Here is a 72,089-nt window from a genome sequence, read left to right on the forward strand (position 1 = left end):
TATCCACATACTTTCTGCCTGCTTCTGAAATAATCCTCTGTCTCTCCCTCCCATGGTTCTCACTCTGTCTAGTGACTGTTGTGGAATCGCAATAGTGCATCAAAGACCTTGCATTGTACATGCAAAGCAATGTATGCAATTGGACTTTTATGGAGCCTACTCACAAGAGAATTTCTTCCTTTAAGCAATACCCTTAATATATATTTTGTATGCAAATACAGTCATTAAGTGAAATGAAAACAGAAAAGCAGCTGTAAAAGAAACTTTCAGGGACAAAATAGATTTTTGAAGGAAAGGAGAGTAGTTTCAAAATTGGGTGTTGAGTGGCAATGAAAGCAGATACATGAGAAGATCTATAAGAAATGCATGAATATAAAGCAGTGCATGGAAGAGAACGCAGGGGTGCATCTGTATGTACTTGTTTCCATTGTGTTTGTCTTGCTTTACTTCATTCTGAATTCAAAAAATAGCACAGATCGTACAGGTCATTTCCCTCTGCAGCTCCCACTGCTTCCGTGAGTCCAACAGTAGCTGAGAGGAATGGATACTCAGCCACACCAGGTTTATTCACCCATTCCTGACTCCAGCAGGTTTTGAGTCTTTAAAGACGATGCCTTATTAGCACAATCTTGTGAATGGGAGGAAAAGAAACAGAGCGAGTTTCATTTTTCAAAAAATACTAGCTAATCAAATTTGAAAGAATGTTTTACTTGCTAATTACCAGGCAAAGGACCATTCTAAATTCAGAGATGGAGGAACAGTCTTACTAAATTTGTTTCTTGCACTCAGTCATTTAAAATCTAAGGATGTTAGGATGACTTACAAGACCACCATCCAAATAAAATGAACTAGAACTGGTTGTTAATGCTTTAAAGTAAGTGTGTAATTTTAGAAAGACACACCGTGTGACTTCACATTAAAATGAATCTAACAGGTGGCAGTTGCCACAGCAGCTCAAGTCATCCCTTGGGTGGACCTTACTTTCAGACTCCTCTTTTGACCCATTTTCTATCTCATGGCTTCATTCTGGCCGAGAACTGACAGGTATTATAAAAGTAAAAATATTTTTCTCCCCCCGCTGCCTTTCAACTAAAGTTAAAATATTTTTTAAATATTTGTCTATTAAAAAGACAACTGTTGAGAGCAACAGAAGTGACATTCTACACATACAAAAAATGCGAATGATTTCTCAAATACAGTTAAGAACTTCCCCACTCAGTAATGAGTGAAAAATTAATAGCATTGGTGCCTGAATGTTGTTACACCCAAAAGAAAAAGATGGAGCATTCTGGTAACATCTTTGGCATTCTTCTCTCAGCTTCCCAGAAATGTGATCCCTTTTCCTTTGCTCCTTTGTACCAGCCACCTGCTGGTACCTGCCAGATACGGCAAATGCGAAGGTGATATGCTGGTCTTCAGGAGGATTGTAGTCTCTGCAAAAGATGGACACTGAAATAACTACAGCAATGTGTGGCCAAAGACTGCTCATCACTCCCTAATCACTCCCTATGGACTCCAGTCCAGACCCCAGAGGAAGTAAGCATCACAACTCTAGTCATCCAGAGAACCACAACTTCCCTCTAACGCTGAGCAGGCAGGGCCATTCGAAAAGGGCAGGTGTTCACAGGAGCAAGGAAGAAGAGCTGAGACAAACGATCCAACGTCAAAATCTAAGTAGAATACCGACTGGATTATATCCTACTAAAATGGGCAGGTCAGGCATCTACCATTTGCAATGTGAGTATTTATGGGCCAAGTGCTCTTCTAGATATCAAGGATACAGCAAGGAGTATCTCGCACACACCCTCTGCCTTCAGGGTCTCACCTCCACGTAGGAGGACAAACTGAGACAAACGCAAGTGATTGGATTGCCATTGGCCTTGGTGCTCCCTGCAAAACACATCCATCTTCCATGCATTTTCCTACAAGAACAAGAACTTTGGACAGGTTTTTATGCCTCAGCTACAAATTTCCCGGCACAACCTGTGCAGGAAGAGCAGCAGTCACTGCCTGTAGGAATCTGTAAATGGCATCTGGAGTCCTGAATAAAGTCTTAGTGTAGAGTTCCAGCCAAGCAGGTTGGTCACTGTGCACTGAGAGATCAAGCATAGGAGGTTTGGCACAGTGCTTAAGTCACTGCTTGGGACACCTGCATTTAAGCAAGTGCCAGCTCCTCAACTTCCAGAGAAGCTTCCTGCCAACGTGCACTCTGGGAGCCACGAGATGATGGCTCCAGCATTTGAATCACAACCTGACCCAGCTCGGCCTGTTACAAGACTTTGGAGAGGGAACCAGCAGATAAAAGGTCTTCTCTCTTTCTCTCAGGTTTTCAAATAGATAAATAATATTTTTAAAATACATTAAAAGAAACAAGAATTGGGTCCAGAGTGCTAGCGTAATGGTTAAGGCTGTCACCTTGCATGTGCCAGGATCCCATATGGGCGCCAGTTCTAATCCCAGCAGCTCTACTTCCCATCCAGCTCCCTGCTTGTGGGCTGGGAAAGCAGTCGAGGACAGCCCAAAGACTTGGGACCCTGGACCTGTGTGGGAGACCAGGAGGAGGCTCCTGGCTCCTGGCTTTGGATCAGCACAGAACCGGCCGTTGCAGTCATTTGGTGAGTGAATCACCGGACAGAAGATCTTCCTCTCCGTCTCTCCTCCTCTCTATTTCTGACTTTGCAATAAAAATACATTTCAAAAAAAAAACATAAATTGCAAATTAATCTTTCTATTTCTCAACTTAAAAAGTCTAGGATGGGCCCGGCAGCGTGGCCTAGCAGCTAAAGTCCTCACCTTGAACACGCCGGCAGCCCATATGGGTGCCAGTTCTAATCCCGACAGCTCTACTTCCCATCCAGCTCCCTGCTTCTGGCCTAGGAAAGCAGTCGAGGACGACCCAAAGCCTTGGGACTCCGCACCCATGTGGGAGACCTGGAAGAAGTTCCTGGCTCCTGGCTTAGGATTGGCGCAGCACCGGCCACTGCTGTCACTTGGGGAGTGAACCACCGGATGGGAGCTCTTCCTCTGTCGCTCCTCCTCTCTGTATATCTGCCTTTCCAATAAAAATAATTTTTTCTCAAGTCTAGGGTGACATTATCTTCCAGATCTTCAAAACAGAGTTCTCAGGAAAGCGCCAGTAAGGTAGACTATGAGCTAGACACATGCCACAAACCATGAAGGAATACAGGCAGTGAAGGCTGGTAAGCAAACTGGCATCTTGTAAAATCATTTCTTTTTGCACCTTGAAATTTGATAGGCGGAGTCCCCATAGGATCTCTGATCACTGTGCACCTGCAGTGGATGCAGCTATCTACAGCTGGATATACAGAGCACATCTCACTGCCGCAACACGTGGCCACCAGCAGCTGTGACTACGAGGTCCTGATTCCTCCCACGCCCGAGTCGCCTCTAGGAACTGCCCTGGAAACGTACGAGACTCATGATGTTTGAGACTGAAGTTCACACTCAACTACAATCCCGAGAGCATGTACCTCTGGTGTGCCGGCTTCTTCACTCCCAGCACATCAGAGGCAAACACAAACAGGGCAGCTTCTGATGGCGCAATTTCTAGTTTTTAAAAACATTTATACAACATTATTAAAGAGCCTGCTATAAGTATCATCTAAATGCAAAACTAGGAACAACCTTAAAAACTTGTGATTGAGGTTACATGTTCATGAGAGCAAATTTTAATGAAGCAATGAATTGCTAAAAATTCCCCAATCGTCCTGGGGTATCTTAACTGGACAAGAGAAATTAAAGTTACTACTAGAACATGTGTTTCTGACCAAGCAAGGAAGGGAGAAAAGGAAATCATGATTTATAAAGAGACACGTCCATTAACTTCTATCTCACCTTGTAGCCAGTTTTAATGGAAACCTACATCCCAGGTCACAGAGGAAGAGTTGTCAGCAGTGTTAAGTACTTTTTAAGTTGTGCCAAAAGGACACTAAAAGGAGGGAAAGGGCTCGATGGAAAAATTAAACAATTTTATGCAAATTTAGGCAAGACATCTCTTCCCCTTAATGTAGAAACAAATTGGGACCCTGACAAAATGGAAATGTGTTGAGGATCATAATAAAGGTGTAGGGACATCTGCAAATATATTACAGGGTGTTCTGCCAAGACAAACTTTTTCCTCAAATTTAACAAGTAACCCAGGTTCTGAAGATGAGGAAGAGTTAGCCTTTGGTGGAGTAGTGGGGTTGGGGGGGTTGGAGTTAAAACCCCTAGAATATCCCAGGCAGAGCACACACCTGAAAAAATGTCAAATCAAGGTGTACGTGAGGCACACCAACATGGCAAGCGGTACATATGCAAGAGGGAAGAGTAACGGAGCCAACCATCCAGACAGGGTTCAAGTGGCAGAACTTACACGACTCAGGGGCCTTGACTTTAGATATCAGTGAGAGCATTTTAAGTAGAAAACTTAAATTATGAAATCTTATGATGGCATCTTAACCAAGCAATAAAGAATTTAAGAGGAACATGATTGGAGCAGGAAGATGAGGCAGGAGCTGCTGCAGAATTGTGGGTATGTAATGACGGCCAGGATGAGGGGGTGACTCAGGGATTAGAAAGGACTAGGACCCGGCACAGTGGCCTAGCGGCTTAAGTCCTTGCCTTGCTTGCGCAGAGGATCCCATATGGGTGCCGGTTCATGTCTCGGCAGCCCCACTTCCCATCCAGCTGTGTCTATAAAAGAATAAACAGAATTCTAAAGCAGGGAGTTGAACGTCCATGACACATTAACAGAGGCCTCAGTGGACTTCACAGGGAGCTTGAGGTCTAGAATGCCCCTTCAGAGTTGTTCCAAAATAAGGCAAGGGCCTTTGTATCCCTCCTAACTGACCATGGGTGTGGTCCACCATGGAATGCCACAGATGGAAAGACATTGCAAAGAACACGACTGGGAGGCAGACCAAGCCCTGAGTTGATGGCAGCAGATTCCTGCAGCAGTCGGGAGAATATCTGTCTCAAGGGGGACTCAGTTATATGACAACATCCACCATGTTAGCGTCTGTCTTCATTCTTGCTGCCTACATTTTCTCAGGCCCTCATCATCTCTCATCTTGAGGACCTCTGAACTAGCTTTCTTGTCCACCACTCTTGGTTTCCTCAAACCCATTCCCTCCTCAATATCCAGAATGATTTGTTTGAAATATGAACAAGATTGTGTCACTATAGACACTCTCAATGATCTCCCACTGTAATGAAAGTAAAATCTACTCCTGACCTACCTCTGTCACCTTGGCGCCATCCTCTCTAACACACTACTCCATTAACTTTGAGCTTCTGTCTAAGCAAACACTAGGTCCCTCCTGGCTTTCATCCAGTGTACTCTGAGCAGCTCTCAGGAAACCCTCCATCGCTACTGCATATCAAATTCTGACAGCTCTAAAGAGGAGTGTGAGAATCAGATAAAAAAGTAGAAATTCAAAGAAGGGAAACGTTAAATATGGAAAGGAATTCCAAACCTAGAAGGAAAAATAATCCTTGCCCTGTAAAGAATGAGAGATAAGGACTTGATTCTATTTCACGAGTTCAGATCCCATGGGAAACAGCAACAGCCTCTGTTAGGTGACTTTGACCTCCCACAGGTGCTTATCTGCAGCCATCAGTTATAAGGGAAGCAAGAAAATACTGCTTTCTCTGCAGTATTGGAATTTCAGCAGTCCATCATGATTCATCTTTTCATTGGTTCCAAATGTTTACATTTAATTTCATACCACGAAGCTCTAGCAGACATTTGTATAGAAGACATCTGTGTTTTCCTCAACTCCCCACCAACCTTGCAGTGTTGAGTGTGATATTATGGGTAATCTCAAACATCAATAAGACTGAAATCACAAATACATGGCTTTTATTATCACAAATTTGGAGGTCATGGATTTGCATTTCTTAAATATTCTAGAAGTTATCTGCACATCAGCCATGGTTATAATGATCCTCACAAGCTGGAACAGGAAGGACAGCTGCAGAGTCGCCCTGACTCATTGCATACACAGGCTTACATTCACCAATGCCCGACGAGACATTCAATGAACTCTCTGGCAGTGGTTTTGAAAGCTTCAGTGGTCTCATTGGCTACTGGGACATTACCCCCTAGAAGATAATTGAAATAGTTACTTGGCAAAAACAGATAAACCCTTCAGCTAACTGGAAGGACATTCTTCAACAGGCATAATGACTAAATGTGTAGCTGGCCAGTTCTCAAATTGCTCTCAGACTAGTCTGCTGGTCAACTTCAGCTGAGTTCTTTGTGATGTGGCTTGAGTAGGGCATGGCCAAAAGGAAGCACAAGAAGAAACTCAGAAACAGGAAGAAAAAAGTGGTCAGTGTATTTCTTTTCCTTGCATGCTACTCTTTGGGTCACATTGCTGCCAAGTTATATTTCTTCACAGCTACAACTAATCTATATTCAGATGGTATCTCCACCACCAATGCCTTAACTCCATCTAGTTTCAAGGGCCTGTTTTTCCTTCAAGTCCAGGAGCCAGGACAGCTTCCCCTGTTGCTTCTCAGTTCCTTCCCTTCTCTTGCCAATTTCCATAATGTTCATCACTCTGTCAAGGCTCCTGAACCAACTGATTTACATTTTTCCTCCCTCTGGAACCCACATACATATAGAAACCTGCATGCATATAGAAACTGATTATTTATGATAATGTGACTCATTTAAGATGTTCTTGAAGTTAGAGAGGCAAATGCAAAACTGCAGTTAGCTAAAAACTTTCTTAAAAACACTAGCCCAACTAGCATTAACTTTACTTGGGAGGTATTTTATGTACCTGTCATCAGAAGGAATGTCAGTGCTAGAACTATGAAGACCACTTCAAGTGAAAGGGGGGAAAAAAGGAGAAATAAAATTAGATACTTGAGAAACTGTCACCTTTCTCGCTAATCTGGGAATTTATGAAGTAGTTGACGTCCATGTCTCAGAAACACCAAACAGCAATGATAATAATTAGATACAAGCTGGTGATGCTATCAGAAAATGCCAGAGCCCTGTCTGAATAACGACTACATCACCTGCAAATCCTTGACAGCTCAATTTGATGTTAAGGTGTTTTCACCAAACAGTGACTTAATCACTCCATTACAGCCAAAATTGCTGTATGAACTGATAAGGCTTATAGCATCCTATCCTTTATCCTTAGTACAAGCATATATGTCACCCCATGAGAGGGCGATTCCCAAGAACGCGAGTCATCAATCCACACTTAGAAAAACTTCTAACCTCAGCAGTTCCTGCATTTCTCAGCAACAGCAGCCACTCAGAAATTGGGAGACACAACTGTGATATTTTGTGTAAGATGCCATCACCTTCCAGATTGCATGATAGATTACCCGTGTTTAAAACATTTAAGAATGAAAATGAGTGACCACATTAAAGCAAAGAACCCTAACTAAGACGTACTCATTCAAATTGCCTCCACTTTGTTGGAATTTCTTCCACATTAATCATCTGAAAAAAAATCACATGACTTAGTTGCCATCCCTTATTCATCCATTCAGTTATTCATTCATTTCTTCACTCATTGCAATTACAGAAGCTAAGGCTCAGAATGGTTAAGAACTTGTCTTTGGCCTGGCATGAGAGCATAGCAGCTAAAGTCCTGGCCTTGAACACACTGGGATCCCATGTGGACGCCAGTTACAATCCTGGTGGCCCTGCTTCCCATCCAGCTCCTTGCCTGTGGCCTGGGAAAGCAGTCGAGGATGGCCCAAAGATTTGAGACCCTGCCCCCACATGGGATACCCAGAAGAAACTTCTGGCTCCTGGTTTCAGACCAACTCAACACCAGCCATTGTGGCCTCTTGGGCAGTAAGCCATTGGACAGAAGATCTTCCTCTCTGTATCTCCTCCTCTCTATATATCTGCCTTTCCAATAAAAATAAATATTTCAAAAAGAACTTGTCTTATGTCAAGCATGTTCTTAGAAGCAAAACCAGAAGTCCACTGCCGTTTCCACCACATTCAAGCCACAGGGGCTCTAACACTGCTGTCAATGCTCCAAATGTCTTTCCCACATCCATCCATGCCTTGCTCCTGTTCGTCACTCAAATCAAGTCCAATGTCACCTCTTCTTGGATCTCTGTACCTCTCTAAAGGAGTCTGTCATTCTACCATCTAAGAGTAGTGCATTTCGACTTCATGTCTTCTTTTGGATCTATAATACTCAGATTTTACTCTAACATACTTTAAGGATTGTAAAAAACCTTAACAGCTTGTGTCCTGAGCTGCCCAAGTTCTTCACTGCCCTTACAACTGATGTCTGAAAATGACAAACATGTGCCATAAACCAGAACCCGCCCACAGCATGGAACAGACACTCCACAAGCGAACTCAAACCCAAGAGGAGAAAACTATCATTGTGTTAGGTCTCAGAAAATTTGCAAATTTTGCCATAGCAAAAACACAAAGCATTTGTGAATCTATGAAATATGTAGTTATGTGTTAACTTACTTAAAAATCTGTCGTTGCTGCTAACAAGGCCAACATTCCTCATGAGCACCAGTTCCAGGCCTAGCGAATCGGCTTCAAATCTAGCTGCCTGACAGTGTGTCCTGTGCAAAGCCCTGGGGTCCTTGCAGCCCACGTGGGCAGTCTGGATGAATTCACACTTCCTGCTTTGGCCTCTGAGGCTCATGCGGTTTGTGGAACGAACTAGCAAATAAAGACCAATTTCCCTCTTTCTCTCGCTCTGCCTTTCAAATAAGTAAACTGAATCTTCGAGAAAAATTTACTAGCAGTGCCTAATGCAATTTAAAACTGCAGAAAACATTATAGGCATTAGACAAAGTGAAACATAAAGGTAAACTATTGAAAATGTAGGACAGTCTGCTAAATGTGAGAGCTTTTATGCTCTCTAAAATAGGCCAGTTGAAAAGGAAAAGGAACTGAATTGTAAAAATGTTAAGCAGGAGAGCGATGGAGAGAGCAGGTGAAATCATTTTGTGGAAGAGGACAAAGACAATGCCATGTTCTCAGAGCATTTCGCACTCAGAACCAGCAGAAGTGTCCTCAGCTCTGGCCCCTCTTCCATGCACGCCCCAGCCGCAGCCTGTTTCACTCACTCCTTTTCCACTTTTGGCTTCTGGCTCACATTCCTCCCACGGTCTGGACCACCTCTGCCCAGCATCTCTACCTGTGAGATCACGACTGTTCAGGTGTCAGCTTCCGGAAAGCTTTTCAATACCTGCCCTGTAGAATTCATCTTTCTCCTTGCAGCTGGAGAAGGCTGTTTGCACCTGTGAGACAGCATTTATCACATCCTGCCTTCTATCTGTGCAGGAGAGACTCTAATAAGGTATGTATAGATAGGAATCATGTCTTATTCATTGCACACAGCCCTGAAAATACTGTATCTCCAACAAACTCTTGTCACTTTGAAAGATGTACTAGAGTTTTCAAACATCACTCACCACCATGGTATAGGTGAGGGTTGCAGACAAGAGAATAACTCACATTACTAACCAAGCTTTCTCACAATAGGAATTGGTTGACATAAAAACATGGGTTAAAAAGTCCTGTTTCTGTTAAGTTGACTGGGCAGAGGGACTGCAATTTTGCCTTTACAGCTGCCATCCACAGGTAAGAATCAAGCAAGTTGGCCTTGAATTGCTGTGTACATGTGTTCAATTTTACCACCAACTAATGTTTATAAAACATCACTTCTTTTACAAAAGGAGACATTTAAGTAAGGCTCTGTGTGGGGAAAGGAGCGGCCATGTAGATTACTTGCTGTGATTAGACAAATATCACCATGCTTGACTCAATAAATGCACTGCATCATCCAGGCCTCATTCCTGCATAGGAATCAGTATCCTCTCCAGATTTAAACCCTTTGAGGTAGGCCATAAAGCATGTTAAACATCAGTTATTCCTATACTAACTGAATTCACTTAATCAGATCTTTTTTCTTGCCCGACAGTCAGTAATGAAAGGTGACACTGGAAGGCAGGTAGCCTTAAAGTCAGAGTATAGAGTGGAATCCTAGCAGCAAGTGGAATTCCTGTGGGGCAGAGAGGCCGATGGTAGCTCCAGCTGTAGATGATCAGGAATCTCACTAGGAGGAGAGAAACCGAAGATAACAGAGCAAAACATATACATGAGTGCTAATGAAAGATCCAAACCCTTACTCCAGAGCGCCTTAGGAGTGAAGGCAGCGCGTTGGCACAGGAGGGTAAGTTACTACTTTCAACACCTTAATTCCCCGTTGAAGCACAAGTTCACAGGCCATGTGTACCACTTCCAATCCAGCTCACGGCTCATGTGCATGGGGAAGCAGAGAAAGATGGTCCCAAGCCCTCCAACCCTACTTTCCAGCTTGGCTCATCCCTGGCTACTGCTGCCATTTAGAGAATGAACCAATGGATTAATGATCTCTCTGCCTTTCAAATCAATAAATGAATCCTTGGGCCAGGCACAGTGGCTCAGTTGGCTAATCCTCCCCTTTCAAGTGCTGGGGTCCCATACGCACATGGGTTCACATCCCTGCTCTTCCACTTCCCATTCAGCTCCCTGCTTATGATCTGGAAAAGTAGCAAAGGACGGCCCAAAGCCTTGCAACCCTGCATCCAAGTGGAAGACCCAGAAGAGGCTCCTGGCTCGTGGCTTTGGACCAGCTCAACACAAGCTATGTTGTCACTGGGGGAGGGAACCAGCAAATGGAAGATCTTTCTCTATAAATCTGCCTTTCCAATAAAAATATTTTACATATATGTAAATGACTAAAAATATAAGAAAGCCCTGGAACAATGCCATTTATAAAGTGAGTTTCCATTGTACCAAGTAAATTTTGGGGGGCTCAATCATTTAATTATGTAGCAATTGGGTGGGGAGAACTACACTATTTTTGACTGCTTTTCTGTCACCCTTGCCTATGTAGATTCACGTGAAGGAGCTTCCCTTGAAGTAACAAAGGGGCTGTATTTACAAAGTGGCAAAATAATAAATCTACATTAATAAGACATCAGACTGAGGGGACAGAGAACCTCCTGAAACTAAAAAAACTTAGAATGAAGACTCAACATCACCCCAAAAGGTATTAAGAGAAAACTCTTCACCATTTGAATGCAATGGTTTGAAACTGTGCTGTGCTCCAAAAGTTGGTTTCGAAACAAAAACAGATGTATCTGCTGTCCTCACAGAGCAAGCAGTCTAAAAAAGAGGCAGATATGGAGACAGCATCTTGGCCAAGACCTTGCAGCAGTGGGTCCAGCAGAGCACATGGCAAGCTCTGCTGAACTGCAGAAATAGGAGCCAGCAGAAGACTAAGCCGGACTAAACTAGAAAACAGAGCTACAGAAGCTTCGCCACCACACAGCACAGGAAGAGCTTTCCTCGAAGATGTGGAAATCTACCAGAGGAGCTCAACGCAGAGAGAAGGGATTACACTTTTGGTTAGAGTTCATGAACTGATGAATGATGGGAGCCTACTGAAGGGTTGAAATCAAAGACTCCAGTAATGAAGTAGGATAAAATGGGAACCTGGATTAGAAGACTAGGCAAGACATTAAATCATGCTTTGTTCTGTGTCCAGTGAGCACCTTAGGAGGTAGCACATGTGGCCCAAGTAGTTAAATTCCTGCCACTCTGTGGTACCCTGTGCTGCTGTCCTGCCTCTCTAGCTGCCTTAGCCAAATCCCGTCGGCTGTGCAGTCTGGAGAGTAAACAGTTGATGGGAGATTTCAATCTCCCTACACTTGTCTATATCTTTCAAGTACACAAAATAAGTGAAATTTAAATTTTGACAAAGCACAAAAGTAACGGGGAGTAGCAGATGCATAGAAAACTGAGCATCACTTAACTTACAAAGGTGAGAACAAGAAAATAATCCTTATGCCTATGGCTCCAACCATAGCTTTAACCTTTCCCAATATTGCATTTCAAAGGCATCACACTGCACTTACCACTTTCCTGAAACTTTAACCTCTTCTTACAAACCAGCCTTTCACCACTTAAAGCACCAGCAGGACCATTTCTCATCAATGTTAAGGCTTTAAACTATGTATTTCTCTCAAACGATGAACTTCCAATGAAACTGTTAAAAATATCTTGACAAGTGGATTTTGGGCTTTCTACCATTGTCTTTACAATGTTACACTTAAATAGCAGAATGATGGACTTACATTTTTTCTTGAAAAGCAATTGATTGCCTGTCATCAGCATATACTTTAAGACCATTTCTGTAAAAGTTATTTTATCTTACAGGTGACCCAAGTCAGAGATACCCATCTCAAGACGCATTCAATTCAAAACTGAATGCAAGGTTCGGTCTTGTGTTTTTTCCTTTTACTCCCAGAGAAATAGAATTTTTACAGAATATTCTGGTGACATTCTTGCCAAATGACCCAGACATTTTCTGGGAACAAATCTGCTCTACAATATTTTGGTAAAGAAAGGGAATGACTGAGGTATGTTTCTGAAGAAGTCTGAACAGCTTCCACTCAACTTCTCCCCAAAGATCTCCAGGGGCGGGTTTTTATGCAGGAGCCAGGGTTTTACCTGGTTAACATAGCTTTTTCAATATTTAGTTCCTCTTCTCTGTGGCCAATGAGGCCAGACTTTGAGCTAAGGACTGGAAATCCAAACTGACCATGGGATATTTTGTCTATCTGTACTTCAGAAACTCAAGCCAGCAGATTTTATCAAGAGCAAAATAATCTAGATTATCAGTTTCCCCAGTACTAATTTAATGAGAAAATACTGTCATTAAAATTGCATTTTAATTTTACTAAGATATATTAATTCATAATTCAATTCATTCCATGACTATATATTTCCTCAGTCAAGTTTTTCATTTTAGAATTCTCAAATAAAGCAGGCTTGTCTGATTTATCACTTTTGATATTTTAACATACTTATCACTATTCAAGGTAAATACCATATGAAAAGATATATACTGTGTGTCCAGAAAGGCTGCAGTTCATAATTCTTGCTCTTTAAAGCCCAGTGAGCTCTTGACAGGTTTTCAGGGACAGACTTGCAGTTAATGTACATTATGTAGATTCAACCTTAAGCATCATTTTATGACCCACAAGCTCCCAGATCTCTAGGCCTGAACTGCAAATCAATTTGATACCACAGTTTTCACTTTACTTACTTGATCATATCCTGCAAAATAAAATGTGAAAGACATTTTTTCACATCATTCACTCCCTTCGGAACTAATAAGATATCTACCTTGTTTATTGACCCAGCAAACCATAATTGAGCACACACAATGGGCTAAGCCTTGTATAAGATAAGGAGATGTCTACATTGATGAATAATATGGTCCCTGACTTCTTAGAATCATAGTGTATTTCTACCTATCACACCTCTTTATGGGAATGCGTGATGACAGTTGTTGATTACCTCCTAAAATGACCGCTGGAGAAGTGGAGGATGCAAGGTTTCGGAAGAGGAAGGGTATATCTGAAAGTCAAAACTACATCAAAAGATGTAAATTGTCAGAAGCTTTATTGTTTATGACATATAATATTGTTTATATGACAACACAAAGAAGGTCACGCTGAAATCTACCGTTCAATTCAAAATGAATTGATTGAATCACATAATGATAGCCATAAGATTATACAAAGGCTAAAATTCACCACCACTTTTTGGAAATACATGAACTTATCAGGTTTCCATAGTTGAATAGCAATGAAGAGTTTGATAGAGTGCATGGAAATATATAATGAAACCACCATTAATTTTTTTTAAATGTTGCATCAAAATAAACTCATCTTTAACTTTGCATCAATGTAAACACAAGCGTTGTAAAGTTGTTTCCAACAGAAGCAGCAACCTGAGATTTGTGCTTGTCTTTCCGGGTCAATTCTGGGTCAACCCCCTGCACCACTCACCACTCCCTGTGCAGACTGGGAAGTTAACGCATCCCAGGCCTCTGCTACCTTTACAATCACATCGAGAGGTGGTGTTACCACTACATCCTCAACAATACTTCTCTAGGACCTGTTCTCAATCTCAAACTTTCATATATATTATACATTTGTGTCTTCCAGAAAAAAATCTGTATTCCCAAATCATCTCCAGAAAATCCAGCTTTCTAACCTCAGGAACTTCATTCTTCAAAATAAATTTCTTCCCTCCATTATACACACACACACACAGACAGACAGGCCCCAGGTTACATTTATCTTATTTTCCTTGACCCAGTTTTCAAAGCAATCTGAATTTCACGTGATATTGACCGCAAAGTTATAAAATAAACCAAGACAAGGATAGAATGTGCAGCCATTCCATTTGATGAAGCATCTGACACAGGCTCACTAACAGCCACAATTTTAAGCAGGTCTTGTGCTATTCCAGATGAATTGACCCATTCGCTAAATCTACCTTGAAGCCAGTTTCAGGTTGGCAACTGACATCTACACGAAGTCAGACTTGAAAAGGTCAAATTTTTTTGCAATGCATATTTGGCACACAGTGGCTAGAACAAAGCATTAAACCACATTTAGTGACTCTTTCACACCTTGGAAAGAAAATGTCACTTTACCAAGCATACATAATTCATGAACAGAAAATTGATATGATGACAAAGAGGTATTTTAGGTCTTATTTTTGTGAAATAAAAGGGCACATGCCATTTTTTCCAGGTAAGTTGGTAGTGTCCTTCAAATTCCATAGTAATTCACAGCTTAGTAAATGTACACACATATACAGAGACACCATGGAAAGTGCACACTGCAGGGTTGGTGTTCTGGCTTCACAGGTAAAGCTACTGCTGTCAATGCAAGCTCGTGTTCAGGTGCAAGTCTATGTCCCAGTTGTTGCACTTCTGACCCAGTTCTGTTGATAATTTGGGAAAAGCAGAAGATGGCCAAAGAATCTGAGTCCCTGCCACCCATGTAGGAAATCCAAATGAAGCTCATGGCTCCTGATTCAGACTGGCTCATGCCCGGCCATTGCAACCACTTGAGCAGTGAACCAGCAAATAAAAGGCCTCTCTATATCTATAGATATACATTTACATATGTGTGTATAATATTATACAGCTATACATATATGTATAGATGTGTAACACGTATGCATATATACATATATGTATATATAATTCTGAGTTTCAAACAAATAGCAGAAGGATAATACACATAATGAAGCTATACTTGAATTTCAACCTATTTTTGAACCAAAGCAATCTTTTTAATTTATTTAAGAGGCAGAGGCAGACAAAAAGATGGACAGAGAATTTCCTTTCACAGATTCACTCCTCAGTTGGACACAGTGGCTAGAGAGAGAGCTGCAGGTCTCCATATGGGTGACAAGAAATCAATGCCCTGAGCCGTCAGCACACTCTCCCAGGGGCCAAATTAGCAAGAGCCTTGGAATGGAATCAGGGACAAAACACAAATACTGAGATGGGAGCCTCTTAATTGCTATATCCAGTGCTACCCCAACCTGTCGCTTCATTCATTTTTACACGCACACTTTATAAAGTCACCTTATATATTCCTAGTGGTCCTAGTGATAGTTACACATTATCTTATAATCATGTCCTACTCATACTCCTTTTAAAAGTAATGTATTCGGGCCCGGCGCGGTGGCGCAAGTGGTTAAGGTCCTCGCCTTGCACGCCCGGGATCCCATATGGGCGCCGGTTCTAATCCCAGCAGCCCTGCTTCCCTTCCAGCTCCCTGCCTGTGGCCTGGGAAAGCAGTCGAGGACAGCCCAAAGCTTTGGGAACCTGCACCCGCGTGGGAGACCCGGAAGAGGCTCCTGGCTTTGGATCGGCATAGTATCGGCCCGTTGCGCTCACTTGGGGAGTGAATCATCGGACGGAAGATCTTCCTCTCTGTATATCCGCCTTTCCAATAAAAAAATAATAAAAATAAATCTTTAAAAAAATAATAAAAGTAATGTATTCATTCCCCATTTTCACAGTTATATCATGAACTAACATACTGGCCAAGGTTCATTGGAAGCCAGGGACCAAAATGAATCCACTCTGTCATCTCACACTGATTGCATGAGAGTTCACATTGAGACGGAAGGCAGTCTCTATTGAGTATTTCTTTCCAAGATTTATTTTAAAAGTCAGAGTTAGAGACAGAGGAGAGAGAGAAATCTTCCATGTGCTGGTTCACTCCCCAAATGACCATAATGACCAGAATTGGACCATTCTGAAGCAAGCTGGCAGATTCTCCAGAATCTTCCATGTGGACTTGAGTAATTTTTGTTATTGCTGCTTTCTCAGATGAATCAACATGGAGCTGGATCTGGAAAAGAGCAGTTGGGACTTGAGCCAGCACCCAAATGGAATGCCATAGGCAGCAGCTTTATGCAGTACGCCACTGTGCTGCCCCTCTATTGAGTATTTGAGCTGTGAGAAAATTTATAGATTAGAATGGCAGTTTTGATCCTATGCTAGGGACAAAAAGAAAGCTGGCTGATGGAGAGTGAGAACAAATCAAACAAGAGAATCTTATTTTGAGGTGCTTTGATCAAAACTAAACAAAGAATTATCCAGACAGTAAAACAAATGCAGTACTCATTTACAAATACAAAACTGGATGTTACTCCAGCACTCAGGAAATCTGACTGCTCTTCACAAGTCAAGCTTGCTTCAGTTTCCACCCCAGCATGCATGATGATCCATCTACAGAGCATTTTGTCTCTGAACATCAAGAATCTGAGTTACTGAAGGGAATTTTACTACCCATGGAAGGGATGCCTGCAACAGAGAATCCAAATGGAAGCTAAGATGCTGCTTGACAGCCAAGGAGTCCTCATATCACTGGATAACAGGCAAAGGGAGCAATAAAGGGTGACTGAGACTCTGAGTGGCTGCTACTGTTGGATGTGGTCGGGTATGATGGCTGGCTTCCAGCTGATTTCCTGAAACACTGATCCAAAGCCAGGAGCTTCTTCCAGGTCTTCCACGTGGGGGCAGGGTCCCAAGGCCTTGGGCCATCCTCAACTGCTTTCCCAGGCCACAAACAGGGAAGCTAGACGGAAAGTGGAGCAGCCGGGATACAAACCAGTGCCCACAGGGGATGCAGGCATGTGCAAGGTGAGAATTTAGCCACTAGGCCATTGTACCAGGGCTGAAGCTTCAAATTTTTAAGGAATGTGCCTTTGACGCACACCATTTGTCATAATCCTTATAAAGGACAAAGGGAATTGAAACAGGTAGTGTTACATGCAAAACAAAAACCCTTACATTATTTCACTCATCTTCACTTGAGTCATTTTAATTTCCCTGTTCTTTCTCAGTGAGTCCCCACCAATATTAGCAGTGCTGTTTAGTCTTGGCTGTCACCCTGCTATGTCATATGGATAACTGGACAAAATTGATCACCAGAAACCACAAAAAGTAATTGTCAGTCAAAAATCCCAGACACGGATGCAAGAATCGATCAAAACTTCAGGTTATTTCTCTGTTGGCAAGGGATATATACAGTTCAGACAACTTGTAAATCATGTAAGAGGTAGGGGCCTTTTTGAAATTCTGCATTAGTGTTTCTCAACCTTTAATCATTTCCCCCAAGAAGAAAAACTAAGTTCAAATTTTCCCAAATGAGAAATTTTTTTCCAAAGAAAATTAGTTTGTAGTACAACAAGCCTTTGCAACGTTCCATGGGTTTCTTAGCCCTTTTAGTGAATTTGCAGCTTAACACACAATCTTTACTCTTACCATTGAGGGTCCAAATCCAAAATCAGGTTCACTATGCTAAAACCAAGGAAACATTGGATCTTTTCCATACAATCCATGCTTGCTTGAGCTGACCAGAGCTTTCTTTGGCATGCAATAAAATTATTCTAATTCATTTGGAATATAGTATTTTCATTTCTGATACAAATATGGTGCTTCGAATTTCTCCAAACGTCACGTTACTTTCACTTGGAGCCAAAACAAGGGAAAGAAAATAGGCATTTACTTGTTAAATAACTAGAACAGCTCTTTTCAACAGAACTTTCTGCCGTGGTAAAGATATCTTCACCTGTGCAACTCAGCTGAGCAATCGCTAGAACTTAGTGAAAACTGAAAAAAAACACATAATTGTAACTTTAAGTGGCCACATGTGGCTGTTTACTATAAGAACGAACTTGAGTGCTCACAAAATTTAACTAAATGTTTAGATCTTTAACCATAACTCCAACTGCTTATATTATTGCAGATATTCTTGAGTGTCAAATAAGACCCAGGATTAGTAGACAGCACATCTCTGACCCTGCCAGGTGAAGTCTATCTTTTCTTCATTCTTCTAGGCTCTTCTGGAAGACTTGTGTTATTTCAATGACACCCCTTACCCTGTGGCATCCATATGGGGGATTGTTACTGGAAATTATCTACCAAAAAAGGGAAAGGTAAGAGTGAGGCTGGGTTCTTCCTGTTTGCTTCCTACAAGGTCATGGACAGCAGGCAGTATCCCTCAGCCACAAGCCCCAGCTCTTTCAGAGAGGCATCTTTGGTTCTGGTTGTGTTCTGCTCTTGGGTTTTGCCTTTTCAGGCCTGTACAGAGTACTGTATCACCTGCTGCTGGCTCCCATGCTAAGCATGCTATGCCTTTTTACACATATCTCATCCTTCTTGATTATTCAGCTCACTAACTACTACGAATATCCTGTCTGCTTCACTGACGGACAAAATCTTTCCACATTTTCTTTTCCTTAATACTTAAATCAGGGTTAAAGTCATAACTAAGGATCTCTATTGTGGCATAATGTGTAAAGTTGCTGCCAGATGCTAGCATCTCATATGAGTCAGTTCAAGTCTCAGCTGCTGGACTTCTGATCCAGCACCCTGCCATCGGTCTTGGGAAAGTAGCAGCAGATGACCCAAGTGTCTGGGTTCCTGACACTTCTGTGTCGACCTGGAAAAGTTTCTAGCCCTTGGCTTCACCTCGGCCTAGTCCTGGCCATTGCAATCATCTGGGGAAGGAACTGGCAGATGTAACATCAATCTCTGTCTGCTTTTCTCTGTGTAATAACTTTCAGAATTTTGTTTTTAAAAAGTAACCTGGCAAGTGAATAGGTTTTACCATGGAAATAAAACAAAATCCTATCAAGTGTTACCAATCCTTGCTGTAGATGTTAACCACTGCCACATACTAATCACTACCCACACATACTCAGCTACAGAGTTAGGAAGACATACATATCCCAAACCAGAAAGGCCTGGAGTAGAACTTCTATCATTAAAAGCAAGTATTAAATGTTCTTTCACAAAGTAGTTGCTGGAGGATGCCCCTCTAGCAAGACAACCTTGTGACCTCATCCTAAAAGATCCATCACCATGCAGGAGACAGTGGAGGAGGCGGCCAGACCCCTCCCAGGGGATTTTAACAGTTGGCGGATCAAGCACAATAATTGTCCCTGACTTCATGATGTATTCAAGTCCCTAATAGATTAGGGCCACAGGGAAATCTTCCACCTTAAAATGTTTAAAAATCCTCAACTACATCCTAACTGTGAGAAACAGGCGATTTATAAGTGACAGATTAATGGAGTGGCTGCAGAATCCAGGCACTGCCACCATTCCAAGGCAACTATGCTTGCTGTTGATATGCAAATTATGTACTCAGCCTTTGCAGCTGAGGATCCAGATAGCTGATGAGACAAACAGCCTGTGTGGGTGCCTGCTCCTATGCGAAGCCCAGCTGCAGCTCAGTTTCTGGGAAAACACAAGCAACCCCTCTTCCAACAGTCAACAACAGGCCAGGACCTCTCCACTCTTGGCTGGTTCGGTCCCTCCATCGAACCAAAGGCAGCCGTGTTGGGCCTGCAAGCAGCCTCCAGTGACACACAGCTGGCGGCTCTCCAGGACGTGAAATACGAAGGACATTTAGCGTGAATAAGGCCAAGTTAAGACCTTCATGAGGGGTAGTATACTCCCCCCTCTGCTTTTCAAGCATGTTCTTGAGATCTTGGCATCTTGTTTCCAACTATGCCCATGCCTTGAGGATATTAAGTGGGGGTCTTAGATCTGAGCTACCAGGTTTACTCTTATAAGGAACCGCATAAAGTAAAAACTATCAAATAGCTTTACAAAACATTTATCCCATAGACTTACTGCCTGTATAAATGAGACAGGAATACAAGTTAATAAACTTATATAAATGTATCAGACATTTTGAAAACAGCCTATTAGTAATTTAAATTACAAATTAAAGAAATCTGTTAACTAGTAATGTTAATACTGGACAGGTAAGTGACATTTTAGCAACGGTATAAACTCATTTAGATGCTTTTACAATCCTATTGGAAAGCTCTGGGAGTGGCTGCAGAATCCAGGTACTGCCACAGTCCCAAGGCAGCCTGATACGCAAATTATGTGCCCTGCGTTTGCAGCTGAGGATCCAGACAGCTGATGCGACGAACAGATGAATAAACTTACCTGCTTTAAACTTAATTCACAGAAGCCAGAACATTCTCTGACCGAAAGTAAAACACGATAGCAATGTTAAACAACTTGCACAAAAATACAAACATTAAGACACATATGCGCGCGCGCACACACTTTGAGACTTAAAACATTGTTCTCAACCAAGCTTAGTAATACTAGTGTTCATCAGAAACCAACACGTGAAAACCCATCAATTCAACAGTCTTGAACCAAGACCCTGAGAGAAAAGTCACCGCTATGAAATCCCTCCATCAATACGAAAATCTGAATTCCAGCCTCCCAGGAATACAGCCACCCTAAGAATACACAGTCAGCAACCAGGTCCGACTGTAGAGCTAAATCATTAAAAGCGCTCAAGCTAGAACCTTCACAACTCCACGGACACATACAACATCGACACAACAAAATTTTACTCCAACACATTATAGATTCTTTCATGTCAATGACTGTTTTAAAAAAATTAAAACAAATGCAAAAACCTTTGCCAGCTTAAAGCAGTGAGAAACTTGGTCAAAAGCACATTTACTTTAATATACGAAAGTACTTTGCAGACAATGAATAACACATTATTTTAACGTAAACCTTGAAATAATTCCATAGTGCGCCAGAGTTTAATTGCGTACCAAGTTATTTAAGCTATAAATTTCACATTTTTCAAATTTGTCACAAATGAAACCTTAAGAGTTATAAGAGACTAAGATCTTCTTTGAATTCTAAATTCCCAAAGCCATGTTAGCTTGCCAAACATTCATCACAACAAAACACCTCCCAAGGTAAAATTTGCAAGCCTAGAGAACAAGTTCTGTAAAATCGTTCTTTTTTCCTTGACCTTTTCTTTATCATTTTATAAAGCTGTTTAAAAAGCGAGCGACGAGGCAACAGAAAACTTAGCGTCAGGTAATGGAAGTCTGGAAGAATGGAAGCAGCAGCTGTGGGCAATGGAAGGCCGCCTAGCGCAATCAGCATCCCGAGGAAGGCTGTGAGAGCAGAGCCTTCAGCCCAGCTGCCCACCCTGGGCTCTCACCTGCCTCCCATTCCAACTCAAAACGGGCAGTTTGACGCTGCGCTTCCAAGGCTGGAACTCCTACGCCTCACGGCCACGGACAAGCCACAGTCCCCGCTGGGAGCTGCACACAAAGGCAAACCTCCTCTAACACAGAAACCAAACCAAGGCAAACATCTCAAGAGCACAACCGGGGTGCTCGCCTCTGGGCGCTGTCTGAACGCACAAATTGCGGCGAAAAATCTCAGCACCCACTGATTAGGAAGAAAACAGCGCAAGCCGAGGCTTGGGACTCACCCAATTTTATGAGGTCTTGAAGTCCTGAAGTTTTGGAGTCTGGAAGTCCCTGTTCGGAAGTCCTGAGCTCTTGTGTCTAGAAGTTCTGCTGGCCCTGTTCAGGGCGCCAGTTCTCGGGGTTCTGTCTGCCAGCGGGCCCCGAGGTCACGGAGGGCGAGGCAGGCCGTGACCGTGACCTTCCGCAGCAAACACCACCAGAGACAAGCTGGTGAGGAGCGCCCGCTTCGTCAGGCGCAGGTTACAGCTTTTAAAGGGTAAGAAAGGGGCGGGCAGGAGGGAGCCTGACACCACGCCCACCAAAGACTGCGATTGGCTGTATGACACGTCTATCTCCCTAGATCTTCCGGTCATGGCCGAGGTCAGGTTCCAGGTGTACCTCCTTGAGCTTCTAGCCATGATGGAGGCCACACTCCACCTGTAAGCCTGAAAGCTGCGCCTCAAGCCATGGGGAAGGTAAGGCTTAAGCCACGCCCTCCAGGAAGCAGGGTGGGGGCCTGGGTGATCGCCCACAATATTACAATTCTTTTTTTTTAAAATGTATTCATTTTTATTGGAAAGGCAGAAATACAGAGAGGAGGAGAGAGAGAGAGGGAGAGAGAGATCTTCCATCTAATGAATCACTCCCCAAGTGACTGCAAGGGCTAAACCTGAGCCAATCCGAAGCCAGGTGCCAGGAGCTCTTCCAGGTCTCCCATGCGGGTACAGGGTCCCAAGGCCCTAGGCCGTCCTCCACTGCTTTCCCAGGCCACAAGCAGGGAGCTGGATGAAAAGCAGGCCTTCCAGGATTAGAACCGGCGACCGTATGGGATCCTGGCACATTCAAGGTGAGGACTTTAACCACTATGCTATCGCACCAGGCCCTACGCTTATTTCTTTGTGCCTTCATGGAAAGCTCATAGTAAGTCTTTTGTAGATAAGAAACCGAGGACTTACAGACCTGCACATGTGTGCAATCTCACAGAGCTAACAAGAATTTAAACCTGAATTTAAATCCCATTGCCTAATTTTAACCATGTGTCTGATTCAAACACCTTTTTTTAATCTCGCCTCCTCTTGTGAGAATTGCAAAACATTTCCATAGCCTCATTACTTGCTTCTCCTACTTTTATTCCCTCTCCACTGCAACTTTAAATTCATGTCTTTGTTTAAAATTTAATTCTGAGAAGTTCATGCTAAAAAAGAGGAACTGTGTAAGAAGTTTCCCAGTGGTCACAGAGCATATACTTTTTGTCAACAATTTTTCAAGTCCACTGCTTCAAGCGAAGTAGATATGAGAGGTCACTGGTCTCGCCATGATGTCAGATGAAGCGATGGAGCCTTTTCTGATTTGCAAAAGGAAGAAAAAAAAAAAGCTTTAGCTGCTACAAGTCTGCAATCTCTTTGGAATTTTGATCACAACATGCAGAGCTGAGCCAGACTGTTAATGACAAACACTTCAAAAAATAATTAACTGTTATGTCTGATTTGGTGTCTGTAGGAATCCCAAGTGCGATATGAGGAATTTGTGCTGAGGTTGTAAATTATTTGTGGCGGATGGAATCTGCTTACATTTCTGAATTCTTTCTGCAAAAACATCCCATGCTGTATCTTTCTGATTCCTGTCTTGCTCTCCAGGACTGCGAAAGTGGTGTCGCTTAGTTCCACTGGTCTCTCAACGGCAGATCTAGAATCCACTTACCATAAGAGGTTGGTAGAACTTTTGATGTGCAAAAAAAAGTTCCTGATCATACAAATCATTTCTTTCCATTATTTTCTCCCATTGAGTAGGCTACTTTCACCGTTTGACAGGAGCTAAGGGAGGTAGGTTACATCTGTTAAATATTTACTGTGGGAAATTGTTTTTCTCATCAGTATTTTTTTTTTCCTGAGAGCAAGCAGGAAAGGATAAGGAGATAAAAGATGACCAGCTAAGGACACTGTATCTGTTAGACTGTGGTGGACATTCGTTAAACCACTTAGGCGTCCCACTTTTCCAAATCAGGGCACTTAGGTTTGAGTCCTAGCTCTGATTCAAGTCCCAGCTCGCTATGAATGTGATGCGTTAGGAAGCAGAAGTGGGTGACTCTGGTACTTGGGTCCCGCCCACCCACATTGGTGATAACTGGATTAAATTTTAGACTCGTAGCTTCAACCTGATCCCAATTATTGCAGGTATTTCATGAATGAACCAGCTGATAGAAGATATTTTCATCTTTCTCTGCCTTTCAGAAAATGAGAATACTTTTCTAGATATTAAGCAAATTTTTTGAAAATGACTTAAAGTAGTTAGAAATAATTCTTACTCGACTTTGGTCATTTCTGCCATCTCAACACTGTTTTTTAAGAAAAGGAAAGATTTGGGCACATATATCAATGATTTAATAAATTAACATAAACTTTATACCTCCTGCGCACAGAGACTGCAAAGATGCGAGTGGAAGCAACACAGAGTTGAACTGTAGGAGATCAGCAACTATCTGGCCAGGTGGAATCTTCCTCTGCATCCTCTTTCTTTTATCCTTGCTAATACCACAGCTTTTCTGCCCGTCTTTCAGTCTCCCCTATCTTCCTCCTGGCCCTACCTGTATTCCTGGTTTTCCTCTTTTTCATTCAGCTCCCTCACACAAATATTCTATGCTAACAGCCCTAAACACCCACTTTTCATTCTCTCCCGGCAATAAGAAGCTGGTTCTCACCCACTACCCACCATACACCTGTCACTACTCCAGAAAAACTACTGTGAAAATGGACATCCGCTCTCTGCGATTTCAGATCTGTCAGTTATCTATTCTTCCTTTATTGGTCCATTTGAGAATGTTGGAGACTTAACTTTTTCCAGAACTGACTATCATTGGTTTCCATGGCGTTATTCTCTCTTCAGCTTCTCCTCACTCTGACTGTTCTACTACCATCTCTCAGATGAGCGTCTGGCTGTCCTGGCTGGCATTTAAATGTCAATGGTCAGCAGGGTTTTACCTTCCTCTCACTTTCTCTTACATTGTCCTTCATTTCTCTTTCCCCCTTTCAGGTAATCCACCTGAGCTACAGATTTCACTATTATCCTTGGGCCGGTAACAATGAGGACTGTTTCTATAATCCTGCCTACTGCCCTGAATTTCTGATACAACTAACAAAAATCCTTCTTGATATATCTACTTGATTATCTATAATCACCTCCTATTCAGAAGAGACCAAATTTAACATCTTCTCCCCACAGTATGACACACGTTCGCTGTGCTCATTTCTGCTTTGCTTTCTGCAACATTTTCAGTAACTGTGTGTTTGGAGATAATGCCTCAGCCGTATGCCAAGGTTGTCTTTTAACCATGGACAATAGGCCACTGATTCCCTTATCATACATGTGATTGGTTCAAGAGGCAGCAAGATACAGGCGCAAAGAGATCAGCTGAGTCCCAAGAATTTGAGCACAAGAGGAAATGAAATGCCAAAGCTCCCTCTACCACGATTCAAGTATGACCTTGAATCCAAAGCCACCACATCGGTGTAGCCATGACCTCTTTCCACTACTATTCTTGCAGGAACATTCATTTGTGCTCAGCAGTTAAAAAGATCTCTGATTATTCTTGCATTGAAAATAACTGTGGTGCAGTGAGCTAAGCCATCACTTGGGATACACTCACATTCTGTATCGGAATGCCTTAGATCAAGTCCATCTCCACGTCTGATCCAGCCACAACCAAGTGATCGCCCAAGGCAATCTGCACAAGAGAAAAACAGATGGAGTTAGTGGACTGTGGCAAAAGCCTGGAGTAGCCGTTATTGCGGTAACCTTTAGGGAAGTGTATCAGCAAATGAAAAATTCCCGTCTCTTCTTCTAGTTTTGCCACTCTGCCTTTTACATAAACAAAAAGGGGCTAGCACCTTTTTTATTTATTTATATTTAATTCATCTGCAGTAGCATCAGCTTCCCACACGGACATTGATTCCTGTCCTAGCTGTTGCACGTCTGGACCAGCTCCCTGCCTACGGCCTGGGAAAGCAGTGAAGGATGGCAAAAGTCCTTGGTCCCCAGTACGCATGTGGAAAATTCGGATGGAGCTCCCAGCTCAGAAAGGCTCAGCTCTGGACATCCGGGGAGTGAACAAACAGAAGGAAAATCTCCTCTCTCTGTAAATCTGTGTTTCAAATAAAAATAAATAAATTCTTAAAAAATAAAATTAGTGCCCAATGAGATAGCCTAGTCATTGCTTTGCAGGCACTGGGATACCATGTGGGCGTTGGTTTTAATTCCAGTGGCCCCACTTCCCACCCAGCTCCCTGCATATGGCCTGGGAAAACAGACAAGGACAGCCCAAAGCCTTGGGACCCTGCACATACGTGGGAGACCCAGAAGAGTCTCCTGGCTCCTGGCTTCAGATGGGTGCAGCTCTGGTCTTATGGCCACTTGGAGAGTGAATCATCGGAGGGAGGATCTTCCTTTCTGTCTCTCCTCCTCTCTGTGTATCTGACTTTGCGAAAAAATAAATAAATCTTTAAAAAGAAAAAGAATAAATAAATCAACCTTTTAAAAAGCAGTATTTGTGAGCAATGCAACTTTTAAAAACCACTTGCATTTTTAAATCAAACTGACATCAATGCTTCTGCAGGATAACAATAGACTCCCTCCTAACATCCAGTGCCTACAGTTTAGAGCCCCTCATTGTTGTAACACTCCCAGGGTTCAAACAGATCTGTGCTCCATCCAGCTAAGAGAAACCCAAGGCAGCACACGCTCTCTATTCCAATTCTCTTCTCGTTCAGCAGCTTCTCAGAATCGGAAATGTCACATATGAATTTTTAAGGGGTGCATTCAAGAAGTCATTTCTGTGGGTTTTCGAAATCTCTGATGTTGCATTTTTGTAAGGTTGTTTTAATAATCCTCTTTTCAACTCCATTTGTCAAATGATCTCTAATCAGCAGAAGTGCTGCTGCCTGGAGATAGATGGATGACAAAGAACAAAATATTGCTCACGGTGCATCCATTTGGAGTGAGCCAGAGAAGTGAGTCCTGCGTGGACCCAGTTTTTAAAAGGAGTGCACAGTACACCCCTGCGAGCAGTTACAGCTTTTATCCTGCAGGGAATCCAAACATAGTGCCTGACATCTAATGATAATATTCAGGTTGTTCGGCTGAACAGCATTTCACGTATATTCACTTCCTTTCAGGAATAAAATTGAGACTTTTCTGAGATCAACTTGGGCCTAGCAACTTTTCAATGCTTACACCCGTCTGTCACCATCACATGAGGTCATTCAAAGTTACTTAAATCTCTCTTTCTAAAGGATGTTTTCCTTTAAAACCAGGCTTTGACACTCTTTTTAACCCAATTTAAACAGCTAACAGTAAGCATTACTAACAGAATCAGTACCAGAAACATAACAAAACTTCAGCAGCAAAACATAAAGTCTTCCAAACTAACTCAATCTACAAAAAGCCTTAATTGTTGACTTTGAGGTCTTATTCTGGAGGAAAGGCTAAATACTTGCAATTTCTACCATGCAAATTATAAACAGTCAATTGTAGAGTTTCTCAAAAAACTGTGAAACACCATGAATCATAGTCAAGTGAGATAAGCAATAAGAGGGGGAGAAAAAAACAATGGAAAAACCACCAGATCAAGTTGCATTTACTCATTGGACAGCTTGGTTATTTATGAACCTTTAAAAATCTCCAATAGCCATACTCCTAGGGCTTTATGGCCCATAGTCAGAAAAAAACATAAAGATGAAAAATAGGTTAACAAGAGGCTCATCAAACTTTTCCTTTTGAACTTACCACGAATCAGTTGAACCCAGTCACCATTTGAACTCATATCGAATAGCAAAAGTCCAGATGAATATTTTTGTTGAAATATTCTTATCTGTATTTGTGAACTGATAATGCCATAGTACTTATTTTTGATCTGTGGATGAAAGACTGTATTATGACATAGCTAATGTACCAGCATCCCTAGTCTAGAATATTAGCCTCGTAATATTCATTGATGATTCATTGATGATGCATGTTAATAAATTTTAGTAAAAACAGAAGACTCAGATTATACTGAATAAAGGAAACAGGCCCATAAAAAGTGGTTGTCAATTGTTTAGATAATTAAATCAAACACTCTACTATTTATTATGCTATTTTTGGCATTTCACCAGAATTTAACTTATAATAGGAAAGGGTGGAGAATATTAAGTAAAAAATGCATTTAAGGAAGGAAAAAAATGATTGAACAAGATGACCTCACAATCCTGTTCCCCAAAGAGATAGCAATTTATACAGCTGGTTTATACATACCTAGCCAGCCAACTTCACAGGAGCTCAGGAACCTAGGCGAGAGACCACAGTGTCTGGTCTTAATATAACTATACCAACAGATGCACTGGTGATGGCGTAAAGGGAAGCGCTGGCCATGCCAAGCCTGTCCAGCTCCAGCCAGCATATCCCGGGCAGAGGTCTCCTGCTTGACACAAGGCGTGGGAATGAAGTCGAGATCTTAGACTAGAACCCTCGGCATTTTTAAAAGAACGTAAGGTAGGATTTGTTCATTTATTAAAATACTTTCTTGAGGTAATAATTCAGAAGAAAATAGATCACCACTGAGTATTTGAGGAGTTTGGCAGCTTCCGTGAATAGTTTCTGAATTAAAAAGATAATCTTTCTTCTCTGTGGTTATCTACAAATCCTCTAAGAATTTTCATCTGGATAAACCGAAATCACTACTTATGTTTTAACAACAATGAATGATATAACTATTTATCTTTTTTTCTTGGGGACTATGTTTTCCACTCATCTAATTCTGATTAAGTCATGCCTGGAGAATTTCAGCCCAACAACCGATAATGAAAACACAAAGCTATTAGAAAAGAGGAACAATAGAGAGGGGAAAAAATGAAGAACAAACATGTTTGTGAAACCAGAATGGCACAGTAAACTCACACTAAATCAACTTCTTTCACACCCAAAATTGCCTACAGACTTTTCCAACATGTCAAGAAAATGAAATCCGTGTTCTTGCCTTTATCTGTTTTTAAAAACCTCTCAGATAACAGTTCTTGATTCTGCTTTTACAGACACATTACTCCTTTCACACTGAGAAAATTGGTGAAGTTCAAAACCTGTTTGGATTCTTATTTTAAGCAAGACATACAATGCCTATACAAAAAGCAACATTTGATTCATGAAGATTCAGCTGTGTTTATAAGAAGCTGATTGTTCTGTTCTCTTCCTCCTCTGTAAACACAGATAATTGCACCTGCCATGGTTACTGTGAAGCACAAATGGAAAAACTTGGTGTAGAAAGGGCAGTTGTGCAGCTTGATACTTCCTACATGCTCCTTTTGGATGTGAGAATGGAGAGAAGCGTATGACTCCAGTGCTGCCTTGGGCAAACAGCAACTTTGCCAGATGATGAATCCAACCAGAATTCACACTGTCTTTGTATGGCAGAGTTAAGAAAAATCCATAAATATTCTATTACAGGTTGTATGGTGGTTATTCTACACAATTTCTTTGTGGCATGAATTTGTATAGCATGATGTTTATAGCATGAATATTCCACTGTTAATTTTAAAGCGTTAAGAGTGTGCACTCTTTATTATGTTATAAAATAATCATATCTCAAATTTATATTAAAGTACAGTGGGTTCAAATTGAAATGGATAGATTTCCTTAGGGTAACATCTTTAGGTGTCTCAAATACTCAAGGTAACAAATGGAAAACAAAAAAATCCTCTCGTAAGCAAGGAGCAATTGTCTGAAAAATTAAGTGTGCTTGGGAACTAATTCTAAGACTCACCTCTTAGAAATCCGATCACAGAAGAGCACATTCTTCTATGTTCTAAGACATAAAATTTGGAGAGAATATGTGACCCTATTTTGGGGTGTATACAGAGATATAACATCTCAAAAAGTGACCTGTACCCAATGTTCATCACACACACACACACACACACACACACACACACACACACACACACACGATAATTATTTGACCTTTGAAAAGAAGAAAATACTGCCATTTGCACATCCTGGATGGACTGCAATGACATTATACTAAGTGAAATAAGTCAGACATTTAGAAATATTTCATGAAGTCCTTTCTGTGTGGACTCTGAAACAGTCGAGCTTAGAACAACAGAGGGTAGAAAGGTGGTTGCAATGACCAGGAGATGAAGGAGATAAGAAATGATTGATCAAAGAGCAACAGAAACTTATTTATAATATGAACCAATATTAGTAATTCAATGTACAGAGTAATAACTATAGTCAATAATAACGTATTATGTACTTGAAAACGGTGAAGAGAATAGCTCTTTCCACACACACAGTGGTAAGCATGTCAGGTGATGGATATGCTAATTAATTTGGTGAATGGGATCAAGAGATATCGAAAGACAGGTTACATGCCTTACACATATATGGTTGGTGGTTATATACATAGGATGGCAGTTTTGCCTCAGTAAAGCCAGAAAATGTGCATGGGTTGTAATGGAAGCATTATAGCATCCTTGCTCAGGGAGGAAGATGCAGACAGCATGACAAAACCTGGCTGAGGCAGATCCCAAAGCAGATCTCAAACCCCATGAGAAGTCTTTTTTTATTATTATTATTATTCTAGAAACAAAATTAGCTGCATACTCTGTTTAGAAATGGCCAAGAAATCCACTACCCACCTCAAGAACCCATCCATAAACTCCCACTAGGCTATCCAACACCACTATTTTAACACAAAAGTCACAATTTCAAGCCCCTAGTTTTGCACCATGCTTCGACTACACCTTTCTGACTAACCCAACTGACAGTTCAATTTGGACCCACAGTTTATCCCTTTGACACAAATATTTTGGAGTATTTTTTGGAGTACACATCCTTCATCAGGGTCTTCCTCCAGGGCAGGAGGGGGCGATAGAGAGCAAACATGTGCATAGTTGGATCATCTCAAGTGCTTTCTGGAGAGAGAGAAGTCATCCCTTGATGTCTGTGTCGTCTCTCAGCCATCGTACAAGCATTCTGTGCGTCTTCTGTGTCCCACATGTTCGTTGTCTTCCAGAATAGGAACTGTTGGAGAGTGAATACAGGGAATGATTCTTTCTTCCAAGACCTACTATACTAGTTAAAGAAGTCAGATTCCAAACAAAAACTAAGTCTATACAGAAATGCATACCTAAATACCAATAGTGCAGAAACAAATGACTGGAGGAGTGGAGGCTCTCCACTTTCTCTTAGACAGTCAGGAAAGGCCTTGGGTGATGTGAGCTTGAGCTCAACCTAAATGAAAAGGCAAAGGTTTATAGGATTCTAGGCCAAGGGGATGGAAACCAAACGTAAGGATGACATGGTGCTACACACAAGGGCATTCAGAGTGGCTGCAGCACGCTGCAGCAGCAAATGGAAGCAGTAGATAATGATAGAGACATTAGTGGGGTGAGATACTTAGAACTTTGTAAAAGCATAATAAAGTATTTGGGTTTGCACTAACAGCAATGGGAAGCAATTAGAGGGTTTTATGTAGGATAATGCATGATGTGATTAATATGTTAAGACATCTCTGGCTACAAAATGCAGCAAAAATTATAGAATTTCAAAAGTGGAGGGAGGAGTAGCAGCAAGGAGACTGTTGCCCAGGAAAGACATAACAGTGATTTGAGCTTGGTTTGCAGTCATCACAAAGGACGTAAGTCAATGGAATCAAAGGATATTTCTAATGGGGAATAGAAAGACTAGTTGATGTACTGGATGCAGAATACAGAGTGAAGTGCCATTTCCTACTGTTAAAAGGAAGAGGCAAAAGCAATAACCTCAAGGCAGGGAGGAAAAATTGTTCACGCTGTGGTTTTGCTGGAATGGGCAAAAACTGTACCCACATCGCCACATAGGAAAAATGATTTGGTTTCCCCAAATACAGCAGCCACTCAAAATTCTGCATTTTGGACTCATTTCTTGGGCTACAAAAGAGATTATCCTGAATTTTGTTCCAAGAGATCACCTTTTAGCATGCTGGCACCATTGCAGCCCATGCCACCCTGAAATAAAAGATACTGCTAGACCTGGCAGACATAGACCCAGCTGAAAGGTTGCTGGGAGATAGTAGAGATGGTGGCAATCATGGAAATGCAAAGAGAAGAAGAGTTTTGGGGGAAATGACTCAATTTAGAAAATAATGATGTTTGTCAAAACATCTGCAGCTAGGCAGTCAACTGCCTCAAGGTGAGAGGATACAAGAGAAAGAAAGAAGAAGAGCAAAAGTCGTAAGGGCAGAAACAGAAAATCTTTCAGTTCTACTGCCACAACCACCTTATTATGGTCACTATTCATATGGTGTACTCAGTAAAAAAATTAATTTTTGGTTATATAATTTTCCTTTTTTTTAAAGATTTATTTATTTGTATTACAAAGTCAGATATACAGAGAGGAGGAGAGACAAAGAGGAAGATCTTCCTCCAGGGATTCACTCCCCAAGTGACCGCAACTGTTGGTGCTGTGCTGATCCAGAGCCAGGAGCCAGGAACACCCTCCAGGTCTCCCACATGCGTACAGGGTCCCAAAGCCTTGGGCCATCCTCGACTGCCTTCCCAGACCACAAGCAGGGAGCAGCTGGACAGGAAGTGGAGCTGCCAGGATTAGAACCTGTGCCCATATGCGATCCCAGCATGTTCAAGGCGAGGACTTTAGCTGCTAGGCCACACCGCCGGGCCCTATATAATATAATTTTCAAAGCTAGACATGGAAATGGGGATAAAGGGTACCCAACTTCACTGTTAGTGGGATTGTAGGCTTGTAAAGCCACTATGGAAGTCAGTATGGAGAGTGCTAAGACAACAGAAAATTGATCTACCCCATGACTCAGCTAGTCCTCTTCCAGGAATATATCCAAAGGAAATAAGATCTGCACATGATAAAGGGATCTGCCATCCTAATTTACACTAGCACAAACCACAGTAGCAAAAACACGGACACAAACCAGACACTAGTCCAAACAGGAGTGGATAAAGAAACTGTGGTATATCTACTCCGTGGAATACTAATCAGCCATTAAAAAGCAAATTCTAACATTTGCAACAAAATACTCCCAACTAGAGATCATTATGCTCAGTGAAATAAGCCAATCCCAAAAGGACAAGTATCATATGTTCTTTGTGATATAAGGCAAATTTCGTGCAAAATACAAGATCAATAGATACATAGATAAACATGCATATAACACACATTCACCTAGAGTAATAATAATGGAGACTAGCATACTGAGAAACGAAGATACAGTGCAGTGTGCATCTCTACCTCCGAATAACAGATGGACTCTCGGTGAAGCTGTTAAATATATCTTTACAGTAGGATCTGTAATTCCTACCGTTGTCTATACCTGCAATGTCACGATTCACTTATACATAGCACAATGATGGACTTATGACCGCTGCTGAAAGACTGTAATTGTAACGATATAGGGGAAAATGCAGGGGAGGGGGAGGATGGTGGTGGAAGAGGAAATCTCTGAGCTTATGGAATTATATCAAGAAAAAAAAATTTAATAGGGAGGAAATAAGAAGCCAGATTTGGAGCATGGAAAACTAAGGCAGTGCCTGCAATGCTGGCATCTTATATGAGCACGTGTTAGAGTACAAGCTGTTCTACTTCCAATCCCACTGTGTTAATGCACCTGAAAAGGCCCCAGAAGATGGTCCAAGTAGTTCAGCCCCTGCCACCCATGTTAGAGATCCAGATGGATTTTCTGGCTTTTGACTTTAATCTGGCCAAACCCCAGCTATTGTATCCCTTTGGGAGGTGAACCAAGAATAACAAATTCTCTCTCTCTCTCTCTCTCTCTCTCTCTCCCTCTTCTATCTATCTGTAATTTATTTTAAAATGTATTTTATGTTTTTAGATGTCACATGTTATGATAAGCAATGCACTGTGTTAGGTGTTATTGCCTGTAACCTACATAGTAATACTGACGATTGGATATTACTATCATTTTTTACAAGTGAAAAATGAGGGCAAATGATTTGTTCACACTCACAGAGTCACTAGCAAAGCTGGCATTCAAATGGCATCTGACTCAACGCAAGGCCTGTGGGCTGTGTGAGTAAGGGGCAGTCACACCTGGAAGACAGAGCTGACAGAAACCAGCTAGCCACCCATTGTTTAGGGAGCCCTAACAAGTGTTATCAAAGGTCATGGCGTAAACAGCGGGATAGAACCCAGTACATTGCCCAGGAGGGAGAGTGGGAGATAGAATAGCTTACTGATAAAAGTTTAAGAAAGTATTTTTTTGAGATTGCTACTTTCGCTGTGCCTCCTCGGGTTAGGAATGCGGTTACATAACTGCATAATTCTGCCACAAAACAGACTCAATGGAACTTCTGCCTTCGCTCCCAAGCTGATGCAGCGAGAAAGAGGCTTATCACTTTGCGTGCAATTGAATCTCTACAGAGTGCAATGCCAGGCCTCCTTAAAGACATCCATGTTCCCCTTTCTTTATGAGAAAATGGGTAAAGTGTGTCTCGCTTCAGATATGTCCTGAAATCTTTCAAGAAAAACCCTATTCTCTCAGGACATGCATAACACTCTCGAAGTTTGTACAACTGGAAGGAAAGATAAGGCTGCACAAACTTCGATTACCTTCTTTTGAAACAGCCACAACTTCATAAATCCAAGAGCAGTAAGACTAGCTCTCCTTATTACTCGCTAACAACACGAACATTGATAACATTTGGAAATGGATTTTTCACAGAAGGGAAGGATTTTCATCCTTGAAAGCTTCCTATTTTTCTACTTGGAAACCTGTTCTTATTGTCAGTGTGTCTCGGGCCCTGGCACCCCTTCTTAACCAAATCCGATGAGGTCCTGGTTTTCATCTCTGATACTGCTTCCTCTGCCACTAACCTTATCCATAAGCATGAGGTCACAGATTCTAGGCTTCCACACACAGAAATCAGTTAAAAAAAATCATTGGATTAAGTACAAAATTTAGGGTCCAGTGCAGCAGCCTGGTGGCTCGAGTCCTCACCTTTCACACACCGGGATCCCATCTGGGCAATTATCTCAGAAGCCCTGCTTCCCATCCAGCTCCCTGCTTGTGGCCTGGAAGGACAGTGGGGAATGGCCCAAGGCCTTGGGACCCTGCATCCATGTGGGAGACCCAGAAAAAGATCCTGGATGCAGGCTTCAGTTTGGTGCAGCTCATTGTGGCCACTTGGGGAGTGAATTAACAAACAGAAGATCTTCCTCTCTACTTCTGCCCCTCTCTGTATATCTGACTTTCTGGTAAAAATAGATCTTTTTTTCAAAAATGCAAAAACTGATCTTAAATATGAAAATCTATTACTATACAGTCTCTTGAAGAAAACTGTCGTGACTTTGGTTTGGCACAAGAGTTTATAGAAACAACAATAAAAACTTTGTCAATAAAAACGGGGAGAAAATCAATCAACTTGATTTGACCAGAACTAAAGTTTTATGCATCAAAACACACCACAAAGAAAATGAAAAAGCAAACCAATCATAAATTTGATGAAGTACTCATAGAATATACAACTATATGAAGAGCTGCTTCAATTCGGTGCTAAAAAACACAGCCCCAATTTTAAAAGCAGATTTGAATAGATGTTTCATAAATAATATAAATGATTAATAATCATGTGAAAAGATGCTCAACTTCATTAGTCACTAGTGAAATGAAAATCAAAACCACAATGAGATACCACTGCACACCAACTGAAAAGGCTATTCATCAATAAGACCGACGCACCAAATGTTGGTGATGATAAAGATATTGGGACCCTCATTTGTATCTGCTGTGAATGTAAAATAATTTTGAGAAAGAGGTTGGTGGTTTTGTTTAAAAAAAAAATGACATGTACATTTACTATCTTATCCATCAACTCCAGTCCATTAAATCATTTTCCTTCATATTAATAAAAACTTAAATAATTTTAAAGGATAATTTTGAGCTTCAAAAGATGGCAAAGATTCCACTGATGTGCATGCATTACTGATGACATTCTGTAGAGATGGAACTTGAAGAAACAGGTGTACAGTAAGGTAATACCCCAGAGCATCTGGAAAGATTCATGTCAAATGTGGCTACAATGTTCTACTTCATTCAAAGCAACCAAGGAAACTGTGGCAAAATATTTACATGCATTGTATCTGGGTAGTAGTTAATGGGGTTAACGCAACATGTTTCTGTTCTTATTTGCATGCTAGAAATATGTTTAAATTAAGAAGCAAGGTAATTACTGTACTTGAAATATGATTGTCAACACAAAGAAGTGTCATGCTAGTGTGAAATGGCATAGAGATCATGTTAGGAGGAGAGTGGGAGAACAAGTCGCTCTTTACAAATACCCAATTGTCAAAAGAATGAATGATGACAGAGCATGAGCCACCAAGACTGTCATGAACCAGCTTTTTAATTTAGGGAAAGTTAATAGTGAACAAAAATCTGCCTTGCCTTGAACATGCTGGGATTCCATATGGGTGCCGGTGCTAATCCCGGCAGCCCTGTTTCCCATGCAGCTCCCTGCTTGCGGCCTGGGAAAGGAGTCGAGGACAGCCCAAAGCCTTGGGACCCTGTACTCATGTGAGAGACCTGGAACAAGCTCCTGGCACCTGGCTTCAGATTGGCTCAGCTTCAGCCATTGTGACTACTTGGGGAGTGAAGCACCGGATGGAAGATCTTCCTCTCTGTATATCTGCCTTTCAAATAAAAATAAATAAATCTTTAAAGAGAAAAAGTAAAGTGCATCTTGTTATGACTTTTAATAATACTTCTAATAATTCAAGAGGTGACTGTTAGGGCTTGGATGATATAAAAAATATTGACCTTATCTATGCTCGTATAATAGAAATAAAATGAAAGGAAAAAGGAAAGGGGAAAACAATGTAAATAAGAGGAGGACAAGGAGGTTTGGGTTGGTGGAAGGGAGAGTCCATGCTAGAAGCCAGAGAGATGAGCTCCCATCGCAGCTCCCACTAAACCAGAGTGGAGCGCGTGACTGCAGTTCCTGGGCCTCTGCAACCTCCTCCCTAACAGGAAGACAATGGCCTTGATCCCTACTTGACATTCGACAACCTTGAAACAGTGTCGGGGTTCATGCTTAGAGAAGTGATATTGCCCCCGTCTCATCTAGCAAACAGGGTAGAAAAGTTAGAGTCGGGGTCCCAACTGAGCATGGAGCTCAAAGGCACACCTCTTTCATTAGCACAATTGTTCTATTAAAAGCAGGTGGCCTCGGGAGTGAGAAAACCCTAGGGGAGGGCACGGATTCAGACTTCATTCAAAATAAGCAGAATCCAAAAGCTACTACGTCCTCTATCAGGAAGGCCCAGGAGAATTGTGAGAAAAATTATGCATCTACAGCTTTCCAAGATCTTAGAACAACAGAAGAAAATGCTAGGAAAACCCTTCCTGTTCACGCGCATCCAGGCAGGTGCATTGGTTGCTAGAGATGTTGCTTCCCTGTGTACTGAGGAAGCAGCAAATGATGGTTTAAGTATTTGGGTCCCTGTTACCACTCTTTGAAACCAGGAATTGGGTTCTGCTTCCCCGGCTTCAACCAAATCCTGCATTGGCCTTTATATACTGGGAATGAACCAGTACATGGAATACCACTCTATGGCTGTCTGTGACTTTCTCTCATTCTGCAAGAAAGGACCCAGTGTGGTAGCCTAGTGGCTAAAGTCCTTGTCTTGCACACACCGTGATCTCATGTGGGCACTGGTTCATGTCCCAGCTGCCCCACTCCCCATCCAACTCTCTGATTGTGGCCTAGGCAATCTGTCAAGAATGGCCCAAAGCCTTGGGACCCTGCACCAGTGTGGGAGATTGGAAGAAACTCTGAGCTCCTGGATTTGGATCAGCTCAGCTCTGGCCATTGCAGCCACTTGGGGAGTGAATCAGTGGATGGAAGATCTTCCTCTCTGTCTCTCCTCCTCTCTGTATATCAGGCTATCCAATAAAAATGAAATAAATCTCTAAGAAAGAGAAAGAGGAAGGAAGGAAGGAAAGAAGGAAAGAAGGAAGGAAGGAAGGGAGGAGAGAAAGTGAGAGAGAGAAAGAAATAAATACTACAAATTACCAAAAAGTACATGAAAGGAAGCTTGGAGGGGTATAGGTAATATGGGGGGCCCAGGGACATTTGAGGTTCCCTTAGGGAGGACAAAGATAGTGCTTTAAAATCACTCTTCAGGATTGCAGACACCTATGCAACAATTTGACCAGCTCTACTTCACACTGATATGATGTCATCACAAAGCAAAATCTTTCCATTAATGTGTCAAGACTCAACTTTATACAACAGACATAAAAATAACTAAGCACCAATGCAAAAAGTCCTTAATGGAAGCTGTGAACATGCATTAAAGAGAAAATGCACCTCTGAGTGTTGTTTATGTAAAAGGTTATTTGTAAGTTTGAGCTTGCATTTTTGCCAACATTTGTTTGAAAGTCTCTATATTACTGATGGGCTAGAAACATTTCTCACAATTTAATTATGCTGTGTGACATGTTATTTCTAATAAACACATTGAGGACAGTCTCAAAGACTATGAGCAAGAAAGAGCCCTCTGTCGTACAGAAGTTAAGCCTTTGTTCATACAGATTTTAAAGTATTTAATCCCTAAGCTTTTCCAGGCTCCATATTAAATGCATGAGATTTAGACACAAAACACTGCTCCATGCACAGCAAGGAGACATCTCTCTCAGTTTGCAAGTTACATGACAGCGGTGTTTTCTATGTGGCAGGAAGCAAGTAGGGCCAACTCATCAAAAATCTTGTGTGAAGCCATATCCAATGGTGTGCTTCTAGAAGGAACTAGAAGGCTCTATAAATGTCTCTAGAACTCAGAGAAAATTAAAGCCAGTGGACACTCGGAGTATAAATGATCTTCTGCAAAGATCAACTCTAGGAGGCAGGGCTGGAGTACTAGTTCAAGTCCAACCACTCTGTTTCCAATCCATCCCTTGCTAATTCATTTGGGAAGGAAATAAAAATGTCTTGGGTTTAAGAGCCCATGCCACCTACGTGGAAGACATGCATGGGGTTCCTAGCTTGAGTCTGTATCAGACCTGTTTAGCTGTCGTGGATATTTGGGAGAGAATAAAATTCTCTCTCTCCACCCCCCTTTTCAAAACGATAAATAGGCAAAATTTTTGAAAGAAAAGATAGCCGCTGGTGGAACACAATAGTAAATGCCAACACTTAAATTATGCTTTCTGTATCTTAGCCCCCTTTTAAATAAAGATTTATTTATTTATTTGAAACAGTTAAAGAAAGAGAAGGAGAAAAAGCGATCTCCCATCTTCTGATCCACTCCTGAGATGACACCAAGGGCCAGGTCCAGATAGGCTGAAGCAGGATTCAGGCACTTTATTCAGGTCTCCCACATGGGTGGCAGGGGCCCAAGTACCTGTCAATCCTTTATACACACAGATGATACATCCCTAATCCAAAATGTCCCATCACATTAAATTAGGTATGCTCAACTGGTTAAAGAAAAATCTTTAAAAACATTTGAAAATCTGAAAATCCCTGAAATCAGAAACAATTTTAAAGCTTGTAAGATCAGGGCACGTAGTTTAAGCAGTTTCGTCTAGGTCAGACACAGCTGCCAGTGCTGCAGCTGGGGTCAGAGCCCCGATGAAATGTCTCCAGCCTGTAATCTTAGTAACTCCACCATATAGCCTCCCTAAGCAAGGATGGCCATGACAGAAGAACATCGAGAGTGCGAAGCAAGGGCAGGGGCAATGGCAACACCCAGGGAGCTCAACAGCCTTGAGAATGAACCAGAATTCAGAATGTCAAGCCCAGAAAATCTCACTAGCCAATACCATGCACAAACACATAGGAAAAAAAATAAAAGATTTTTAAAAGGAGACCAAATCAAGCTCACAAGCAATGAAGTTTTATGTTAAAACTATAGCTTCTGTCCCCACTGAGCACATGAATGCAGGGAAGTAAGGCAGTAAGTGAATTTCCAAGCACAAACATGCCCTGTGTTGCTCTCTGTTCCTCTGCTATCGAGTCACCTGCAGCTGAGCTTCGCATCCTCCTTGGAAAGAGAGCTGAAAACCAGACACTCATTGTGCTGGAACATCTTGTCCAAAACAGCCCAGGAGATGAAGAGAGGGCAACTCCCAGCCAGGATTATCACCGTTTGGGGAGCATTAACTCCCTCTTATCGCTGCCAAGAAAATGAACAGGAAAGACAAAGCAAAGGCAGCTTTGCAACCCGTTCTTGGAGAAGCCACAATCATACGGCAGCCAAACAAACAGAATTCCCTTCAAAACTTTCAATATGCTCAGTGAAACCTTCAATGTACCATAAACCTTAATATCCTTTGCATATTCCAAGAGCCTGCCAATGGCTGAGCTTCTCTGCCATCTAATCTCCCATCCCCAAAGAAAACGGCCAAGTCAGACTTCAGAAAGCCTCTCCTTGTTTCATGTTCATCTGGGGAAATATGTTCAAATACCCTGCTTTGCAGAGTTAAGAAATTGAACCTCATTAGCTCTGCTCTCTACTTCAATGGCAAAATATCTCCCTCTGGTGGAGTTTTTTGGTATTTCCATCCAGGAGAGTCCTTTCCAACTCAATACCTCCCCCTACTTAATCACTAGATTACATTTTGTAATCATAAGCAATAACACAAGATAGGATATGCTCCTGTATTCCTGTGCTAACAGAATATACGCCCTAGTAAGCCACCTTCAATCCTGTTCTGGAAATGAATGTTGACAAATCAAGCATACTCCAAATTTTTACTGAGCTACTATGAAGAGCATAGACACAGGACATTTGGAAAAGCAGGGCAGGTTTCCACAATAATTTTGGACCTTAAAGGGAAGACAAAACAGCCTGATATAAAGTCCATTTGTTTACTCAATGTGCTAAAGAGACCCAGACGGGGACAACTATGCAAATGGGTATAGTTCAGTTTTGATCGAAGATTTCAGGCACTTAGGAAAGGGTGATAGAAACTGGAATTAGCACAGTGGCATAGTCAGTTAAGTCACTGCATGTGACACCAGCGTCTCATATCTGAGAACTGATTTGAATCTTGACTACTACATTTTATTTATTCTTTTTCTATCTTTTAAAAAAATTTATTATCATTTTACAATACAGTTCCACAGACCCTAGGATTTCGCTTATCCACTCCCCAATTCCCTTCTCCCTTGCTGGGTTCCCCTATGTTATTACTATAGTACAGTTCTTCATAAACAGTCATATGTCCATCTTCGAGGGCGTGGACAATGGCAGAGTCCAGCATCCTATTTTCAAGATATAGTAAAAAGTTTCATTGGGAGTCCATCTTTAGTCTGGAAGTAGAAATGCATACTGCATTGTATCCTCACATCTGGATATGATGGTCTCCATTACACAGTTACTATACATCCCCTTAAATGAAAAGGCACCAAAAAAATCAACAACAGGAAGAAAAAAGAAGTTAATAACACCATGAGGTTAAATAACATCCAGGAGGGGCAGGGTTGATCAAAAGCGATCTTCCGGGATGACGTTCTGCCAGCTCTGCCTTCAGACGAGAGATGGTCTCCCCAAGAAACCATTTAATTTAACTGGACAATAAGATTCTGAACTCCATGCTTGCAATGAAAGAATCTTGACTGAATTTGAACTGTAATACTGCACCAAGGTGGAGGAATCCACAATGGAGGGAGGGTCTGGGGAGGGGTTGGAGGAATCCCAGAGTCTATGAAACAGTGTCACATATGCAATGTAATTTAAAAAAAACAATCTTCACCACGACACATGATAATCAAGCTCTCTTCAATTGAACATAAGGAAAAGATTCTTAGATGTGCATGTGAAAAAAATCAAATGACATATAAAGAAATGCCTAATAAACTCACAGGAGACCTCTCACAGGAAACTGTACAGACCAGAAGAGAATGGGGCAACATATTCCAGATTCTAAAAGAAAAACATTGTTGGCCCAGGATAACATACCCAGCAAAGCTTTGCTTTGTCTTTGAAAATGAAATAAAATTCTTCCACAGTAAAGAAAGGCTACTCCATTTTAAATATAGCTTCCTGCTGATGCATCTGGGAAGGCAGAGGCAGATAACTCAAGTGCTTAAGCCCTGCTCATCCATGTGGAGCTCCAGATTTCTAGCTCCTGGCTTCAGTCTAGACCAGGCTGAGCCTTTGTAGTCATTTTGGGGAGTATGCAAGAGCAGGGAGGATTATCTGTCTATCATCTATCTCTCTCATAACCTTTTAAAAGTAAATAGCCAAATCTTTAAAAAATGTGAAGACCGCCTAGGAGACTTTTTTTATCTGAAAGAGAGCATGATGATTTGAACCAAGTTGCAAAAACAGAGATGATGAAAAGGAGTCAGGTTTTGGCATCTATTGAAGGTAGAACCAGTATGACAGCTTGGGTGTATCAAAGATGGAAACCTAATGGAGAGTTTGAGCTTTTTGAAAACAACTTTAGTGATAGATTCTTTTTTTTTTTTTAAGATACCTGGAGGACTGCAGGAGAAGCATGTTTGAGAGTGAACTAGGTTTTGTTCTTGACAAGTTTTGTATTCTCAATATTACAACCAAAATTATCATTTTTAATAAATGTTATTTTTATTTCATTTGAAAAGCAAGCAGAAAGAGAGAAAATGTGGGACAGAAAAATATCACATCCTTTAGTCTACTCTCTCAAGTGCACACAACAGCTGTGGTTGAAACAGTTTGAAGCCAGGAACTGGGAATTCAACCTAGATCTTTTACATGGATGGGAGTGTCCAAAATATTAGAATAATCAGAATTCAGCATCATGGCAAAGCATGTTAAGCCTCTGTATCTGATGTGATCTAATATGGGCACTGGTTTGCTATCCAGCTACTCCACTTCTGATCCAGCTCCCGCTAATGCCTCTAGCAAAGCAGCAGAACATGGCCAAGTCCTTAAGCACCTGCACCCACTTTTAAGTCTGGAAGAAACTCCTGGCTCCCAGCTTCAAACTTGCCCAGCCTTAGCCATTGAAGTCATCTAGGAAATGAGCTAACAGATAGAAGCTTTCTCTATCCCTCCCTCTCTCTTCCCCACTCCCCCACTGTGTGTGTGTGTAACTGAGAATTTCAAAATAAAAATTAACCTTAAAAAAAATACTGTAGCCATAACCTATTGCCTCCCTTGGTGTGCATTAGCAAGAGGCTGGAATTAGAAGTAGAGCTGGGACGTGGGCACTATGATGTAAGATGTACATGATAAATCCTCACTGATATCTTAATTATTGTACCACATGCTTTCCCCAGAACTAACCTTCTGAGTTAGATTATATCACCTTTCTGTATAGCCTACCACCAATCCCCTATTCTGTTATCTACCCCTCCCCCACTCCCGTTTACTCCTATCTCTCCTATCTCTCCAGTCTACCTGCCAATCATTACCACATAGGTCTCTTTCCCAGAACCTGTCTCCTTGTTCTGACCTCTGCCTAGAATAGCTTTTCCCCAGATGTTTGTACGACTCTTTCTCTTGCCTCATTAGGGACCTTATTCAAATGTCACCCTCTCAGTGAAGACTCCCTGAACATAGAATTACATAGTGCAATAATAAATACTGTGATGATGTAAGCAAACACAGCTGTGAGAGCCCAAAAGAGCATCCACTCCAGAGCATGAGTCACATGTATAAATCACTGTGTATTAGGAAGGTGTCTATGAATGGCAATGACCATTATTCCTTGCCTGGGGTGACAATGAAATTCGTTACAAACAGGGATACAGTCTCTCCACTGACTCTTCCCTGACCTGCTGAAGTTGGACTGTGCCATGTGACTTTCTTTAGCCAGTGGATTGTGTGAGGCACCCTGATGTCAGCAGAGACTAAATGTGCCATAGTGGTTTCACTTGCTTACTTGTCCTCCTGTCATGTGCCTTGAAGAGAGCACACCTAGGATTGCTTTTGGCCCCTGAATGTGACGTACACAGATCAAACCTAAATCCCAGCCCAGCCAAGCAGACAGCAAGTCCTGCCAATTCCAGTGGCATCTAGTAAAATCTGACCTACAAGCCCATTTGGAAAAAAAAAAAAGTAAAAGTGTATTGTTGGAAACCATTGAGGTTGTGTGAAAGGTAGCCTTGTTGCCTTCATGTTTGTGCTGAAATAATACTATTCCATCTAGAAAGATCTCCATGACATTTTCTTCATTATCATGTAATGCGAATCACAGGAAGGTGTCCATCCTTCCTCTGTCACGAGCTCCGATCATCATTCTTTATTCTTCGGGGATGACTTCTTGAAGCAATCATCAGGTGCTCTCCTCCCCTATTCCTCATTTCCAGACTTGCCTTAGCCCCTCCAACAAGTTTACATCTGGATGTCCTAAAGACCATTTCCTTAAATGTAGTTCATGATAAATACAGATGTGACACAGAGCTAGACAGGTACCAGTCACAACACTTGAACCCATCCACAAATAACCAGAATTGGGTTTCATCAGGGTAGAAAACGTGAAGCGATTAGTAAAGTATTTTTAGTGCAGTCTATTGAGGTTTCTTCCTAACCTCTTCCCCTTCAGTTCGTATATTGAAATAAGTCACGCTCTAAATGAGCAGTCAATCATAGTGTTCTTAAAACGAGTTTGGTAATTCTACATCATGTGATCTTATTTCTCTGAACCCTGAAAATTTTATTTGTAAATGTAGAAAGGTAAACTGCATGAATTTTAAGGAGTAACTCCTGAAAATTTTTCAGTAATCTATATAATCAGTAAACTCCTTATGCTTCCATTCAGTTTTGATGCCAACTCCTTGGTGTGGGGAAGGCTTTGGGCAACCAGAAAATGCTTGACTTGATCAATTCCCCTTTGTAATTGATCACATGCAGGCTACCCTCATATGCAGCATGGCCATTCCAAATCAACGAGACATATGTTCAGTATCCCCATAAATGCTTCGAATGTGTGCTTGTCTCCTATGGACTCTTCTGTTTCCTTTACTCTGCTGTTGAAATAATGCTTGATATTTCTGTTGCATTCTGTGTCATTTAGCAAAGATAAGCTTTTCATTCTTTGCTTTCCCAATCGCCATCAAAGCACTGGATGCTAATAAACATTCTTTACATCAATTTATCTTCTCATACCCTCAAAATGCCATGTGTGCAATGGCTTTTATGCCAAGACATTAGCTTGCAGTCACATACATTCATTTGTTCACATAAACAATAGCATGGAAGGTCATAAGGAATTTGAAAGCTAGTGTGAGCTAAGGACTTGAAGATTTTAGATAGAACTTTCTTTTCACACCACAGAAACATTTGAGAAAATTAAAATCATTCGATTTTTCTCTCATTCTATCCCTATTCTGGAAAAGGATATTTTCATGAAATGCGATTTTTTTAGGAAATAAACACATCATATTTCTCCACACTAATCTTCAATCATTTCGATAAGAATTCACCTACACACACAGACATCCAATTTCTAAATTCTAATACCTCCACTACACAGAAAGACATCAAACAGTTTCCAAGGTAGCACTGCTTCAAGACAATGACCTTATGAAAAAGATCCCTCTGAGAAAAAGCACCTCGCACTTCTACCATCATTCAGAAGCAGAAAATGAAGCAACTCCTCTCTACAGAAAAAGTCCAACACCTCACTTCGCCTTCATAGGCAGCAAAGCATTTCCTGCTTAAAAGCATAATTATTCTATCAGATGGCAGTGGTGGAAATGGACCATTAGCTGTGACCATGGAAAGCTTCCAGTTCCTCTACAACTGGAAAGCTGCACATGATGACAAGACATCCACAAATCATGATCATTTTAAGATGAGAGAACAAAGGGCACTCCGGAAAACTGCTGCTCAAGCCTTCGGACTCGGGCAAGGAGGTGAGGCAGACACCAGACTTCCTGAGCCATCGTAGGGGCTGCTGGCTTAATGTTGGCCCCTGGAGCTGGGTATGCCTCAGTAGGCCCATTTTTAACACATATCATGCATAGTGTTTTTCTAATTAAAAAATAATACAACTCAGAAAACCTAGAAAAGCTACAGAAGAAATTAAAATCCACCATACTCTTTTCCAGAGAGTCACTGTCACCTGTTGGGTCACAGCTCTAGACTTGTGCAATGATTTTGCATTTATGTTTTCAAAACCCAAGCGAAATCATACATAGACACTATTTCAGAATGTACATTCTTGTAGTGAACTATGTTATAAACATAATCTTTATGTTAATACATATACCAATAAGATTTTTAGTGACATTAATGAATTCCAATGTACTATAATAGTATTGAGCAAATAATCATTCAGAGGCAAGTAGGTCATTTAATTTATTTCAAAGGCAGAGTGGCATACAGAAAGGAAGAGACAGAGAAAGAGAGGGAAAAACATGGTCCATACACTGGTTTATTCCCCAAATGGTCCCTAAGGACAGCATGGGCCAACCTGAAGCCTGAAGCCTAGAGTTCCATCTGGGACCCCCATGTGGTGACAGGCTCTATGGACTTGAGCCATTTTCCACTGCCTCTCTGGGAGCACTATTAGGAAACATGACCATAAATGCAGCAACCAGGACTTCAACTACATCTCTGATATGAGATCTGCAGCATAAGTGACAGCTTAACACTTTGCACCACAATGCTGGCCCTGCAACCTTACACTGATTCGCATTTTAAACACCCCTGGGGATGTCTTTGTGATCATTTCCATCAGACAAATTTCAAACTGCTGCATTACAGGTAAGCATGTTAAAACTTCCGCTGCCTTTTACCAAAATATTTAAAAAGGAAACTCCACCTTCAGTGTATGAAACCCAACATGGAAATGGCGCCACACCTGACAAGGTACACCTGTCCATAACAACAGCAAGAGGGATTCTGCCACCTCCTTAAAGGACAGAAATTCAGAAATACATTTACATCAAAAAGGACAGACTAAGATTAAAAATAGTGGGTTTTAAAAAAAACTTCTAAGCATCTATGAACATTGCACAATAGGATTCTTGCAGCATGCTTGGCAATGCTTGGCAATGCTGATCAAGAAATACAAGAGCCATGTCACTCTGCTTTGAATGCTTCTGCCCAGTTTTACAGGGCCTCCTGTTAGTGATCAGAACCAACCTTTCCTCAAATAGGTTTGTGAAAGAATAAAAGGCCCCTTTGTACACATACCTAATTATTGGGGACAGAAACTGAACCAGCTACAAAGCCTACAAGTTCTTTGGAGATACAAACCTTGACAATTGCAAAACAGCAGAGTGGTGGAGCCAGCAACAAACCAGAGGACACCTGTCTTTTCTAAGTTAGTTCATATTCTTCAGGTAAAAAAAAAAAAAACTTGACAGTCAAGCAAAACACACTAAGAAAGAAACTGTACTATGGGCGTCCCAATTGCATTCTTTCTTTTTTTTTTTTTCTGCCTGCATATTTTTCTATCTCTCATTACTAGTTGTTGGCAACAAGCATTGGTTGGTGGCTCTTAATGGATGTCTGCTGCAGGATACGCCTTAACAAGCTATATGCAAAGACAGGCATTTGGTCTAAGGGTTAAGGCTTCTGCATCGCAAATGCAATGTGCATGGATTTCAGTTCTGGCTCCACTCAGATTCTAGCTTCCTGACAACACCCATCGTGGGAGGCAGCTGGGGATGACAGGTCCTGGGTCCCTACCACTGACTCCCTGATGGGAATGCAGAATCCCTGCATGATCCTGGCCCAACCTTGGTTGTTGCAGGCATTTGGAGAACAAAGCAGCAGATGGGAAATCTTTCTCTCAAGTAAATAAAATATAAAGAGTAAATTTTTTAAATATTCATTTCTTTGAAAGGCAAAGTTACAGACTGGAATCAAGGGAGGGACCGAATCTTTCATCTGCTGGCTCACTGCCCCAGTGGCTACAATGGCTGAAGCTGGACCAGTCTGCATCCAAGAGTCAAGAACTCCATCCAGGTCTTCCACACGGTGCAAGGGTCCAAACACTTGGGCCATCTTCTGCTGCTTTCCCAGTGCAATAGCAGAAAACTGGATCAGAAGTTGAGCATCCAGAACTCAAGCCAGTGCTCACAAGGACTGCCCACAGATGGTGGCTGAACCACCATGAAGCTGGACCCAGAAATAAATTTTTCAAAACAGAATTAAGACCAAACCCATGGCCCTTATCTATTAAGACTGAAATGGAAGCTACTTTGTAATATAAGCCCCTCCCCTGTGCTCTCTTCTGCCTTGCTGTAGAAATTTACATATCCTTGCAATGGAAACTCTTTATAAGTTTATTTTTGTACAATACTATTAGTATTTACTGAGTAATTGCTGAACTCAGCCCAGCTGACCCCCATCTAGCTGATGCTGGGGGTTCCTTCCTCAGTACTTACGTCTCTGTATCAAGCTCTGAAGATGTTCCTTTAATCATTTTACCTTAAAAAGCATAGAGGACCTATCTTTACTCCAAAAAAGGAGGTCACACAGCCTTCAGGAGACAAAATGAATCATCCAAGGTTAAATTACTCTCTTCATCTTTTGATACTGCAACATACTCCAGCGCTAATTGCAAAGTTCAAATGGGTCCAAGTCTACAAATAACTGAAAAAAATTTCTTAGTCATGGAGTCTCCCATAGCCGAACATAAGCAAGGAAGGAAAGGAACAGACATAAGGATTGCAGCTAGAAGCCCTTGTGAACTTTGATTCCCAATTCCCAAAGCCAAAGACCCAAGAGAGTAGAAGTCTATTTAAACCTAATGTTTTGGGGTGGCAAACTTGTTGAACTCATGGGCTGAAATAATCTCAAGAGGGTTATTTATTCAGAGGAGGCATATTCATCCATTAAGGTAATAGTTTATCATAAATAGCCAGACTTATTACATTAGCTCAGAGATCCAAGTGATTTCATACATTTGAATAAAATAACCTGTGATATGGGCATTATAAAAAATAAGCGTCAGGTTCCATTTTCCCTGCCTCTCTGTGTGTGTTCTGTTAGATTTCTCACCTAAGTGTTTCTATTACTCTGAAAATCACAAAATCTTCCATACTTTGAAAGATTCATCTGACCCAAAAAAACAAAAAAAGAAATCAAACTCTATGTTTACTGAAGTAAAATGAAAGTAGTATTAATATGTTCAAAGGGAGAATGTAAATAAATGAAACTTACATTTTTGTGACACCTTGGGCCTCCAAAAAAAATAATAAAATAGAATTAGATCCTAATTATAATTACAAAGTTTTGGAGAAGTACAGAAATGTGAGTAAACCATTTATGGTTGTAACAAAGTTTGTGCCTTTAAATGTGTTTAAATATAACTTCCACTAAATCTTAATAAATCACTTATGGCAGATGTAAAGTGTATCAGTATAACAGGATCATGCAAAGCAGTTAGTAAATTATATCATTCTAATAGCATCAGGCAAAACGAATGGGCATGATTAACAATGACAGTTTGAGAGCAGCTCAAATTTTAAGACCGGGAGCCAAAAGGATCAAACGAAAGAAGTTACTTTCATTGAATGAATAGAAGTAATTTCAAAATTGGGATTGTTGTAAGTTGCCACCTAAAATCAGTTCCAGCAAAGGAAGGAAAAAAGATTTATTTTGTTCTCAAAATGCCTATTCCATCAAGGTTGTTGGAGGACCAATTATTCTTAGGAGTTTGTCAAATAAATGCCTCGGAACCTGTCTCTAGCTTAAAAATTACATACAAGCATTTAGCATGTATTAGTTTGACACTGTGGGTTGACCTCATTCGTGAGATTTCAACAGAGTTGCTGAAAAATACTTCAACATACTAAAACACCTTAATTGAACATGGCACATATTATGGCAAAGGGTATAATGTAGGAAATTGCATGAAGATGAGGGTAAGAAAAGAAATCCATCTAAAGTTGTTCTATTTCCCTGTGCTATTCCAGAATACAGCAAGGAGCATAAATCACATAGCCACTAAATTCTGGCTGCATTGATCCACATTCCTTCCAAGTCATCCAGCCAACCCACCCACTTGCGATGTTTTCAATATTTATGAACACAGCTTTTATCTGGAATAATTATCAGTTGCTAATTGTTATATTAATAACAAAAAAATTAGAATCCAACACAAAAACAGATGGCCTGCCTTCTATTCCACTAAAATCTCTTTATCTTATTGGAAACTCTCCTAAAAGCCAAAAACTATTCATCAGTTGGATGGGTTTTACAATATGTTTGTTATTACTCAAAATGGGGTGTCGACGAAAGCTTTACTTAATGAGAAGCCATTATTTTGATCTGGAAAAAATTCACAATATGTGTGATAATCAACATTTGCCTAAACATCAACATTTTCATCTTTCTTATTGAAAAGGAATAGGCCCGGCATGATAGTGTAGTGATTAAAGTCCTCGCCTTGAATGCGCCCAGGATCCCATATGGGCACCGGTTCTAATCCCGGTGGCCCAGCTTCCCATCCAGCTCCCTGCCTCTGGCCTGGGAAAGCAGTTGAGGATGGCCCATCTGGAGGAGGCTCCTGCATCCCGTGCATCCAGAGGAGGCTCCTGGCTTCGGAATAGCTCAGCTCCAACCGTTGCGGCCACTTGGGGAGTGGAACTATGGGACAGAAAATCTTCCTCTCTGTTTCTCCTTTCTGTTTTTCCGCCTTTTTAAAAAAAAAAAAAAGGAATCTTGCATCTCTCAATCCCTTACTCTTTGACATTTTATTCATTGGTAATGTATGAACATTTATTCGCTACTTGGTGAAAATAGGTAAGGTTCATAGACATAATTATGACAGTACCTCTTTCGCACGCCTGAGATTTTGGTCTATCTGACCAATGATTTCTCTCTCCACTCAGGGACCCCCCTGCCTTGCAGACAATTACACTTTTTGATCCTCTTTGCGGTTCCAGATACTTTCTTATTAAGCTCTCCTCATCCCTGCATACTCTGCATAGCTAGAGGCCAGTAATACCCCTTGCAACCCATGCATTATTTATTCAAGATGTAAATACGAGTTGGATTATCATAAGGCCTACTTCACACACTTTACAGCACTGTTTTCTTTCAATATTTATACTCATTTTTGTACACAAAAGAAAATTGAATGTTCCTGTTTGCATTCAAAAGTCAACCAAAGTAAATTCTCATAAAATAATTGGCAGAAAAGCACTTTGGGGCAATTATAAGTATTTTGATAATATTACATCATAAGGTAAATGGGAATAATGTCACTTTTCCTTATTTTTCCTTAATCAGAAATTTTTGAAATTTTCTAAAACTTAAAAATATTATTTATCTGAGCAACTTTTTGTTTCTTTTCATTACTAATTGCACTTAGCATGATTACCTCAGATTTTATTTATTAATAGACTAGATGTCAAGCAGGAAATTATTCTTTCCTACTTTTTCCAATCCTAAATCATTTTTCAAGTACAAATAGGAAGTAAAAAAAATTTTCCAAAAATGCAGAAGGAAAAATAGTAACTGAAACTCCACTCCAATTCTCATAAAATGCACCATTATTATCTATCAATTAAAAAATAAAACCTAGGAGTATCATTCAACTTAACAGCTCTTCCACCAACTGGGACATTCTCCCCTACTGGTTCAATTCCCAGTTTGGTGCCTGCCTATACTTTCCTGCTAAAGCAGACCCTGTAAGGAGACGGTAATGGCTCAAGAAATTGGATTCCACATGAAAGACCTGAATTAAGAACCAGCTCTCAGTGTTGGTATGCAACCCAATCCTAGCCATTTGGGAAGTGAACCAGTCGAATTTTCTCTCTCTTTCTCACTCTCTCAATCTCTTTTTCTTTGTCTCCCACTCTCATTTACTCTTTCCCTGGCTCTCAAATGCTTTCTAAGTGTTTTTTTTTAATTAATAATGATCAATTTTGCCGAAGGAATTCTGTTGCTAAACATTTGTCTCCACTGTATTCCTATGACAGCTTCAGATAGCTGTCAAATCAGCATTACTGTTAGTTTCACTCTGAATAGATATCCTGATCTTCACAGAACTTTTCATACCTTTTACCATTGCACTTGATGCAACAAGGGCAAAGGGAGATTTCCAATAATAGTTAGGGCAGGGCAAAATTCAAAGCCGGAGACGTGGTTCTAAGCAGAATGCAGGAAGGTCAAAGAGAGCCTGTTCCTCTGATGATACATAATGAATCATTGGATGAGGGATGCGGCTCATCAGGATATGGTGTCCCAGATAGGCAAAGGCAAAGTCATGGCTTTCAGGACAAAACCCGTGACGAGTGTCTGTGTGTGTCCTTGGATTCCAGCTGTGACACAAGAAAAAGATTCCATGACTCCTAGGACAAAGCAGGCTGAACATCAGGGTTAGTCTCTATTCAAAACTAATTCATACTCTGAACAGGAACATAAGCCAATCTGATGTTTTTTAGAAATCTCCTTCTCATATCATTGTGACCAATTGAAGAATGAGGCTGAAGGAGGCAAGAATTTAAGAAAACAAGAGATCCTTGCCTTGTGTGTCCCAGAACCCCTTGCGGGCAGCGGTTGGTGACCCTTCTGCTCCACTTTCCATCCAGCTCCCTGCCTGTGGCCTGTGAAAGCATTGGAGGTCAGCCCAAACCTTTGGGTCCCTGCATCCATATTGGAGAACCTGAAGAGGCTCCTGGCTCCTAGCTTTGGATCAGCTCAGATCTGGCCACTGCAGCTTCTTGGGGAGTGAACCCAGCGGACAATGGCTTTTTTCCCTCCTTCTCTCTGCACATATGCTTTCTAATTTAAAAAAAAAAATGGTGAAAAATAAGCTAACACATCAGATAGGTTATGTTTGAGAAATAACTTGGGAGAAGAATCGGTTGAAGTTCATGACCAACTGGTACATAGGTCTGGGGGAGGTATTACTGTGGCATTTTGATCATTTCCCTGTCTGGCTGAGCTGAATGGGTAGATGAGAGTTCTAGGCATGGAGATAGAAACATTCAGAAGCAAATATAGAGTTGTTGTTTGTTTTGTTTTGGGTATATTGGTTTATCTTTGCAGACTAAGTTGAATCAGCTAGAAATATGCAGACCAACTCAAAGAGAACATTCCTTGTGCTACTACGATGGTGTACTGCCATTCTTAAGAAGTAACTAGAGCTTTCTATCACAATCTCCTCATAAAGTATCCACAAATGCTTAAAAGTATTTATAAATCAACATTATTACTAGAACTTGCTTATCTTCTCTTTTGGTATAAACCTAGTATTTCTCTATTCAGAAGCAGCAGCCCTCCTCACACGGCCGTGTACAGATGTCGCTGTCCAAGGAGGGACAGTGCCATTTCCAGCTTGCATTCTCATACAAACATAGTAAACCTTCAGTGGTTATTGCATTCCTGTGCAGTGCTTTGATAAAGCAGGAAGGTGCCCATATCCCACACTAGCATGCCAGGTTGCCATGCCTAGCTCCAGCTCCTCATCCCAGCTTCCTGCTAGCACTCACAACGAGAGATAGCCATTAACAACCCAAGTAGTTGTTTCAAGTTCGCAGCTCCCAACATCCATCTGGTTCAACCCTTCACATTGCAAGTATTTGAGGAATAAACCAACACATGAGAGCAACCTATGCTCTCTCTCCTCCTCTCTCTATCCCTCTCTATCTCTCTTTCTCTCTCTCAAATAAATTAATAAATTTTAGCATACTTACATTCTGTGATTCAGCAATTCTAAGAATTCATCCCATAGAAATTGTAACGACTATGTGCAAAGATTAATGTATGAGGATGTCTAGTATCCTATTGGATATAAGAGTAAAACAAAAAAATCTAAGGTTTACCCAGTGGACATAGTTAGCTGTGGAGTCAAACCAATACTCTGGAAATTGGGCATTGTGGTGTTCTTCATTTGCATGGACATTCATTCCTGTCTACAGCTTTGTCTGTCCTGGTTTCATATACCCAAGGGATGCTTTTCTAGAAAGCTCAACTATATCAGCATGCCCAACTAACAGTCCTCTTGAAAAAGGCATGAAGCACACTGAGCTCATTATAAAGGATGTTTAGTGGGTGTACTCATATGGCTAATATTGCTTCAGCAGTTAACAAATAACATAGTATGAACATTGCAATGAATTGGAAAGACTGACTAGACACTTAGCTTTAGGCAGCTAACAAATGATAAGATATATAAAACTTTCTGGAATCTATATGCTTAAATGCTGCCCTTCTCAAACTGCCCAAGCCCTCCAAAGGAACAACACTGAATTGACAGGGTGCCAGGGATGTATAGTTCTCCAGGGAAACACAGCAACACCTGTCAGACACCAGGCCAAATAGTCGCTCCCAGGTAATTCAGTGTCCGTGTTAGATCAGCTGATTGCTTTGAATGCCATCCCATCATTCTAAGATCCGTTCAGAGTCACTGTGATCAAATGAAAATCAATAAGGACAAGAAACGTTCCACGGGTGATATTCATCTGCCTCCAAGGTTTGAGATCTTGTATTGTGGTACTCAAACTCTATAAAGAAGCTGGAAGAACACACTTAAAGGCAAAACACATGACAACAGCAAATCATGGCAGTCATTTCAGAATGAAAAATTGTTTTCTTTTCATACATGCTATTTTTCCAAATGGTATACACACACACATATAAAGAACTAAGAGAAATTTATATCTGCAGAAAAGCAGAGAGAAAGAGAGAGATCACATACGCTGACTCACTCAACAAGTGCCCACAACACCCTGGGTTGGACCAATCTCACACTGGGACCAGGAATCACAATCAGGATCTCCCATGTGGGTGGCAGGAACTCCAGCATGGGAGTCATCACTGCTGCCTCCCAGATGCATTTGAAGTAGCTGGAAATGGCAACCATGGCTGGGTATCAAATCCAGGTACCCTAGGCATGATGGCTCAATTGGCTAATCCTTCACCTCCAAGCACCAACATCCCATATGGGTGTGGGTTCTTATCCTGGCCACTCCACTTCTCATTCAGCTCCCTGATTTTGGCCTGGCACAGCAGCAGAGGATGGTCCGAAGGCTTGGGATTCTGCACCTGCTTGGGAGACCCAGAAGTTCCTGGCTCCTGGCTCCTGGCTCCTGGCTCCTGGCTCTTGGCCCCTGGCTCCTGACTCCTAGCTTCTAGGTCAGCTCAGCTCTGGCTGTTGCAGCCATTTGGGGGAGTAAATTAGCCGATAGAAAATCTTTCTCTCTGTCTCTCCTTATCTCTGTAAACTTGTTGTCCCAATGAAAACAAATATACATATATTTTTTTTATTCAGATGCCCTACTGTGGGAATGGATTTTAGCAGGTGGCTCAGTTACTAGGCTGATGGTTTGTCCCAGACACTACACTTTTAAGACATAGTTTTTTAAGTTTTTTTTTTTTTGACTCAACAACTTAGGAAGTACATCCTTTACAGGATTCTTTTATCTAAACATTCAATGACAAAATCCCTAGACAATTTGGGCTCCTGCCACCCTTGTGGGAGATCTGACTGGAGTCCAGATTCTTGGCTTCAGCCTGGCTCAACCCTGGTCATTGCAGGCATTTGAAGACAGCCATTTGGAAAGACCCAGCAGAGAGATGACTCTTTCACCACCTGTCTCTCTCCTTTTCTCTCTGTCTCTCCTCTCTCTGCCTCCTCCCTTTCACTTTTCCTTCCAAATAATAACTCATTAAAAAGTGAGTTAAACAATATGACACTAAATGTAAGCTACATATAACTATCATATATTAGGTCCTAGCTGCTTCATGTCCAATACACCTCCCTGGTTATGGCCTGGGAAAGCAGCAGAGGATGGTTCAAGGTCTTGGGTACCTGTACTCATATGAGAGACCCAGAAGAAGTTCTTAGCTCCCAGTTTCAGACCAGCCCTAACAGCCATTTGGGGAGTAAATCAGAAAATGGAAGATTCTTTCTCTCTCCCTCTTACTTTCAAGTAAAAAAAAAAATCTTTTAAAAAGTTATATTTGATTATCACAAAAAGTAATTAGCTTTCAAATATAAAGACATTCTTGACTTTTTTCATTTTTACTGGAGCTCAATATTGTTTACCATTGTGTAGGATATTATAAATGCTGAATCCTTAGTCCCAGAAGAACTAATTTATTTGTTTATCTTTGATTTCATTTTTTCTGTGATATAAGACAGCACAAACATTTTAAGCAAAATTCCTGGTATATTAGTTGCCAAACAATTCATATATATATATATATTTATTTATTTTTCCTTAGCCCTTTTTAACTGAGACATAACTATATTTAAAAGGACTCAAATCTGATTGATTTAAGAAACACCAAAGGCCATCCATGTCAAAATCTCTTACAAAACTGCAAGTGTGCATTTTGTTTTCAATATACAAAGTAGCACTAATTATTCAAATCATCTTACTTTCTGGAAATTAATCCTTTCAAATAAACTTCCTAATCCAGGCAGTTATTAACTGAAATGGGCTTTACCCCAACTAATGTGTGCAGAGTAGCAGAAACACATGCAGGGAATCCTATTACAGGCTCCCAGCACTGGGCCCTCACTTGTTTACTTACAATCCTACCTTTGGCAAGAACAAGGAACAAAGAGTAATTATCTTTCTGACTGTTGTTGTCCCAGTTCAAACTTGACCTTGCATTTTAGGAACATGGGCAGGCCTAAGATGGCACAACCTATTTTGTCTCTGCTAGTGTGGCTCAGGGATTAAAAAAGAAAAAAAAGATCTCTGACTATTAATTTTAAAAGAAACATGTTTAAGAAAATCTGTGCTTTGGAGCTTGGAAAACATAGTACAGTTGCAGTGAGTTTAACTGTGTCACTGCTCAAACTCAAAGTCATTTCCAGTAGAAAACAGACTTACCAAGTGGACACTTTCTGTCTCATCAAACAGCAATGTACTGTTTAAAAAAAAAATCACAGTCTTCAAATTGACTCAGCCCGGGGACATGAATGGAACCTGAATCGTGTGGTATTCACTTGCAGAAGTTTGACCAGGATGTAGAAATGAGTTCAGTGTCTCTTTTCTCAATTGCTACGGATCATAATTAAAGAACAACCTGGGAGAAAACTGTTAAAGCCTGAAACCAAATGCACATTCATTCCTGGCAGGCTCGCCTTCTTTTGTTTATGTCCAGACATTGCATTTGTTAATTTAACACTGACAACCAAAAGCCTTGTCACCTGGAAGGCTGAGAAAATGAGTTCTTCTCACATTGTCCCTTTGAAGGTAGTAGCTCACCTCCCATACGCAATAGAAAGTGACACTTCATTTGGCAGATCCCGATTTTAGGAACCCAAGAGAATGAAGCTGTCCTAGTAAGAGAAGATACACAATTGAGGTCGAGTAAGGGCAGGATTCACTTCGTCAAAGTGTCGTACGCAACCCAAGCCAGGGGCAAGGGTAGAGTGATGCCAGGGGCCTTTGGAGGACAAATTTCGTTAATTTGTCACCCATTTTTATTTCCTTACAATATCTATGTTTTACAAAAACAAATAGATATGTATATGAATAAGTATATACATATATTCTTGTAAATAAACTGTATAATGAAGACTAGCAGACCAGGAAGTAAAAATACATTGCAGCATGAATCTTTACTCCTGAATAAAAGGAGGACTCTCAACTCAATGAAACAGCTAAATACTGACAATAGGAGACCAGATTTTTCACTTTTGTCCATATCTACAATGCCATTATACATTTAAATAACAAAAAACTAAACCTGTAACAGTTATCAAAGGACTATACTGCTGTGATAATATGGATGAAAATGGTGAAAGGAGAAAAAAAAAGAGGGGGGGGGATCTCTATACCTACAAAACCATGTCATGGAAAATAATAACAACAATTAAAAAATGAATCCCAATTGCAGACAACTACTTAGGTTGCCTTGTACCCAAGCAAGTGTTTTACTGCTGGAGAAAAGCAGCCAGTAGCTGGCAATTTTATTTTTTCAAAATTATTTGTATAATTTGATGCATCTGACAAGGTCATTTAAGATCCTCACTAAAACCAATGGTTAAAATGCCACTTCAGATGCCCACACCCCACCCCGTATCAAAGTGCCCAAGTTTGAATTCCTGTTTGGCTTCCAATTGTAGCTTCAAGTTAATGTGCACCCGTAAAGGCAACAGGTGTTAACCCAAGTAGTTGGGTCTTTGACACCTAAACTGGAAACCCAGGCTGACTTCCAGACTCGTGGCTTCCTCCTGGCATAGCCTCAGCTGTTGCAGGCATTCGAGAAAGATCTCTGTCCATCTCTTAAGCTGTCTCTTTCCCTGCCTTTCAAACAAATTAAAATAACTAAAATTTTAAAAATTAAAAAGCAAATAAACCTTGAACGCACATAAATTGCCACACCCTTGTGCCATGTAGTCTCCATTTCAGACAAAACACACTAAAGCAAAATTAAGAGGATGTTTTTGTCTCTCGTTTCATGATCAGTATACCATCAACTTCAGAGCCTGAAAAAGTTGCTCAGAGGATCTGGGAAGAAAATCAGGAAATTTGTCCTCTGAAATTTAAGCTTCTGGTAATCGACATAAAATGGAGTGACTCACAAAAGGCACTTTAAAGAATAATCTTTAGTTGAGGTTCATGTAAAACACCTGGAATCCAGAAGATCCAAGCCGCAAGAAATGTGTGCTCAGTGGCAATGCAGCTGCAATCCTCTGGTTTCTGCCAAAACCCAAACGGATATTTCAATGACTACACAGGTTATTTTATGTTGGTCTCATCTGTCCGTGAATGCCTCATCTTTTTGTGGGCAGGAAGTTGGATTCCAAGAGAGCCTGAACAAGGGCAGAACTATCTTAGATTTTCTCATGTCTTGCAATGATAAGACAGGCAAACCCCACTGGACCGTAGTATTTGTGCTTGTTTATAAGCAAACCCATGGGACTTGCCAGCTAGCAGTCAGTCGCAGCAAGCCCATCCCTCCTAAGTGAGCAGACAGCATTGCCTTTCTTGGAATTGGATTCTGGATCCTCAAGGGAGTTCACCGGTCTGCCGAAGAATTCCACCTGAGCAAACAGGTGAAATGGCAAATGTATAATATGATATATTTGTCCAAACCCACAGAGATCACAATACCGAGAGTGAACCCTAATACAAACTGCGGACCCTGCACAGTAATAATGTGTCAACATGGGTTCATTGGCTGTGATAAATACACCACTCTGGTGGGGATGTTGACACTGCAGAGCTGTGTATTAGCATCTAAGGGTACACAGGAACTCTTTGACCCTAGCTACCGCTTTTCCCTTTAGTCTCCTAAAACTGCCAAAAAACATATTTGAAAAAAAAAAAATACTTGCAACCAGGAGTTGAAAGCATACATTTTGGAATCAAATAAACTCTGGTTAAAATCTAATGCCTGCTCAGTGATGTTGGAGAGTCTAATTTTCCTCTTTGGGACTCAGTTCATCTCAGTCAGATGGGAGTAATAGATACGTGCCTGCAGTGCTGCGAGAGTTATGTGCAGGAACTCGGAGAACATTTAGCAAGGTGAGTAGCACACATTAAGAATTCATCATCACCCACTTCTGCAGAGTGAGCCCTTCACAGTTTAGAACTGATTTAGATGTTGTTTTTCATGCCAAAAAGTGTTAAATCTTATTCTGACAACTATGAAGAAGACCTAAGGCGCACAGAGATAAGACATGGCAGGAGCTGGAGCTGAGGCCCTGGAGAAGCATGCCTACATCATAAGCTGGTTAGGGTCAACCTTTTCACAAAGGGACTGGCATTGTGCTTCAGGGAGTTAAGTTACTGCCTGAAATGCCAGCATCCCATGTAGGCCATCCACTGTGTTATTCTGCCTCCCGTATTGGGCCAGCATGAGACAGTAGCCTTCTCAGTAGAGGTGTACACAGGCTGCTTGACCCAGACAGTCTGGAGGTGCCAGAGCCATGGTGTTCTAGGAATAGTAGACTTTACGGCACAGGAGATGTTGCCATGCCCCTGAGGAGACATACAGTCCATGGTCCCATGCAACAACAAGCTTGGTCTCACTTCTCTCATCCCACATCCAGGCCCACTGGGACAATGTCCCTTGCAGATCCTGGTTGGGCATTGACCAGGCCACCCCGGGTGAAGCCACGTACCAGTGCAGTCACTGGCAAACATTCACCCACCAGGTCTCCAGTTGAGGCAGCCAGGTAAGTCCAAGCTTTTGGCACTGACTGTGCCCCAGCACTAAGGCTCCTGTGGCTAATTCAAAGCTAGCAAAATGACATTACTGCATGCAGAGGTGGAGAGGGATGTTCAGTCATTGTTAAGCCATGTTTCCTTCATTCAGATACAGCACATGGAAAATAGGCTCACAGACAATCATGACATGGAGATCAACCATTGGAAAATAATATATTTTAGCATTACCCATGTTTTTAATTTATCTAATTGTATGTTTATACTATTTAACTTTAAATAATGACTTGCTCAAAAATAGGCTCACAAAATTACCGTAAATATGGATTCACTCTCACAAGTCAGTATGAACTAATTCTAACATGATCGTCTGCCTTTTTATATTTTAAAGCTTTGCTGACCAATATGTGCTGCGCAAAAAGTTGCATGTTCAATGTATACTTTTTATATTTTTATTTATTCATTACATTTATTTACAAGGCAAAGAAACAGAAAGAAATCTTCCATCTGCTAATTCATTCTCCCAAATGCCCACAACAGCAAGAGTTGGGCCAGCCAGGATCCCCAAAATTCAATCTGAGTCTTCCATGTAATTCAAGTACTTGAACCATCACCTGATGCTTCCAAAGGTGAGCAGAAGCTCAAAGCTGGGATAGAGAGTGGAGCCAGGATTTGATCCCCAAGACTTCAATATGGAGTGCTGGCACCCCAGTGCAAATCACCCTTCTGTGCCAATGCAGACGCTCCGGTGACTGTGGTCATAAGCGTGTGAGTACACTGTGATGCCAAAGCACTACACGTATCTGTTATCTTTGAGAACCTCCCTCATGTTCCCGTGTTTGTTTGTTTCCATGAGACCTGGCTTGTTGATATGTTTAAAGTGTTTGGCACCACATTGTTAACTGCAACGACTCCACTATGCAGCAGCTCCCTAGAGTCTAATCATCTTGTATGACCAAAATCACATCCTGTCTGGTAAAGTTTCACTAAAAATCCACTGATGGCCCGAGGCCGCTCAATGTTTTCATCTGGTGTTGTTATTTTAAAAGATTTTGCCAAAGGAAGGGAGATGTCAATATAAGATTACAAAGAATTGTGCACATTGACCCTTGTTCTAATCAATAACCACGTTCAGCACAGAAAGATTAGGAGAGTTCTAGAAATTTTATTGTAATACAACAAAAATACAAATGTGAGATGATCCAGCCTCTGTAGGGGTGTGTGTGTGTGTGAGAGAGAGAGAGAGAGAGAGCGCGCGAGAGAGAAATACTGCTTTTTAGAAAGCATGGGAAAATAGCTATAAAAAAGTCAGAGATGATAATCCTATCTTTTAATTCCTTAAATTACTTTTTTTTAGAGCAGCTACAGATTTAAGAATCTGTTCGTTACTTCTGCAATCACAAGTTACAACCACTGTCTCCAGACCTGAGGGTTCAACAAGAATCCCTTGTTGATTCAGGAGAAAAGCTCACTGAATAAGCACTTTGCTGAAGTGACTGCTATTGGCGGCAGCGGGGGACAATCTCTTACAGAAGAAATTCTGAGCAGTAGTGCACAATTTACATGCACTCTCTTATTCACTCCTGCCTACATCCTAGAGCAGGGCCTTATTTCCACCTGCGCCTTGTTTCATTGATTAGGAAACAGACACACAGAAAGGAAGTTTCCAGGATTTTCTTAAGGACATGCAGCCCAGTCCCTTGAAAACTCAGATCTTTTCTACCTGCCTTCTTTCCTTTTCTGCATTCCAAAATATTCCAGCATAATATATTAGCCTTCTGAGACCTGCATAACAACTAAGCACCACAGTGGCTTAGTGATAAAAAATATCTTGTCATTCTGGAGGGAAAAAACTGGAGTTCAGTACAGTGGCTCAGATGTCTCTTCAGACATCTCATATTGTGGCAGAGTAGGTAAAGCTTCAGGAAAAAAAAATACAGTACTGTAGTATTGGCCCCTAAACTTAGGTGCCATTTAATATTACCCCCTGAAATGTTGTGGAAGGTTAGGACTTCAGCATACACACTGGAGGGGACACAGTTTAGTCCATATCATGTATTTATTATGTGATAGACACTAAGCAACAATTATAAATGCAGTTACAAGACCTAGGCCCTGACTACACAGGGGTTCCCACGGACTCAGAAGGACAGACCCTGTTCCACACTGCCAATTACAGAAAGCACCATGTTCACCCTCGCCTTCTTCAGAGTCTTGCTGTTGTTGTTCTGTTTAGGTATCTATAAGAGAGAAACTTCATATTACCTTGTGAGTGGTTCCACTGTCTTTACATGTGTAGAGACAGAGTTAATAAAATTTATCTGGGGCAGAGGCATCCAGCCTCATGATTCAGACCTAGGCTAGGACACATGCATCTTACATCAAAGAACCTGAGTTTGACTGTGGACTTTTGAGTCCAGCTTCCTGCCAATGCACATGCTGGGAAGGGCAGCAGGTGATAGCCAACAGATGGACGGACGGGTTCCTACCACCCAAGTAGAAGCCCCAGATGTCTTTCCTAACTCCAGCTTTGTTCTGGCTCAGCCCCAGCCACAGCATGAATTTGGGGAGTGAACCAGGTAAGTTTATTTATTTGTAGATAAATAAATAAAGGGTTTGGGAGTCTCACCACAAGTACCTTTGGAGAAAAAAGTAGGTGGGGTTCCCACTAAGGATCAGAAGACAGCTAAGTCAGGTCTTGCCAAGGAGAATGTTGCAGAGCGGTGGTGAGCGGAGCAAGCAATACTTGTGTGCATTCTGTAAAAGTGCATGTCCTTTATTTTTTTCCCATCTAGACAAGTGGTCAGAGAAAAGTTCTCACTTTCCACATACCCCCAAAATTCAAGACAATTATATTTAGGAAGGCTGTGAAGTCGAACTGAAGCAAAATCACAAGTGCCTCACAAAATATTTTTAAAAGAACAGAAAGAACTGGACTCGACAGCAAAACAGCTCTTGGAGTCTGTGATACTGTCACCTTCCTACGGCAAATGGAGGTTTAAAAAAAAATAAGTGGGAAAACAGGAAAAAAAATTCAAGACCTTGTGCTTAATGATATGCAAATGAAACAGTTACTAGGTCGCCAAGCACCACGGATGCTAATTCTTCAGTGTCTCCTGAATCCATTCTCTTCTTCCCAGCTGGTGGGAGCCTTGGATGGCACTGGATAGCCTGTCAGCTCTGACTCAGACAAATCCGCCTTCTGCTTCTAAGTCTGCTGCTCTCTACTTTCATGAACTTGAGTGAAGCACCTGGTCTCTCTGAGCTTCAGGTTCTTACCCGTAGTTGTGCTTGACTCAAGGAAGAGACGTGTGGTTATCTCAGGATACCATAATGATGCTGCACAGTGGGTGGGCATTTGGAAAAGCACTTAAGATGCTACTTGGGACACCCACATCCTAGATCAGAGCTCCTGGTTTCCCCTCCCGACTTCACTGCTAATTCCAGCTATCTGCTAATGAGCACCCTAGAGAAAGCGGTGACGGCTGAAGGGCTTAGATCTCTATCACCCAGATCAAGTCCCAAGCTCTCGGCTTCTGCCTGACTCCACCCTGGATATCACAGGTATTTGGAGAGTGACCTGAGGATAAGTGTATCCCTCGGACTGCCTGTCACTGACTCACTCTGTCTGCTTTTCTTTTTAAAATAAATGAAAATAAATAAATTTTAAAATGTAAAAACAAATATGCTGTGAAAACTCATTTTTAAAGAATACTAAATGAAATATTATAAAGATACAGGGTGAAAAGGAAATGTTTCCATCATTACCCAGATAACCAGGATGCTTTTGATCATGATTTAGAACAAGGCAAATACAACTTTGACAACCTGTTAATACTGATTCATCCATACTACTCCCTATATTGAATGGCTCTGCCAAAATGGTAGCGAGCGCTTCCTCTCCGCGCAGCTTTGTTCTCCATTCGCTCCTTCCTACTCTATACCAATGCATTTCTCTCTCCTCTCCCTGTGAGCACAACTATTAATGTCCAACTTCTAACGCTTCCTTTCTATGGAATTTTCTACGAATATTTCTCTTCTCCTGTTTCAGCTGTCCACTACACTCTGACAGGGTCAAATCAAATTACTCCTCAAAAGAAAAACCTAGCTTTGGTACGCATTCTTCCTTGACTCAATGGTCTGCTGAAGTAAGTCACACAGGACTAGCCTGGTTACAGCTGCCCAGGAAACTCACTAAAGGGGGACTGTTGACTGAGCAGGCACTGATTGACACATGTACATGACCTTTCCAGAACAGCTGCTTGGTAGGAAAAGATAAGATGCACAGCGCAGCTCAGCTAAGGCCTGGCATGTGACACATGTTCCAGAAACCCTAATCTCCCTATTTTGACGCTGTTTCTACTTCTCCAGGTTGTGCCGAAGATCTCACACAACCTCAGCAAGTTCACCAGATTCTTCTTGCCTCCACTCTCTTCACATAAATCTAACTTCTTCAGACCCACCCCCCCATAGTTATTGTAGAGCACAGATGGAATTATGTATTTAGTCCACATAATCGAGTCCTTGCTAAGTGCTGAACACGGTCTCCAATGATGGAAATATAAATATCAGTCCAGTACGTATCCCTCCTTCAAGCGATATAAAAAACAGTAGAGAAAGCCGGTGACTATGACATGGATGGCCTCCATATCTTCAGGCTCCACAGCTGTGATTCAACCAACCCCGGAACAAAACTATTAGGGGAAAAATCGTATGTGTACCCAACATGCACAGACTTTTCCCTTGCTATTTTTCCCTAAGCAATTGAGAATTATACGTTTACATTGCACTGGGTATTATAATTATGAAATGAATGAAACTACCCATGAAGATGGTGTGACTTATGTACAAACACTACGCCAATTCCTGTAAGGAATTTGAGCATTCGTGAATGGTGGTGTCTGTGGCCTCCCTTTCCAGCTCTCTCCAAACTGCTTCCCTGCCTTCTCGGGACACAGTAGGTCAACCTGATGCCTCATTCTCCTTACCCACGACCTCCAGGCCTTTACTTCCCAGCTCCTTTGGAAGTTCTCATCTCTTCTGGGTACATATCAAAGACCCCATCTCCAACGAAGTCCTTCACCATTCCCAAAGCCATCCTAACGACAGCTCTCCTTCCCAGGAAGCCTCTTGTCCAGTTCTCTTTTGTCATGAGAGGAAGAGCATGGGGGAGGGCTCTATTTACCAGATCACCAAGCACCAGTCCCCGCTTTTTCCGTCTCTGTCACCACTTTTTCTACCAGTTTTGAGATGAAACTATGTCCTTGCCCATCTCCTACGGATGCACACACTCACACATCCAGCAGATATTTACAAAATGCTCTCACACCACACAAATGTGCAGCAAAAGCCCAGCTTCTTTATTTTGTCTGTAACCAATCTAATCTTCCTCATTAGCACCCTCCTGCTGAGTGGTAACAAGAACTGAGCCAGTTCCTCTCTTGTAAATTAACCTAATTCTCTCCAGAGAACTCAGCCTTTTGCGGATAAGTGTCCAGTCTTTCAGCTGCCCTCTCTCTTCCCCAGGAGGATGCCTGGGCGTGAGAAACGTGTGTTCTGTATCTTCCTGACACAGGGGAGAGAAAGTCTGGATTGGCACACTCCATGCCCGTGCTTTTCTCTGCTGTGGTAGTCACAGAGCTGCCACTGGGCTCCTCCCCGTACACTCTGCTGGCATCTGCTGCTATGGCAGCCGAGCAGATTCATGCTCTTATCTCAGTTGGTTCATGAAGGCCCCACCATGGGCTGATTTAAGACTAGTTCACCTCTCACCAAGGCAGGCAGTGCTGCCTCAGGATTTTAATCTTACCATGCTGATCTATAGCCCACCCTCACTCAGCTACAGTCACTCTCCATCTACTCAAATCTCAGCTCCTTTTGCCTTCTACCCTGCTCTCCTTGGCCTTCAAGAAAATTTAGGGTTCTATTCAAATGGGACTGGAATGAAAGGCAGCTCAAGCCAGTAAGAGGTGCAGGATAATTGTTCAATAAAAATGTAAATGAAGAAGATCAAGAAGAAAACAAATTTTTCTTCAGTATTCAGTTTTTTATCAGTGTCTATGATATTGTTTTCAAGCTCTTCCAGGACTGGCATTGTGACATGACAGGTAAAATCACCTCCCGTGACAACAGCATCCTAATTTGGGTGCTGGTTCAAGTCCTGGTTGCTCTGCCTCTGATGCAGTTCCTTACTAATAGCCCAAGAAAACCAACTGAAAATGGTCTGTTGAGTCCCTGGCACCCATGCGAGAGATCTGGTAGAAGTTTCTGACTTTGGCTGGTCCAGCACTGGTCATTACAGATATTTGGGGAATCAATCAGCAGATGGAAGATCTCTTCTCTCTCTTGCTCTTTCTCCCTCTCCCCCACACATCCCTCTCAAATAACCAAATAACTAATTTTTAAAGCTATACAGTTGGGGAACAAGATAGAGCACATCTTAGCTCTAGTAAGTCCCTTATTCTCAGAGTTAAATTTCAACAAATGTCATGTTTTAGATATATGAATGAAGAACAAGAAGGTAAGAATGCTTAAAATTTGCCCTCAAATTGCAAAAGCAATATAACATAAATCAAACAAATCAGTGGGGAGGCTAGGAGAAAGTCTGCAAGTGAGAACAAAGGCAAGGAAGAGGTATACTTCAAAAATTCAGGAAACAGAATCAGAAAAACATAATGTTCAAATGAAATTAACTGCTGGATGACCTTAAACTGTTCTCCAAATACAACATGTTCTGATTTTGATAAGTCTGGCTAACAGTTTTCCAAAACACAGTTCAGAATAAAGGACATTAAGCCCTTTAAAACATGTTGATTCCTTCTGTTCTTCTATATTAGTTTATTGGTTAGAGATTGACTTGTATTTTCCTGTTGTTGTGACATTAATGTATCATTTGCTATTTAATGGAATACAGAGAGGAATATGAACTGTTTTTAGCATGCAAGTAACCAATCATTTATTACACAGTAGTATATATTAGCTAAAGGTGAGGTGTAAAAATTAAGGATCATTTTACTTTTGATTTGAAGAAAGACAGGAGTTTTATATATCCTTTTCCTTCCTAGGAATATACTAAGTGCCTTAGCGTAGTTTTTTTTTAAAGAATACTTTATGCCTAATATAGAGTTAGCAAGTGTTTTTTGGATTATTTCTTTTTACTTCACCTTTTTAAGTAAAGTCTTCCCAGAGAATTATGACATTATATAAGCATGAAGTTGAGCATGGGCTGCTTTAGCACATTGAGCGCTGTCTTTTTCACTCAAGAGGATGTTAAAAGCTTCATTTAATCCAATGACTCAATTGGAACCTTTTATAATGCATTTTATATGACACACAATTGATCCAGGTTTTTTTTTTAATGCATTAGAAGAATATCTTTATACATGTCCATGACCCTGAGAGGGTTACAATTACTTCAGATCATATGGATATTGTACTACAACCTGCCTGTGGAATAGTAAACTTTTTATCTCCAATTAACTTCTGCCTGTGATCTCTTTAAGTCACCAGAATAGATAGGCAAGGTAGGGAGTCAGAGCAAGAGAAAGGCTTCCTCATGCAACAAGACAACTCTCATTGGGTTTACCAATATCTAAGAACAAGCAGGCTAACTAAGCCACAATAAGCAGGGCATCTTGCATCCATTCAACCTCCCCTGAGTCTGGGTAGGCTTATGCAGCCAGTGAGTGGGAAAATAGAAGTGTCACAGGTGGACAAAGCCATAGGGGAGAGAATGGACAATGCTCCTCAGCCCCAGCACCACTGTTCCACATATCCAGGCTCAGCAGTTACAAACAGCAGAGGAGTATTCATCGGCGCAAATGAGGACAGAGGCAGAAATAAAACCCCAGAGCCTATATCAGCGTATGCACGTCAACAGGGGCAAGGGGGGATCAAAAAAAAACAAGGAGTTGTTGATCTGATTGTAGCAGGACCAAGGTCAGCTCCAAGGGAAGCCCAAGATGGACAGCAGAAGATGGAATGTCACCTCCCAAGGTGAGACCTGGGTACAGTGCTTTTAGATCAGTAGCACTCCTTTATGAATATGAATTTCCCTTATACACCTATCAAGAAAGATAGGTTTACCTATCTTAAAGAAAGCACATCCTCCCAAGGTCGTGGCATTAGTGAGACTGTTTCAAATTCCACTGAGTGCTCATCCTAAGTTAGCCAGGACCACAGTAGTCTGCTATGCTTCCCCAAGTTACATAACTCATTCCTCTGCATGGTGTCCCATGACCCTCTGTCTCCTGGTCTCCTGCTTACAATGGACTTCAAGAGAGTATCTAACATTTCACATTCCAGGACCTCATCAGGAACCTAATCTGATTCATTCTCAAAGCTTTTTATGCACAGTAGAGGCACCAAAGTCTAGGATACAGCCTAGATATGGAGATTTTTTTAGAAGGTCCCTAGAAGAATATGATGTGCCGCCGTGGTCATGAAGGACAATTCAGCAAAGGTATTACACACACAAACCACAGACATCACAAGGCCAAATAAGCATAAGCAGTGTGGGGTATTGCCGGGAAACATTGTTACCAAGGCATGTCAAGCCCCAAAAGGTATGCGCAGAATCTGCTTATGCTTTGCCCAACAAAACCTGAGGCCCTTTATTCCAAAGAAACATCCAGGTGCAACCTAATATTCACAGCAGCAATAGAGTAAGGACTCTTCTCATGACTGCTTTACAGATGTATAAACTAAGCCTGCAAAGAAGGGAAGTAACTTTCCCAAGGTCACCAGGTTTAGAGCCAAGTGTTGGGTTGGGTTTCTGTAGCTCCAGAAACAGCCTACTGATGAAGAGGCCAACTTTCCTCTGAGGGGCTTTCTGAAACAAGGGACTTCCAGTGCTAAATCCAGGATGGTCCTGAGAAAATCTACAACTAACAGTTTCATTATCTTCTTATTGATCAGGCTTAAAGTGAATGTCAGTGATTTCAGTTTTCCAAATCAGGGGAGATCTCTAGGACCTACTCAATCCTGTGCATAATGACAGCATAGCCCACTCCCTGCCCTCCAGGGGAAGGGTTCCAAGTTTTGTGTTTTTGTTTGTTGAATTGTATTGGTAACACTAGCAAGAACATATCAGCATCCCATTGTTAAATTGCCTTAGAATCTTCCACTAAGTTTTCTCCAGTGCTATGAATCCATAAGACGGGCTTCCACAGTTCACATCAACTTACAGCCCAAGGCTTCCGTAGCCTTGGAGATGATCACAAAGTAGTGAACTCTACTGCAAAGGCCTCCATGGAATTCCTGAGTTGTTCCCATTGCGTTGCTTGACAATTGTTTTCAGTTTTCTGCAACCACTGCCTCAGTCAGTGCTCCAGCTGCCGCTATTCAAAGCTAAAACACACTTTTGTATGTTGACAAAACCCTAGAAAAAATGTGAAGTTAGGTTTTCACATACTCCTTTATGACCTCTCAGAGGCAGAGAACCAACCTTCCAACACTCAAGAGTTCACTCTACTTACTTTTTGATCTCTTCTTTTCCACACTCAGTGGTTGTCTGTTCTCTTGCCTATTGACCCTACCACAGCATGCACCATGATTCTTTTCAGCCATCGTTCTATCCCTAACAATCTTTGTTTCATCTTTTATTAGTAAGCAGGAACGGCAGCCCTTCTGGGGGAAGTCTTCTAAGAGGCATCCCTATATTGCTCCAGATGGCATGATTTCAAATCCTGACTCTTTCTTGCTGGTTGTGGTACCTTGAATAAGCTTAACCTCTTTATAGAAGCATTTCCTCATCTGTAAAGTAGGCATAATAATAGTTCCTGCTTCAAAGAACTGGTGTCATGGCTAAACGGATTATTAAGTATAAAGTGTTGGAGCAGAACCTAGACATTAAACATCAATCATCCTAGGTTGCCCAGGACTTCAAGGCAATCAGTGTGCAAAAATTTCAATACTGAAACCAGAGAAGGCCCAGGAAGAGCAGGACAAATTGGCTGCCCTGTACACATTTAGCGAGCAGATTATCTGGGTTGCCCTTTTTTAATGTGATGTAGGTAGAGAAGCAGTGTTGGGAGGGAAGAACTGACATTTGCCAGCTCCGGTGACAGTCCCAGCAGCCTACAATGATCAAACTATCCCTTGTTCCTTGCACTTCCCAAATTAACCCCCATTCAGTTCAGGATCCAAGCACCCCTCCCTTTTTGCTCAGTGAAGGACCAAAAGTTCCTCAGTGCTGCCAGTTAGAGTCAGCAACAGCAGATATATGCTATATGGCTGCAGTCTATGTCCCAGCAATGGCCTTTAAGTCATTGGGATGTTATTATAATTACCACGTCCAACATTCCCAATCCCATCATGCGCTTGATGCCATGACACTTTTAAGACTTCTAGAAAAAGGCAGAGAAATGGGCGATATTCAAACCCTGCCTCTAACTCTACCTTCTGTGAATATTCAGTGAAGCATTACCCCAGAAAGCACCCTACATGCTTCCAGATCACATGAAAAGATGGCTCCAAACCTTGCCGATTGTATCTCTCTCTTCTAAACTTGCTCTCACTCATTCATGAGTATATGCTTTTTTATTATTATTTGAAAAAATTAAAGAGAGAGAAAAAAGAGGGAGGGAAAATGAGGTTCCATCTGTGGAGCCACTCCCTAGATAGGCACAAAGCCTAGGGATGGACCAGGTTGAAGCCAGAAGCTTCATTCAGGTTTCCTAAATGGGTTATACAGGCCCAAACACCTGAGCCTCCTTCTGCTGCTTTTCCCAGGCCATTAGCAGGAAGCTAGATCCGAAGTGGAACAGCTGGAACACAGCATAACCCCCTATGCCACATCCCTGGCCCCTGAGTACATCCTTTAGCTTTGTGTGTAAGCAAATCTTGCTTTTCTGGTCATCTTTACCTACATCTTTTTCTTGAATTCCCTCTTGAGTAGAGACAAGAACCTGGACCAATTCCAGCCAGATTAATATACGTGGTGATACATGGAAAGACAGAATCCTCTCTTGGGCCATCACTAGACTATCCTATTTCTCCAATATCTTTTCCCAATAAGCTCATCTGAGCAAGCAGCCGGCATATCTCCTAAATCCAAGACTTAATTGTGCATAGCGGCTCTTTTGTCTTCAATGGTGTTATCGCAAGTAGAGACCCACATGATCTCTGGCCCATCTCACCCAAGGTTTCTAGATGCTCATGCCTCCTTGGTTTATTTACTCATAAAAGCTGCATGTTGAAAAGATGACTTTCTTCTAGTTGGCTCATTTACTTAATCTTGTTTAATGAGGCAAATTTTTGTAGCACTCCACTACTATTCAGTGGAACCCAATATTATTTGGCTTTCCCATCACTGTGCTTGCTGTGCATAAACAAATGACATTTATTCACCTTTCTTCACCTCTCAAAGCTAGATCATCACTAACGGAATATTAGAAATACTTCTGATGTAATGGCTTGGTTTATATTGGCATATAGCATGTACAACGTAACTTCAAAGTAAGGTGACAGAATTTTTCAAACACAATAGGACTTGTAATTCCAAAAAGATGTTGCTACCTGGGAAGGAAATAACAGGACACACACAAAAAAAATTAAAAAGAATATTTGATACCACATAAATCTCTCTTCTGTGCTAGTTTTGAAGGATCTTACATGACAAACAATTTCATTTTGTTTTCTCATTTGCTTTGGGGTTCTTTCGTGAAGAGTGAGATGAATGCTTATTAATTATTATAATAATTATTATTATTAGTTATTAACCATCAAGCTGACTCCTTCCCAATTTTAAATCTAACTTATTCAGGGGTGGAAAGGAGGCATGTGGTCGGTCATTCCAGAGCCAACAGGACCACACCTAAGAGTTCAGAATTGCTTGCAATGTATCCATGTACATCTTAGACTGCTTTCCCAGACCTCCATGTACATCTTTAAACAAAGGGAACATCACTCAGAGGCAAGACTGGTAAATACAGTGCCCCCACAGGGTAGCAGTCTGAACAAAGATGTAACTCTAAAGTAATAAAAAGGAGATCAGAAACTCCCTCAGAGTCAATTCTCCATAGAAGGATATTGAAAAGCATTTTAAGAAAGAAGACTTTCTTCTTCCAGTTAGTTCTAGAATCACAAGGCATCTCCACAAAATAACAAGCCTTGATCTGAACAATTGTGCCCATGTTCCTTTTGTTTAAAAAGGAGTCACTTTTACTCCCATTTCTTTTACATAATTACTTATGCTTTCAGACATGAAGGTAGATATTCCAATCACCATCCTGACATGTCATCAGCCAGAGTTGAAAAGTTGTTGCTTGTTCTGTAAATTCTTCAAGGTTTGCATAATCAGAAACAAGGCTGTATGCATTGCGCAGGTGGTACATAGAGGGCAAAATTGTATGCCAGGGTGAAGGAGAGATTTGTGCTTCCTTCCACCAGGAGATGTAGAACACCCTCATAGGCTGCTTAAA

Source organism: Ochotona curzoniae, unplaced genomic scaffold (assembly GCF_017591425.1).
Source record: "Ochotona curzoniae isolate NIBS_2020 unplaced genomic scaffold, NIBS_Ocur_1.0 scaffold_2476, whole genome shotgun sequence".
In the NCBI taxonomy this organism is placed as follows: domain Eukaryota; kingdom Metazoa; phylum Chordata; class Mammalia; order Lagomorpha; family Ochotonidae; genus Ochotona; species Ochotona curzoniae.